Source organism: Lampris incognitus, chromosome 1 (assembly GCF_029633865.1).
Source record: "Lampris incognitus isolate fLamInc1 chromosome 1, fLamInc1.hap2, whole genome shotgun sequence".
NCBI classification, from domain to species: domain Eukaryota; kingdom Metazoa; phylum Chordata; class Actinopteri; order Lampriformes; family Lampridae; genus Lampris; species Lampris incognitus.
In genome coordinates this window covers 144,872,373-144,944,461 of record NC_079211.1, presented here as the reverse complement: position 1 = coordinate 144,944,461, position 72,089 = coordinate 144,872,373, and the positions used below count along the sequence as shown (strand labels likewise).

General features: G+C 42.2%; 1 protein-coding gene across 6 annotated transcripts; it reads right to left on the bottom strand.

Annotated features, from left to right (window-relative positions):
• Positions 1–16,348: 16,348 nt before the first annotated feature.
• piwil1 (piwi-like RNA-mediated gene silencing 1) lies at positions 16,349–64,703 on the bottom strand. 6 transcript variants are annotated; one of them, XM_056282298.1, is made up of 22 exons: positions 64,650–64,703; positions 63,661–63,698; positions 63,590–63,596; positions 62,701–62,761; positions 62,364–62,492; positions 57,186–57,400; positions 51,977–52,098; positions 51,169–51,249; positions 50,470–50,667; positions 49,463–49,571; positions 48,338–48,464; positions 47,637–47,754; positions 35,793–35,907; positions 33,980–34,167; positions 32,921–32,993; positions 24,278–24,478; positions 21,265–21,368; positions 21,048–21,118; positions 20,791–20,944; positions 17,262–17,387; positions 17,027–17,174; positions 16,349–16,465 (listed from the first exon to the last, which is right to left on the bottom strand). In XM_056282298.1, the coding sequence occupies exons 1-22, from the start codon at positions 64,701–64,703 to the stop codon at positions 16,349–16,351; spliced, it is 2,556 nt and encodes an 851-aa protein (XP_056138273.1). The 6 variants fall into 6 exon arrangements, with proteins under 6 accessions (XP_056138273.1, XP_056138289.1, XP_056138257.1 ...); XM_056282314.1 differs by lacking the exons at positions 63,590–63,596; positions 63,661–63,698 and adding an exon at positions 63,451–63,481 and having other exon boundaries at positions 62,701–62,749; positions 64,627–64,703; XM_056282282.1 differs by lacking the exon at positions 63,590–63,596 and having other exon boundaries at positions 62,701–62,752; positions 63,633–63,698.
• Between the last annotated feature and the right edge of the window lie 7,386 nt (positions 64,704–72,089).

Below are 72,089 nucleotides of genomic sequence, written 5' to 3'. Positions count from 1 at the left end.
GAGGAGAATGGCCAGACTGGTTCGAGCTGATAGAAAGGCAACAGTAACTCAAATAACCACTCATTACAACCGAGGTATGCAGAAGAGCATCTCTGAACGCACAACACGTCGAACCTTGAGGCAGATGGGCTGCAGCAGCAGAAGACCACACCGGGTGCCACTCCTGTCAGCTGAGAACAGGAAACTGAGGCTACAATTCGCACAGCCTCACCAAAATTGGACAACAGAAGATTGGAAAAACGTTGCCTGGTCTGATGAGTCTCGATTTCTGCTGCGACATTCGGATGGTAGGGTCAGAATTTGGCGTCAACAACATGAAAGCATGGATCCATCCTGCCTTGTATCAACGGTTCAGGCTGGTGGTGGTGGTGTAATGGTGTGGGGGATATTTTCTTGGCACACTTTGGGCCCCTTAGTACCAATTGAGCATCGTGTCAACGCCACAGCCTACCTGAGAATTGTTGCTGACCACGTCCATCCCTTTATGACCACAGTGTTCCCATCTTCTGATGGCTACTTCCAGCAGGATAACGCGCCATGTCATAAAGCTCGAATCATCTCAGACTGGTTTCTTGAACATGACAATGAGTTCACTGTACTCAAATGGCCTCCACATTCACCAGATCTCAATCCAATAGAGCATCTTTGGGATGTGGTGGACCGGGAGATTCGCATCATGGATGTGCAGCTGACAAATCTGCAGCAACTGCGTGATGCTATCATGTCAATATGGACCAAACTCTCTGAGGAATGTTTCCAGTACCTTGTTGAATCTATGCCACGAAGGATTAAGGCAGTTCTGAAGGCAAAAGGGGGTCCAACCCGGTACTAGCAAGGTGTACCTAATAAAGTGGCCAGTGAGTGTATATATATATATATATATTGTGACGTGGTCAAATAATGGACTTCTCAGCCAACCTTTCAGAGTTAACAAGCAAGCTTTTAATGACTGCAAGCCAAGCCAGTCATAACAGACACATGATCGTATTGGTCTCAGCTCATCTTTTTTTTGGCCACAGAAGCGACCTTATCTATTTGCCTACTTTTTACACTCACAGTGGGAAATAGCATGTTGTCTAATACAACTTCTCTCATAACGTCCCCATTACCTTCCACCACATCCCCGCTATCTGTAACAGATGTGTCCGTTTTTAACATGTTCAATATCCCACAACATAACCAAAACATTGACACTTCAGTTGCATCATTGGTAATATGCAAATGAACTTCGAGCAGGAACACTCCAGTAGAATTCACCAAAATATATATATATATATATATATATATATATATATATATATATATATATATATATTATCCAAACCGCTTATCCTGCTCTCAAGGTCACGGGGATACTGGAGTCTATCCCAGCAGTCAGTGGGCGACACCCTGGACAGGCTGTCAGTCCATCACAGGGCCGTCATACATACATACATATATACATATATTCTCTCTCACACACACACACACACACACAAATACACACTTACTTTGATATAGCAGCTTGATAGCTAAGTAGTTAAGAGAATGCTGGCTTTCCTGCCGGAGATCGGGGATTAAAACCCCGGTTGGGACAAGTCTCCAGTAAGAGCCTGTGGCCTAAACTCCTAATGCTATACAAGCCAACAACTTCAGATATGAGTAAGAGTAACAATAATAGACTCGCACTGGTTTAGACATTGCCCGGGTTAACAAAGTCTGTGTCAGATGTTGGGGAACCAAGGCAACCTGATGAGAAATGGGCTACCGGAACAAGACATTTGCGGAGAAGGGCTGAGAACCTGGAACTGATGAAATGCTACTATAACCCCAGCAGAGGCTCTATATGAAGCGTGAAGAACTGTGGACCAGTAGGGGACCTACTTCCACAATGACTCGGAAGCAGCTAGTAGCTCAATGTTTTGAACATCAACAAAAGGAAGCTACTGTCACAACTTGAGATGGAGTTGCTTCAACGGGATGACTATACATTTCAGCACCCTGAATGGCCGCAGGAGATATACAAGGACAGTCTCCAACAAGCTGAGACAATCCTACCAGCCATGACAACTAAAGCTTCTGAGGTTCAAATGAGAATAATGGCTAGACTAAAGACAGCCAATCCCTGGGCTCGGTTTCTCCGACTCAGTGACAAAGTACCATCACAAAGCCTGCTTGTAGATATGAACACAGCCTTATGCAATATCTCAACTGCCACCATAACATATAACAGAGACCAACAAGCTTGTATATGCCACTGCAACTGTAATCCTGGAGATGCTACCAGTGGCTAGAAAAGGATGGACTGAAGGACAGCACAGAGGCTCTGATCATAGCAGCACAAGAACAGGCGCTCAGCACGAGATCGATTGAGGTCTGGGTCTATTACATCAGACAAGACCCAAGATGCAGGCTGTGCAAAGACGCCCGTAAGACAGTCCAGCACTTCAATCAAAACATATAGCATTTGTAATATCTTTATGTATTTTAATAGAATGCAATCAGCATACATCTTGAAGGCAGAGCCATGGATCAAATGTTGGACGTTGAAGACGGAAGACTGTTGTGTGGAGTTCAGGGGGGAGTTAAGACAGACACTGGGTGGTAGTGAAGAGTTGCTGGATGGCCGGGCAACCATTTTAGAAGTAGTGAAGGAGACAGATAGAAAGGTACTTGGTGTGTCATCTGGACAGAGGAAGGAAGACAATTAGACTTGGTGGTGGAATGGGGAAGTACAGGAAAGTATACAGAGAAAGAGGCTGGCAAAGAAAAAGGGGGATAGTCAGAGATGAAGAAAGTAGACAGGAGTACAAGGAGATGTAGCATAAAACGAAGAGAGAAGTGGCAAAGGAAAAGGAAAAAGTATATGGTGGGTTGTGTAAAAGGTTTAACACTAAAGAAGTAGAAAAGGACTTGTATTGATTGGCTAGACAGAGGGACCGAGCTGGGAAGGATGTGCAGCAGGTTAGGGCAATGAAGGACAGAGATGGAAATGTACTGACAAGCAAGGAACGTGTGTTGAGAAGGTGGATGGAATACTTTGTGGAGCTGATGAATGAAGAAAATGAGAAAGAACGAGGGAAGATTGGATGATGTGGGGATAGTGAATCAGGAAGTAGGGTGGATTAGCAAGGAGGGAGTGAGGGCAGCTATGAAGAGTGGAAAGGCTGTTGGTCCAGATGACATACCTGTGGAGGCATGAAGGTGTTTAGGAGAGATGGCAGTGGAGTTTTTAACTAGATTGTTTAACACAATATTGGAAAGTGAGAGGATGCCTGAGGAGCGGAGAAGACTCATACTGGCACTGATTTTCAAGAATAAGGGTGATGTGTAGAGCTGTAGTAACTACAGAGATATAAAGTTGATTAGCTTGAAGATATGGGAAAGTTAGTGGAAGCTAGGTAAAGAGGAAAGGTGACAATTAGCGAGCAGCAGTATGGTTTCATGCCTACCTAGCCACTGAGGATGCACAAGCCAGTGCATTCTTCGTGCCGGTCCCAAGCCCGGACAAATGGTGAGGGTTGCGTCAGGAAGGGCATCCAGCATAAAATCTTTGCCAAATCAAATATTCGGATCATAAGTAAGATTTCCATATCGGATCGGTCAAGGCCCGGGTTACCAACGACTGCTACCGGTACTGTTAACCAGCAGGGTGTCGGTGGAAACTATGCTACTGTTGGGCGAAGGAGAAGGAGAGGGAGAAGGCATGTCCAGAGGCAGTTAGAGAGGAGGAAGGTTAGGCGTGTGGCAGTGAGAGTCGGAACTTTGAATGTTGGCACTATGACGGGTAAAGGGAGAGAGCTGGCTGATACGGTGGAAAGAAGAAATGTAGGGATACTGTGTGTGCAAGAGATCAGGTGGAAGGGGAGAAAGGCCAGGAGTATCAGAGGTGGGTTCAAACTCTTCTACCATGGTGCGAATGGGAGGAGAAATGGGGTAGGGGTAATTCTGAAGGAAGAGTATGTCAAGAGCGTGTTGGAGGGGAAGAGAGTGTCAGACAGAGTGATGAGTATGAAGCTGGAAATTGAAGGTGCATGGCTGAATGTCATCAGCGCATATGCCCCGCAAGTTTGGTGTGAGATGGACGAGAAAGAAAAATTCTGGAGTGAGTTGGACGACGTGGTGGAGAGGATACCCAAGGAGGAGAGAGTGGTGATTGGAGCGGACTTCAATGGACATGTTGGTGAAGGGAACAGGGGTGATGAGGAGGTGATGGGAACGTTTGGTGTCAAGGAGAGAAATGTGGAAGGACAGATGGTGGTCGATTTTGCGAAAAGGATGGAAATGGCTATGGTGGATACATATTTCAAGAAGAGGGAGGAACACAGGGTGATGTACAAGAGTGGAGGACAGTGCATACAGGTGGACTATATCTTATGTAGAAGGCGCGATCTAAAAGGGATTGGAGACTGCAAGGTGGTGACAGGGGAGAACGTAGCTAGGCAGCATTGGATGGTGGTCTGTAGGATGACTTTGGAGACCAAGAGCAGGAAGCAAGTGAAGACACAGCCGAAGATCAAATGGTGGAAGTTGAAGAGGAAGACTGTTGTGTGGAGTTCAGGCAGGAGTTAAGACAGGCACTGGGTGGTAGTGAAGATTTGCCGTGTGGCTGGGCAACCACTGCAGAAATAGCAAGGGAGACAACTAGGAAGGTACTTGGTGTGTCATCAGGACAGAGGAGGGGAGACAAGGAGACTTGGTGGTGGAATGAGGAAGTACAGCAAAGTATACAGAGAAAAAGGTTGGCAAAGAGAATTGGGATAGTCAGAGAGATGAAGAAAGTAGACCGGAGTACAAGGAGATGCAGCGTAAAGCGAAGATAGAGGTGGCAAAGGCAAAGTAAAAGGCATATGGTGAGTTGTATGACAGGTTAGACACTAAGGAAGGAGAAAAGGACTTGTACCGATTGGCTAGACAGAGGGACCAAGCTGCGAAGGATGTGCAGCAAGTTAGGGTGATCAAGGATACAAATGGAAAAGTGCTGACAAGCGAGGAGAGCATGCTGAGAAGGTGGAATGAGTACTTTGAGGGGCTGATGAATGAAGAAAATGAGAGAGAGAGAGAGGGTTGGATGATGTAGGGATAGTGAATCAGGAAGTTCAGTGGATTAGCAAGGAGGAAGTGAGGGCAGCTATGAAGAGGATGAAGAGTGGAAAGGCAGTTGGTCCTGATGACATACCTGTGGAGGCATGGAGATGTTTAGGAGAGATGGCAGTGGGGTTTTTAACTAGATTGTTTAACACAATCTTGGAAAGTGAGAGAATGCTTGAGGAGTGGAGAAGAAGCATACCAGTACCGATTTTCAAGAACAAGGGCGATGTGCAGAACTGTAGAAACTACAGAGATATAAAGTTGATCAGCCACAGCATGAAGATTTGGGACAGAGTAATAGAGGCTAGGTTAAGAGGAGAGGTGACGATTAGTGAGCACCAGTATGGTTTCATGCCACGAAAGAGCACCACAGATGCGATGTTTGCTTTGAGAATGTTGATTGGGAAGTATAGAGAAGGCCAGAAAGCATTGCATTGTGTCTTTGTAGATTTAGAGAAAGCATACGACAGGGTGCCAAGAGAGGAGGTGTGGTATTGTATGAGGAAGTCGGGAGTAGCAGAGAAGTATGTAGGAGTGGTGCAGGATATGTATGAGGGAAGTGTGACAATGGTGAGGTGTGCAGTTGGAATGACAGATGGGTTCAAGGTGGAGGTGGGATTACATCAAGGATCGGCTCTGAGCCCTTTCTTGTTTGCAATGGTGATGGACAGGTTGACGGACAAGATCAGGCAGGAGTCTCCATGGACGATGATGTTCGCAGATGACATTGTGATCTGTAGCGAGAGTAGGGTGCAGATTAAGGAGAGCCTGGAGAGGTGGAGGTATGCACTGCAGAGAAGAGGAATGAGAGTCAGTAGGAGCAAGATGGAATACCTATGCGTGAATGAGAGGGAGGACAGTGGAATGGTGAGGATGCAAGGAGTGGAGGTGACGAAGGCATATGAGTTTAAATACTTGGGGTCAACTGTCCAAAGTAATGGGGAATGTAGTAGAGAGGTGAAGAAGAGAGTGCAGGCAGGGTGGAGTGGGTGGAGAAGAGTGTCAGGAGTGATTTGCGACAGAAGGATACCATTAAGAGTTAAAGGGAAGGTTTACAGGATGGTTGTGAGACCAGCTATGTTATATGGTTTGGAGACAGCGGCACTGACGAAAAGACAGGAGGCGGAGCTGGAGGTGACAAAGTCAAAGATGCTAAGATTTTCACTGGGAGTGATGAGGAAGGACAGGATTAGGAACGAGTATATTAGAGGGACCACTCAAGTTGGACGGTTTGGAGACAAAGCAAGAGAGGCAAGATTGAGATGGCTTGGACATGTGTGGAGGAGAGATGCTGGGTATATTGGGAGAAGAATGCTGAATATGGAGCTGCCAGGTAAGAGGAAAAGAGGAAGGCCAAAGAGGAGGTTCGTGGATGTGGTGAAGGAGACATGCAGGTGGCTGGTGTGACAGAGGAAGATGCACAAGACAGGAAGAAATGGAAATGGATGATCTGCTGTGGCGACCCCTAACGGGAGCAGCTGAAAATAGTAGTAGGTATGGTTTCATGCCATGAAAGAGCGCTACAGATGAGATGTTTGCTTTGTGAATGTTGATGGAGAAGTAGAGAGAAGGTCAGAAGGAGTTACATTGTGCCTTGTGGATTTAGAGAAAGCATATGACAGAGTGCCGAGACACGTGTTGTATTGTATGAGAAAGTTGGGAGTGGCAGAGAAGTACAGTGCATCCGGAAAGTATTCACACCCCTTCACTTTCCCCACATTTTGTTATGTTACAGCCTTATTCCAAAATGGATTAAATTCCTTTTTCTTTCTCATCAATCTACACACAATACCCCATAATGATAAAGTGAAAAAGGTTTTGTAGAAATTTTTGCAAATTTATTAAAAATAAAAAACTGAAATATTGCATGTACATAAGTATTCACACCCTTTGCTATGACACTCAAAATTGAGCTCAGGTTCATCCTGTTTCCACTGATCATCCTTGAGATGTTTCTACATCTTGATTGGAGTCCACCTGTAGTAAATTCAATTGATTGGACATTATTTGGAAAGGCACGCACCTGTCTATATAAAGTCCCACTGTTGACAGTGCATGTCAGAGCAGAAACCAAACCATGAAGTCAAAGGAATTGTTTGTGGACCTCCGAGACAGGATTGTATCCAGGCACAGATCTGGGGAAGGGTACAAAAAAAAAATCTACAGCTTTTAAGGTCCCGAAGAGCACAGTGGTCTCCATCATTCATAAATGGAAGAAGTTTGGATCCACCAGGACTCTTCCTAGAGCTGGCCGCCCAGCCAAACTGAGCAATCGGGGGAGAAGGGCCTTGGTCAGGGAGGTGACCAAGAACCCGATGGTCACCCTGACAGAGCTCCAGCGTTCCTCTGTGGAGATGGGAGAACCTTCCAGAAGGACAACCATCTCTGCAGCACTCCACCAATCCGGCCTTTATGGTAGAGTGGCCAGACGGAAGCCTCTGCTCAGTAAAAGGCACATGACAGCCTGCTTGGAGTTCGCCAGAAAGCACCTAAAGGACTCTCAGACCATGAGAAACAAAATTCTCTGGTCTGATGAAACCAAGATTGAACTCGTTGGCCTGAATGCCAAATGTCACATCTGGAGGAAACCAGGCACCTCTCATCACCTTGCTAATACCATCCCTACAGTGAAGCATGGTGGTGGCAGCATCATGCTGTGGGGATGTTTTTCAGCAGCAGGAACTGGGAGACTTGTCAGGATCGAGGGAAAGATGAATGGAGCAAAGTACAGAGAGATCCTTGATGAAAACCTGCCCCAGAGCGCTCAGGACCTCAGACTGGGGCGAAGGTTTGGCTTTCAACATGACAACAACCCTAAGCACACAGCCAAGACAACGGAGGAGTGGCTTCGAGACAAGTCTGTGAATGTCCTTGAGTGGCCCAGCCAGAGCCCAGACTTGAACCCCATTGAACATCTCTGGAAAGACCTGATGCTCCCCATCTAACCTTACAGAGCTCGAGAGGATCTGCAGAGAAGAATGGGAGAAATACCCCAAATATAGGTGTGCCAAGCTTGTAGTCATACCCAAGAAGACTCGAGGCTGTAATCGCTGCCAAGGGTGCTTCAACCAAGTACGGAGTAAAGGGTGTGAATACTTATGTACATGCAATATTTCAGTTTTTTATTTTTAATAAATTTGCAAAAATTTCTACAAAACCTTTTTCGCTTTGTCATTTTGGGGTATTGTGTGTAGATTGATGAGAAAGAAAAGCAAGGAATTTAATCCATTTTGGAATAAGGCTGTAACATAACAAAATGTGGGGAAAGTGAAGAGGTGTGAATACTTTCCGGATGCACTGTATGTAAGAGTGGTGCAGGATATGTATGAGGGCAGTGTGACAATGGTGAGGTGTGCGGTAGGAATGATGGATGGGTTCAAGATGGAGGTGGGATTACATCAAGGATCTGCTCTGAGCCCTTTCGTTTTTGCAATGGTGATGGATGAGATCAGGCAGGAGTCTCCGTGGACTATGATGTTTGCGGATGACATGAGTAGGGTGCAGGTTGAGGAGAGCCTGGAGAGGTGGAGGTATGTACTGGAGAGAGGAGAAATGAAAGTCAGTAGGAGCAAGATGGAATACCTACGCGCGAAAGAGAGGGAGGACAGTGGAATGGTGAGGATGCAAGGAGTAGAGGTGATGAAGGTGGATGATGAGTTTAAATACTTGGGGTCAACTGTTCAAAGTAACAGAGTGCAGAGGAGAGGTGAAGAAGAGAGTGCAGGCAGGGTGGAATGGGTGAACAGAAGAGTATCAGGAGTGATTTGCGACAGAAGGGTACCAGCAAGAGTGAAAGGGACGATGATTTTTGTTTGGAGTAATGAAAAAGGACAGGGCCAGGTAAGAGTGTATTAGAGGGACAGCTCAGGTTGGATGGTTTGGAGACAAAGCAAGAGAGGCAAGATGGAAATAATTTGGACATGTGTGGAGGAGAGATGCTGGGTATATTGGGAGAAGGATGCAGAATATGGAGTTTCCAGGCAAGAGAAAAAGAGGATGGCCAAAAGAGGAGGTTTATGGATGTGGTGAGGGTGGACATGCCCTTCGCGGATGGGAGTTTTGCTTACTCAAAGATGTTCTGAGGGCAGAAGTACTGTGATTGGTTCATTCAGGCAACCAATCAAAAACAGAATAGAGGCGGGGCTAGGCGGGGCTAACCAAAACAGGAGAGCGGCGGGCTAATTTGAATTTGAATTTTAATCACGGTCAATCTCTACCGTACGATTTCTCAAGCATTGTTAAGGTAAGTTTTTTCCCCTGTGAAATATAAGCGTTCAATTAATAAGACAAGCGATAGTAAGTTGTTTTTGTGTACATGCGTGGAAGGTTATTTCCCCTCACTCAAATGATAATGCTAATGCTGAGATATCTTTCTGAAGCTATCAAGCTAGTGCGGCATGTGCGAGGGCTAGCAAGTAGCCGGTTGAACCGTAACGCCCATACTCTTTGGTTGAACTCCGCAAACCTTTTAGTTTGCAGCAATGTTCCTGAACGGGGAAAAGGGGCACCTTCAATGCCCTCGTGTTGAGAGGGAGAGGGAGAGGCTGGCGCTCCTTCTATATAATTCCCTTGCTAAGCAGTATCAGGGGCTTACTCCAATGTGCTGTGCCCTAAGACAGGTGTTGTAGCAGAAATGTAAGATGGAATGGTTTTGAATTTAAGTATACTGTTGTAAATTCGGAGCATTCAATCCATACTTCGGGTTACATCTTTGCTACATCGCTTGTCTGAGGGTACAGCACACTGGAGTAACCCTGTGTTCCCAGTGTAGTAGTACGTACAGTATATTCTTATTCATGGCATAATGAAAATGTGTGGATGGAATACTACATCCAGTCATATTTTGCAGCATGAAAGCTGCCATACTTTTCTGGGGATTATGACCCACGTTCCCTAGCATTATAAGGGTCTGCGTTGGATAGGGTCAGATTTCAAAGCGTCATGGATGTTCAAGGCACGAAAGTAGTATGTCGTAATTGTACCCTATAAGATGTGCATACTTAGTTATGGGAGCTGTTGTTGGTAGGCTACTGGTAGTATACAGTATTCAGTATGTGACACATGGTATGTGCTTGATTATGGCCCACAAAATGTCAGTACTATTGGTTTTATTTTTTTTATACAAAGTAACATATTCATATTTTTTAGATTTGTCCGGTATTTGTACTGTACGCCACTTCAAACTAACAGCGAAGAAAAAGGAAAGCGTTTATCATATTTTAAAAATTTCAACATTCTTTACTTAACAGCTGATTTATTCATTCTTCACAGCTATTTCTAATGCAAAATATTTTTCAGGAGAAATGCTCCTGCTCATTGGAGTCTAGTACAGAAGCAGGTGAGGACACCCACAATGTATCATTTTGTCCAAAACCATCGCTGTTATTGTACATTACTGATGGATTTTGATTTGTCTTGTTTAGAAAATACAGCAGCATCAGTACATGCCGCACCACATGATGAAGAATGTACGGTGATCTTTCTGGTAACCATTGTTTGGTCATTGAATACTGTGCTGTGGTTGGTCTAACTAGTTGGCACCTGATGGTGGAGATGGCCACTTGTCGTGTGTAGGTTGGTCTTTCTGGTCTATTTGTCAAATTCCAGACGATCTGGAATATTTGAATTGAGGAAGAGAGAAGCTTGTTTACGGGATTACTTTTACTTGGACTGTGGTTGTATCCAAGCAAGTCAGTTGGCTGACCGGGTTTCTGATAGACATGCTGTAACGCGGTATAATTGTTTCCGTTTATGTATCAACAGATGCAGCAGAGACACTAACAGAGATGGTTGCCGGTAATGAATATAGTTCTGAGATATTTTCTTTGATTTACAAGATCATTAACTTTTACTTGGACTGGGGTTGTATCTAAGCACGACTGTTGGCTTACTGGGTTTCTGTCTATAGACATGCTGTTACACGGTATAATTGTTTCTGTTTATATATCAACAGAAGCAGAGACCCCAACAAAGACAGTTGCATCACCTCATGCTGAACAAGGTGTGGAGATAACCCCCCCCCCACACACACACACACTGTTCTTAAGTTGCATGCTGTAACTATGACAGAATGACCATTTGTAAATAATCGGTTCCACAAAGATTTCCTCAAAGACAAATATATGCTCCTTATAAATGAGACTTCATTAGAAATGCTAATTTTACAATTTTACTTCTATAGTGGAAGATACTACTGCTGCTGCCATTGCTGATAAAACTGGCACTGTGTTTGAGGTGGAGAGTGTTCTCCGGATCTCAGATGGCACCAAAGCCAAGGGGTAACTCATCTGTCATTACCTACAATATTTCACACTTATTACATTATTTATTTAAAAATAATTAAAAGCTACGATTATTGTGTACAAGTGTGTACCGTTCTTGTCAAATATTGTGCCACCATACAGAAAATAAAACTGATATTTCAGATTTTGGGTGAGTGCAGAGGTGCTGAGGAGGAGATGCTCTCCTCCAGAGTGCTTCTCTGTGAATGCTGTTGTGGCATACGTGAGGAAGGAAAAGGGACAGAAAAACGCCTTAGTGGGCCAGTTAAAAGAGGCCAATGTGGAGCCATGCCCACGTATAAAGCTATCCACAACTATGACAAAGTTGTGTGAAGGTAACTGTTAGGATAGCTATAAGTAACCATGGTGAAATGTAAGATTTTATGATATATTGAAGTTTGGATTAAAGAATCCAAATAGAATCATTATTGGATGGATTCTTCCCACCCATAGCTGTGACCGCTTCCTTTCTCTTTCCCTTGTTGTTTTGGTGTTCATGCCAACCAATAGACAGTCAGTACCAGCAGCATAGAGCACTCCGATTACTATGGTAGTTAAATCAATTTACAGAAAGATGGCATTGTGGGACCCTGGAGTAGGTGCAGGAACAAATTAGTTTTTAATGAGCAAAAGAGCTATAGATGAGCAAAATAGCAATAGATGGTTCACAACTAAAGGTTGTATCAGCGATTCTGAGCTTGTATATCTCAATGTGATCCGCTAGCTCTCAATTCCCTACATTCCTTATGTTCTCTTCTCTTGCGTGTCTTGTTGGTTCCTCAGGCAAAATATAAAATGAGTTATATTGGACAAATACGTCTGCTTGGAAATGTGAATATAAACACAAACATGTACAAACAGCATCACTGATAAAACCTTTAGTATAGGCAATGTTTGCAGAGTTTTGAAATTCAACCTCCAGAAATTACCTATACTGCAGTCTTCATTTTAATACTTTATTGTAAAAAAGACATTTGCCATTCACATGTATTTATCATTAAGGTTCCTCTCGCCATTTCTCCAAATGTAATTATGCTATTGTATTTTTGTAGAGGAATGTGTAACGCTGGCTGATGACATCAGCTACCTGGCCAGCAAGTTTCTCCCCATCACCAGGATTGCCCAGGCATGTCTGGAGGAGGAGAATGATGGCACGCATGAAGCCATACTTAAGGCTGAAAATTGCAGGTACTTTTCTTTGTGTACCAGATCAGAGATGAGGTGTGTCTTTGTGTACCAAGAAGGGATGAGGCAACTTCCCCAGTGAGCACAAGCGATGCACTGTAGTGTAATTTTTCTCACATATTCCTTCTCTCCCCCTTTTAATTCTTCTTTCAGCTATCATCTTAAACCATCTCATGTTCTCCTCTCATATACAGTTTGAAATGTAGCGTAGATACTAATAATAAAATACTAAAAAGAAGCTTCATAATTCACAATGCCCCCCAACATACTGTAACATTTACGATACATTTGCAGGAGGACTCTTTGACACCTCCTGAAGGCAATGGAGGCTAACTGGGCTGAGTATGACCTGGCCAGTCATGGCCTTGGCCCAAATATATTGAAGGGCACATTTGCCCTAATTGACTCCTGTCTGGCCGAAAAAATGAAGTTGGTCGAAATCAAGAAATGAAGCGAATTTTATTGTACAAATTTACAAATATGTCTGTTAATTAATATAGTCTGTATATTACATTTAATCGTATTATTTGTATCCTTCTCCCACAGGAAAGACACCACCACTGGTGCATAAGTAATAAAATCAGTTCTTTGAGTGAAGTCTGTTGTGTGTTGTTCTTTTTTTTTGTTGGAAGTTTTCATGGTTTGATCTATTCATTGTTCTCTTCATTCTTTGGCGATATGCGTGTAAAGCCACAATTTTCTTTTTTTTTGAAACACTGGTGAAGTCACTGAAAGCCAGCTTGTGGGCTCTTTGTACAGTGTTATAGAGGTCAAGGCTTGGCTTGAAACTATCGGATTTGCTCCACTCAAGCAGGTCTGACAACATGGCCTGTATAGAAGGGTTCTTTTGCGGGAGTTACTCTGAGACCAGTGAGAGTAGTTCTGGGACTGGGTGGGAGCCTGGCCCGAGGTAGCTAGTGTTGCCGTACACAGAGACAGGACCTTGTCAAACAGGGCAGTAACCTGCTGAACGTTCGCACCAGTAACAGGCACAGTAGGCATAAGAGGAGACTGAGCGGCCAACACAGGGGGTTGTTGAGACTGACTGGGAACAAGAGTATATGCAGTGGCAGGTGCAGACGAAACCGGTGGAGAGGTTACCACGACAGGCTGGTGCTGTGTGCCACAGTGAGGGGCTGGCACCATCCATTCATGTGTGCAGACTGAGACGTTTGCGTGTTGGGGACGGGCAGCTGTGCTCTTCAAACTCCTCACATGACCATCCAACCTCTCCTGGACTTCAGCTGCTGTCCACTGCTCCACGGGCTTGAACTGGAAATACACTGCCAGTCTGGGGTCAGGGCAATGAGTGATAAACATCATGACTACCTCAGCACTCGGATCCTCAACACTCGTCTCGCCTGCGGAGGCTCTCATCAGCAACATCGATGGCTTTGTTCAGTCGGATCCAATAATCCATTGCACTCTCCGAGACGCGCAGCACAGTCCCATTTAATTCCTTCATAGGCATACTGGAGTATGTGAGCTCACTGAAATTGCGCTTGAGGATGTCAAATATTGTGGTAGGAAGCTCAGCTGGACTGACTCCAAGACGACTACGGAGTGACACTCACATCTCTAGCTTTACCACTCAACCTGGTCATTATCAGGTTAGACCTCTCAGCATCTGAGTCGCAGGCCATCCTGCGCATGCATTTCATCATATCTTCCCACTCATGAATGGAAGCTGTCTCAGCCTTGTCGCCTTTAAAAAGGGGAGGAGGTTTGGACTCTGACTGGACTACGACTTTAAGCTGTGTGGGATCGATAGTTACATTCTGGTTGTCTAGAGGCTGGGACTGAGACTGGGGGCTGCTGGGCAGGTGCATGGCATGGAAGCTAGCAGCGATATTGTCACTAATCTGCTTGGCTAAATCAGTAATAACACTGCCCAGTGTTTCAGTAGTAACAACAACCTGGGGGGAGAAGTCTGCTGAGACAGGTGGGGGGCGTGTACAGTAAGTGTTGAACTGGCAGAGGGACCTGACACACTAAACAGTGACTCATCATTCCCCTGATCAAGGCCGCCCACAACAGGACACACAGACCTAAACCTAGTTCTCCCATACCCAACCGACAATACTAACTGCCCTCTACCCACACTAGTGGACTGTCCTCTTCCCATACCATGAATGAACTGTCCCCTTCCCACACCATTAGTGTAAACTACTAATAAGACCCGTTAGCCCCTAGCTAACGGGTCTGACCCTTTAGCCGAGCGGTTAGTGATGTCGCCTTGTGGAGCAGTACACCTCGTATCGAATCCCGCACCGGGCAAGAAAATAACCGGTTACATTGGTGGCAGCGGTGGGATCCGGAAGTGTGCAGATCCTCAGAAGTCTCTTCGGAGCGCGGGAATAACAAAGCGCGAGGGCGCGCTTCCGGGGAGGGTGACGACTGTAAACTACTAATAAGACACGTTAGCCCCTAGCTAAGTGTGACCGGTGTACTTTTTCCGTTGCGTTGTGTAGGAAAGACAGGACCACTTCTCTCACGCATGGGATCTGTATTCTGTCGCTGTCGTATACAAAACAAAACAGGACAGGTTTCAGGAAACTTCAGATCAGCGCCCTCCTGCAGCCTAAGCAAGAATTGAGACCCACATTAGACATAAGAGACATTAGGCATGGATAAAATAAATTACAGGGTCAGACAAAAATGAACACATACCTCTTTCTACATGTCCAGAGCGGGAAGAGGCAGAGGTCAGGGGGAACATACGTTTTGGGGGTACTAACAGGAAATGAGGTCATAACAGGGAGGGGCTACTATAAGCGTTTCCCGATGATATAAAATAAAATGTTAGCAATGAAAATAATAATAATCATGTGATACTTTGTGTACTTATACAACATATTTTGGTTATGACATTTTTAACCATGCTACACAAGCATGGCAATGACTGAGATGAGTGAGGGTGTGAATGTGATAGGAGCCGTCACCCATGGCTCCTTTGGAATCAGTGCTGAGACTGCACTTCAGTGTTGCTGTCCCACTTCCAACTTTAGATTCAGCCTGTCTGCACATTAGCTTGCGGTTAGCAAAAAAATCTTTACAGTAGCCCTCCTCAGATATATTGGCTACTTTTTTTTTGCTTCCCCTTAAACTGTTGAAGAGGCTTTATGAAATTGGAAGTCTACAGATGTTCACCGAATACCATGGAATGCCCCCCCCCCCAACAGATGTTCCTAAGTTTCTAAAACTGAGACTCTGTCGGATTTCAGTTTTACATTCGTTTGGTATATTAAGCAGTACAATGATTTTATATTGGCCTAAGATTAGTCTTCCTGACTTCCCAGGAATCAGTTTTCTGTATAACACTATTGCAGATTCTTAATCTCACATGTCAAGCACACATTCTGACAAACTAGGTGTCACTGACCACCAAAGTTACAAATATTCTGTAAGAAGGAAAGATTGGTCGCTGTCAGACCTGCGTCAACTAGTAGCTGAAAAATAAGTCTTACAGCATACAAGACTTTGATTTGATTAGCTTGAAGTACCAAAATGGAAGGATTTACCAAGTTATGAAAACTGATGTACTGCTGTGAAAAATAAAAACTCAAAAAAATAAATTCATTGCACAAAAGATGCCAATGGGGTCATTTTGGATAGTCAATCCTTTTCAAATTTTTTTTATTTTAACCAGGAAAGCAGAAAAAAATTAAGAAAAACTGAATATAACAAAATTAGACAAACAACCAATATAACAAAATTAGACAAACTGAACCAATATAACAAAATTAACATCAGGGCGATGTTCCCCTGGGTTAAATTCTCCAGGTCTCTCTTCTTGCCCTGTCTTCCCTCCCTCAAAGGTAGAAGAGGTAGTCATCCAGAGCCATGTTGGGCTCCTTGTGAATATTCTGACCCACAAGGAAGGCCAACTTATGAGCATACTGACAGGGTGCAGGAATGCTGATGATCCCCTTAAAAAGAAAAGAAAGTTGTGTGATCAAGGTTCTGACCATTCCGGACAGTTCCATACTCTCCCTAGACTTCAACTGACTGGACAAGGTAACACGGGTCATGTGAAATTATACTAGCCTGGGTAATCAAATGTCAACTAGGCCACCAGTGTGAATACATAAAAAGTAGTCGCATATAGTATCAAAGCTAGATACAGCTTGCAGCTGTGATTGCAGCTATTCCCCACTCCTCTGTGAATAGTACACATGGCCACTGTAACTCTAATTAATGGTCATGACTATTTGCATATTAAACTGATCGCCAGTTTCAGCCGTTATACAACTGTGCTGGTTGGGGATACCTTCAGTAAGCTCAGATTTAAATAAGTGATGAAATGTTTCTCCCACTACAGCTTATGTCCAGATGAACTGATTCACCTTTCTGGAATATATTTATACATTTTCATGCCTATAGAGGACTTTTATAAATTATTTCACTACAACAAACATTAAATGAAATTCAACACTGATTTTGATACACACTGGCTTTGGGGAGAGACTGGCGATATACAAGCTGATTACCTGCCAGTTGTAATACATGTGGCAGAGTTTGTAGGTTAACCTCTGCATATGATCAGGCTTTAGTCCGCTGCTGTCATACACCACATTGTAGTGGGTCGGGGAGACACTTCCCATGCGGACAGCCTGGCTCACGATGTAGAAGTCATACCTAGGAATAAAAAAGTTGCAGCAGCTATTAAATTCTTCACCACAGCGAGTATTGTTAAAAAGGAACATTGTGGAGCAGTTAACGTACCATTCTGGCCGTGTGACCTCTGCATCGACGACTGTTCCAGGGGGAGGGTTGGACACTTTACCATTTATATCGGTAAAGAACCTGCAACTTCCACGCTTCTTCACCACCACGACAGTTAACTTGGGCCTAAGATGGGGAGAAACGAGTCAAAAATTTATTTGACCATCTAAATTCTTCTCCCAATATTGACTTACATATGGAAAATTAGCATTTTGGTTTTTGAACCTTAAGCCTTTTCAACTCAAATAGAGGGCTCTCATATACACAGTTCCAAGTTTTCCATCAGAAATAATGTAACTAAGCTTATACTGCTACACCCACTGTGGAACGGGCCTCAAAAACCATAACCACTAACATTTTAGATTGAGTCCAGATTAATTTTGGTTTTACTTCTACGGGAAAATGATAAATATGCACAAATACCAGGATTGGGGTAATACTGTCCTCTTGTACTGGTAAAACTACTCTGATACACCTACACCCGATTAAACAATTCCAGCGTAAATTGAGAAAAATTAAGCAGTGCCTTTTTTGCCATTCGTACAGGGAGGAGGAGGAGGAGGAGCCAGATAGTCGATGCGGAGCGACAGCCAAGAAGCAAGAAAAACACGTCAACATGTCATTTGTCCACATGAAGCGAGAAATGAAAAAATTACAAGCGTGTGTAACTTGGATGAGTGCAGACAGCCCAGGCACGATTTTTTCAGGCCAAGTCATATTCATATTCTCTCGTTATGAATTCATTTCATCTGTGGCAACAAAACACGTTACAGCAGCATTTAGAAACTCCTGCGGGTTAAACTGGACCAATGAAACACTTTCATTACTGACTCCCTCTGAAAGACACACTATAAATGGACTAAAAACACTCTCTAGCCAAGCAACATTAAGGCTACAAACAACGCATAATACAACATTGTACAGGGTTCATATACATTTTTAACCAACAAATTTTCCACAACTTTTCCATGAACATACATTCTCTGAAACGCCTGTATAAACATGAAACATAATAAAAATCCACATTAAAATTTACTACAAATTAATGACAAGCTATGTGGTTTGGTACAAACCAGAGAGTGGCCACTCTTTCAAGGATGAGGATGTGCACATCCTTGATAGGGAGGAACACTGGTTTGAATAGGGAGTCAAAGAGGCCATCTATGTGAAGAGGGAACGACCATCCCTGAACCGGGGGAGGCTAAGAGTACGTCTTTCGCCATCTTAAAGTGCTGTGATTCCAACTATTTCCCAATCCTCTGCGAATAGTACACTGCTCAAAAAAATAAAGGGAACACCTAAAAACACAATATAGACCTCGATGAATGAAATATTTCAGCTGAAAATCTTTATTTATTAGACAGAGGAATGTGTTTAGAGCAAAATAACCTAATAATGATCAATGGAAATCAAAATCATTAGCCCATTAAGGTCTGGATTCAGAATCATACTCAAAATCAAAGTGGAAAATGAGAACATAGGCTGATCCAACTTCTGTGGAAATTCTTCAAGACGATTCAAAATGAGGCTCAGTAGTGTGTGTGGCCTCCACGTGCCTGTATGCACTCCCTACAACGTCTGGGCATGCTCCTGATGAGACGACGGATGGTCTCCTGAGGGATCTCCTCCCAGACCTGGATCAGGGCATCGGTCAACTCCTGGACAGTCTGTGGTGCGACATCGCGTTGGCGGATGGTACGAGACATGATGTCCCAGAGCTGCTCGATTGGATTCAGGTCTGGGGAACGTGCAGGCCGGTCCATAGCATCAATGCCCTCGACATACAGGAACTGCTGACACACTCTGGCCACATGAGGACGAGCATTGTCATGCATGAGCAGGAACCCAGGGCCCACTGCACCAGCATATGGTCTGACAATGGGTCTGAGGATCTCATCCCGGTACCTAATGGCAGTCATGGTACCTCTGGCTAGCACGTAGAGATCTCCAAGGATATGCCTCCCCAGACCATCACTGACCCACCGCCAAACCGGTCATGCTGGAGGATGTTGCAGGCAGCAGAACGTTCTCCACAGCGTCTCCAGACTCTCTCACGTCTGTCACATGTGTTCAGTGTGAACCTGCTCTCATCTGTGAAGAGCACAGGGCGCCAATGGCGAATCTGCCAACCAAGATGTTCTCTGGCAAAGGTCAATCGGGCTGCACGGTGTTGGGCTGTGAGCACAGGCCCCAATTGTGGACGTCGGGCCCTCATGCCACCCTCATGCATTCTGTTTCTCACTGTTTGAGCAGAAACCTGCACATTAGTGGCCTGTTGAAGGTCGTTTTGTAGGGCTCCGGCAGTGCTCCTCCTGTTCCTCCTTGCACAAAGGACCAGATAGCGGTCCTGCTGCGGGGTTGTTGTCCTCCTGCGGCCCCCTCCACGTCTCCTGGTGTACTGGCCTGTCTCCTGGTACCTCCTCCATGCTCTGGACACTGTGCTGGGAGACACATCAAATCTTCTTGCCACAGCACGCATTGATGTGCCATCCTGGATGAGCTGCACTACCTGAGCAACTTCTGTAGGTTGCAGATACCGCCTCATGCCACCTCTAGTGGTGAGGGCACTAGCAAAATGAAAAACTAACCAAAGATCGGCCAGAAAAGATGAGGACAGGCAAATGGTCTGTGGCCACCACCAGCAAATCCATTCCTTTTATAGGGGTTGTCTTGCAAATTGTCTAATTTCCACCTGGTGGAAATTTACCAACAGGTGAAATTGATTCACAAATCAGTGTTGCTTCCTAACTGGACAGGTTGATATCTCAAAAGTGTGATTGACTTGGAGCTATATTGCATTGCTTATGTGTTCCCTTTATTTTTTTGAGCAGTGTACATGATGCTATATCAAGTGAGGTGGAACTTCAACTTCACATTGGTTTGCACATTTTTTTTATTGAAGTGAAGGCAGTGCACTGACAATATGACTGCTGAACACTACATCAACTGTGGAAACTTGATTTGAAGATCAGCTGTCTTGTTGGTGTTGATGCAGTAATGTGTATAATGTGTAATGTATTTTGTGTGTGTCTGTATAGGCACCCATATGAGAAATTCGTGTGTGTGGGATTCCTTACTGAAGGCCCTGACTGAAACCCCACGGTACGCTACTGGATAAAGCCCTGGACACCTTTGTTTTAATGTCTAAATTTGAAACTATGTCGAATGGTGTGATTAGCCTTAATTAGCTCAATTGCTGGACGTCTACTGGGATCGTTAGCAGCCCATCTCAATAGGGAACTACAACCTTTTCCCAAGCCCATCGTAGATACTTTTTACTTATTAGCCTCAACCAATGTTGTAACAAGTACTGGCAAAATTTTAAAAATGAGATCATAACTTTGAACTATTTGTCAGTGATATTCATATCCATTTTCTGTCATCATAGAAGATGGACAGCCATCTTTAAAAATGTCTGTGTCTTGAGAAATGCAATCTTTGATGGATATCTTTATATAGTTCTATAATTGTGGGCCGCAGCAAGAACAATGCACATTAAAGTAACAGTGACTGGCTATGCAACACTTACATATAATCCTTTCCAAGTATCTGGATGGCTTCCAAGATCTGAGCAATCTCGTGGCCAACCACACTGTTGAGCATGCCATCTCCCACTCCATCTCTGTACACGATAATACGTGACGGTAAGCACTGGTTAAACTTGTAAAAGTGCTTCAGCGCAGCTGGAAAACAAAAACAAAATTCAACTCAATGATCAGATGATACAGGCTAAAAGTGAACCTTCAGAAAAAAAATGTCTGGAAGTTAGACAAAAAGAAAACTTGCCAGTCAGGGCCATCTTCAGCTCATCCATGATCTCCTGCCGTTGGTTCTGCAGCACACACTTTGAGAACCACCTTGTTAACAACATGTTCATGTTACACAATTGGAACTTTCAAGGTGGTCATTCTGTATGGGGTTGGGTCAACCTCTAAAATACAGGTGATGACAGGGGACCAGTTGACATGTCAAGTACTACATTAACCAGTCTGTGGTCACTAACCTAGTCATGCCCCGGTTGAGACTTGCCACCAAGGCTCCAACGGACCTCTTTCCAGAGACACTATCATGGTAGCAATCAATGCCCACAACCATCAGCTCCTTGAGCTGTTACAGAAGAGGAAATAAATAAGCATCAAGTCTAAACTTGATTACAGATTAGTTCTCTGTCAAGAGTTTAATTCATCCATTAGAACTTTTCCAATTTAAAACTCCTGACTGGATTTGGAAGATTTTAGTCTGGATTCCCTACAATATCTGCCAGTAATGCAAACGTGAAACGGCTCATCTGGACAGGTTTAGTGGGAGAAACATTTCATCACTCATCCAGTTTAAGACTCCGGTGCTAGCCTACAGGGCAGTGAAAGGAACGGTTTCCTCCCATCTCCAGGTCATGGTCAAGCCCTACACCCCCGTCCGACCACTTCGCTCTGCTGCCTCAGGACGCCTAGTTGCCCCGTCGCTCAGAGGCCCCTGCTGCCGATCGACCCAGTCGAGGCTCTTTTCTGTCCTGGCCCCATAGTGGTGGAATGAACTCCCCCCACTGATGTCAGGACAGCGGAGTCGCAGCCCATCTTTCAGCACAGGTTGAAAACTCACCTCTTCAAAAACTACTACCCTGTTACTTGCTTGTAGCACTTATTGTATTCACCCAGCAAAATAAATAAATAAATAAAAATCTCTTTCTCACGCTTTTACTTTAGCACTTGTTTTGCTCTTATATGCTTGTTTAGAGAGAAGATGCACTTATGACCTCTGATGACTAGTAGTTCTGATTTCCTACATTAAATGCACTTATTGTAAGTCGCTTTGGATAAAAGCGTCGGCTAAATGACGGTAACATCATGTAATCCAAATGACTTTGTCAGTCTCAACTGACTGCGGGTATCCCTCAACCTTATAAACAGCACAGTTGCATAACGACTGAAACCAACCATTGGTTTCATATGCATTAGGCATTACCATTAACTAGTTTCAACGACTACTATTACTTTCAGCTGCTCCCTTTAGGGATCGCCACAGCAGATCATTCCTTTCCATTTCTTCTCATCTTCTGCAATTTCCTCTGTCACATCAGCCCCCTACACGTCTTCCCTCACCACATCCACAAACCTCACTCTTTGGCCTTCCTCTTTCCCTCTTGGCAATGTGTACTATTCACAGAGGATTAGGGATTAGTTGGAATCACAGCACTGTAAGATGGCGTCACATGTACTCTGAGCCCCCCCGGTTCAGGGATGGTCGTTCCCTCGTCACATAGATGGCCTCTTTGACTCCCCGTTCAAACCAGCATTCCTCCCTATCAAGGATGTGCACATCCTCATCCTTGGCCACTGGCCCGTAGATGAGTGCAGACTGTGGAGTCCTGGCCTGACGGGTTAGCTCTTCTGTGCCATCCTCTCGGCCAGCGTCTATTTGGTTTCCACGATGTACATGTCATGGCAATCCTCCCGGCACTGAACAGCATACACTATATTGCTCCGTTTGTGCCGGGGGACCTGATCCTTGGGGTGCACCAATTTCTGGTGCAGCATATTTTAGGGTTTGAAAGCAACCGAGACAGGGTGTTTGGAAATACACATTTCAACTGTTCCAACACTCCCGCCACACACGGAATCACCACTGGTTTACGCTTAGGCAGTCCTCCTCCTCTATTCTATTGTCCTTCTCCTCTATTTGATCGAGTTGTGCAATGTTTGGGGCATCTTGCTGGCTTTGACAAACACCCAGTTAGGATAACCACAACTTAACCAGGGCCTGTTTAATGTGGGATTTCTCCCCTCCCCTCCAGTTGAGACTGACAAAGTCACTTTGGATAAGTGATGAAACATTTCTCTGACTAAACGTTGCGTCCAGATGAACTGATTCACCTGTCTGACTCTCCTACCTCAATTATTGAGCATGCACAAGGACAATATATGTCAATAGTAGTGGTGATTGGTTTGTTACTAGAAGCGGTAGAAAAATGTGCGCTGCCAGATTTGCCATAATGGTGTCTACCACCACTGATATCACCAGTTGTATTTACTATCAAGAAATGATCAAAATACTTTGCCAGTTTACTTTCCTTGTCTCATTGCTACTTACTAACCCGACGTTCTAGTAAATAGCTGTTTACAATATTTAATTAGTCAATAAGCAATTTAAAAGAAAAAAAATCTTTTCCACAAAACAGTTGTACTCAACTTCTAGAATCGTACTAAAAGGAAAATGAAAAAAAAAACAACAACATTCATTTCCACCCACAATTCTAAACATACCACTACATAGGATTTTGGCCATATCAGCCCATCACTAGCTGGTAGTTTCCTGGTAATATTAAGAGCTAGGCCAACAACATATTTTACAATATAACAAGTTACAATAGGCCTACTATGGATGAAATGTAGAGTCATGTGTTTTGGGACTGCATCTGAGAACATTTCACAAACTATAATTTCACATTTTCTACTTCAGGATGTGTTTTGGCATGTTGTGTAGGCTGGATGTGAGATGGGGAATATGAGATGCAGTATCTGTAGTTGGTGAATCAGTGTTAGGAGGGTTGTAGCTCCACATCACGTGGACAAGCCCCATAATATTGAAAGTAACAATAAAATAAAGCAAAAAGAGTCATCTGATAGTACATTCTATTTTTAAAGAAGCTCTAAAGAAAAGGCTACACTCCTTTTTAATGTTTGAGTAAAAGGAGTACCATTCTTTTAAACAATTTTGGCCATTTCAGTTTTTTATACTTTACAAACAACCTATAGCACTGGTTTTTAATATAGTCCTTGGGTACCTCCTCTACTACTAGTTTTCCATTCAGCCAGATATTTGAATTCATTCACCATTTGTTTCAATTAATCCAACCTACAATCAGGGATATTTGAGATCTGGAACCACAGGGGAATGTAATTAACTACCTGCCAGAATAGAAAACCAGCAGTACTGGCAATACCTAAGGACTGGATTGAGAATCACTGACCTACACAAATGCTTTCCTTTGGGGGAAAAAAAGAATTAGACATACTTACAGGGATTTCCACAGTCCACAGCTCCCCACCCATCTTGCAGACCATCTGCAGAGCAAGTTTGTTAACCACATTCATGAGAGTCTGTGGCTTGCTGAGGGTGCGAGACAACACGCACTGGCTGGGGATGGGGAAGTCCACACAAAGAAACTTCTTTATGCTGTCGTACTTGTCCTTCCTACTACTGGGTAGGATCACTACCACCTTAGGAGCAAAACGAATAAAACCAAGATCTTACATTAAAGTTCTGTTGACTTGACCAGTCAGACTTAAATATGAACACAGAAAAAAAAAAGAAAGAAAAAAAGACGAGGGTGGGGCATAGGTGAAGCACTGATGATACCATTGTTCTGCATTTTCATGCTTGCTGATGGTTGAAACAACAAAACATCAGAAGAGGAACCAAGTGTGCACACATCCAGAAGAATATGTAGGTGCAAGACAAAAATTGCAAAACATAGAACAAAGGAGTGGGGTCTCCACACTGAAATGCTCCAAATACTTTTTTTTCTCCAATCGTTAACTTTACCATCTATCAGCTCTTCCTCAGGCCAACAACAAAACATGTCACCATAGCCATCAATTACAAAACAGTGGTTAAAAGATAGGTTTACCCCCCCCCCCCAATTTTAGCTTCCGGTTTTCGAAAATAAGATATATTAATGTTTTGTTTTTTTGTTGTTTTGTTTTGAGCATTTTCCGCCATTGTTTGATAGCGATAGTTGAGAGACAGGAAAGGCAGGGGAGAGAGGGGATGACATGCAGCAAAGGGCCCGGGCTGGATTTAAACCCAGGCGGTAAGGATTCAGCCTTACATGTGGTACGCGTTCTACCATTAGACCCACCGGGGCGCCCCAGATGTATTATGTTTGTTGATGGCTTGAACATTTCGTTGAAGCTTGGCAATAAGATTCAGTAAAGTGGTATGTTCCTCAATAGTGAAACGGTCAGTCAAGGTATTGTCTGTATGATTTGAAGTGATGCCCCACAACATTTTTTTGAGCTCCATGTTCAAAAAAAGTGAATCTGTATTTTAAAGTTTCTTATGGGAATTTCCACCCACTGGCATTAGATGAAGCAGTATGCTGTTGTAGTTGACTATGATTCTCAAAATTCTGTTTCATGTTGGTTGAACACAAAAATCGAGAATCATTCCAGATGGTTTTTAACGTTTTTGTCATTTGTGTGTAACTAACAAAATCAAAGTACTAAATTTAAGTAGCATAAATACAACATACATATTAGATAAATGCTGGTTTATAAACACGTAAAATCTGTCACTTCCTGTGTACCAGTAAAGATTTCAAGGGGAAGCAAAGGACATGCTCAGCAATTGACAAATAGGTAAGTCAGCAAATCCATGCAAGTTTTGTTTTTTATTTTCATCAGGGCTTGGGGGACATCCTGAACACCACTAGCAATTAAAATGTAATAGCTTACCATAAAAATATTCCCTTGAGCAGCCTTAAGATGGTTCATACCTGGCTTCAACGGAAATTAATAAAAAGAGGGCGATAGTATATTCCTTTCCCAGGTATTCCATCCAAATGTTTTTAGCTGCTGACAGGGTGAAAGTGCCAAATTCTGCCCAAAAACCACATGTAGCACAATTGAAAAGAACTGGCCTTGATGTTTATTGCAGTTTCTTTCATGTGACCCAATTTAGGTGAACTGGGACTATCATTGTGTGTTAGATACCGCTAACCCTGTGGTCTTAAATGGGATCTGAGAAAGAAGACAACTCAACAAAGAGTAGAACTGGGAGGAGACCATTCAAGTGTGACAAATTTACAGTGTGTGTTTTTATGATGGCCATGTGTTAAGCTTTACGAAGCTTTTAACACCCATCCATCCATTATCCAAACCGCTTATCGTGCTCTCAGGGTTGCAGGAATGCTGGAGCCTATTCCAGCAGTCATTGGGCGGCAGGCTGGGAAACACCCTGGGCAGGGCGCCAGGCCATCTCTGTCTCTCACCCCCCCGGGACAATTTAGTACGGCCAATTCACCTGACCTGCACGCCTTTGGACTGCGGGAGGAAACCAGAGCACCTGGAGGAAACCCACGCAGACACGGGGAGAACATGCAAACTCCACACAGGATGACCCTCAAGGTTAGACTACCCCGGGACTGAAACCCAGAACCTCCTTGCTGCGTGTAAAAGAATGTCACCGCTGCAAATGTCTCAAGACAATATCTGGCGAAATATTTGGTTAAAAAGCGCTAGAAATGCAAAATTGGAGACTTAAAAAGGGTCACAATGTAGTCATCAAAGAGCCGCATGCGGGTCCGACTAACACTGCATTAAAGGTTGCTGCACTGCACACTTGAGCTTCCTCCACTTAATACATTTTTTTAATTCTTTATTTTTCACAGCAGTATATATTACAAAATGTATATCAAAACAATAACAGTTTAATTTTCTTCTGCCATTTAGTTTTTTTTTAAAAAACTTACACGTAAAAAAAACAAAGAACATATATATACATACATACATGCATATAGAAAAAAAGGCAAACTTTAAGAACTTTATACAATTTGGGAGAGGTAACGTGTGTACATAAGACTATACAGGAGAGAGTTGATATGAGGATTCCCAGTTTGTGGTAGGGAGAGTGTGAAGGTTCCCAATGCATGGTAGGGAAAAGGATTGTGAGGGTAGAGAGAGAGGGTGTATTAAAATCTAATTAATTCAATATCTCCACAAAATCTGGCCTTAAGGGCCTCACATATTTGACCCACTCCGTCCAGAATTTAACAAACTTCTTTTTCTGAAGACGGAGGGAAATAGTTATCTTTTCCATAACATAAATGTCATTTACTATATTTATTCACTCCTGTATTGTGGGGGGTTCAAGAAGTAACCAATGTCTTGAGTGCTTTTTTACCAGAACATGTCAAAATACCAAATAAATATTCATCCGGCCATCCTGCCTGGAAATCGGTATTTCCTAAGAATATTGTGGAAAATTACAAGGGCAGATCATTATTAAGTATGCTTTCCAATGCTTTGTGAAGCTCTGCCCAGAAAGGTCTTATCATTGGGCACTCCCAGAATATGTGCCAGTGGTTGGCTTCCTGAAGTCCACACCGTCTCCAACATTTGGTGTCCCCCCCCCCCCCATCAATATGTGCTTTCTGTTTGGTGCAGTAAAAAAAAAAAATCAACTAAAACACTTCCACCCAAACTCCCGCTATATGTGGGAGTTGGTGCATTTCCAATGGAATTTACATACATCAAGCCAATCCTCATTTGATATTGTAAAGTTACCTTCTTTTTTTAATTTTTCTTTGATGTATTCTGTAGAGTGGGATTTTTTTGTCATAAGGCCTTTATAAAATCTCAAGACAACACCCCTATTTGGGTCTTTTTGATAGGCACCAATAAATATCCTCAGTATAGGATCATTAACGTCTGTTTTATCTTTAATGTTATGTTCAAAATGATTACGTAACCGGAGATACCTATAAAAATCAGATTTTTCAAGATCATATTCTTTCCTCAACTTTTCAGTCTTTTAAGTGTCCCTTTTCTGTTAGCAAATAGAATGTTGTTATTCGTTTTGAAATCCAGGAATTAAATCTATAATCCATTTTATTAGGTTTGAATTCAGGATCATAGGCACACCATTGAAATATCTGTAATGTATAGCCCAGTTTATATTCTTCTCTTATCATATTCCAGATTTTTAGTTGGGCGTTAACCCATGGATTTTGCACCTTATCTATAAACCTTCCTAATTTTTTGAGCCAATACTGCATGAATTGGAGAATCATTCATAATAGAGAGTTCAATATCTTTCCACCTGGCATGAAATGTTGGGTTACATATGTTGATTAAGGGTTTAGTCTGAGCTGCATAAAAATAATCCTTGAAACAGGGTAATGACATTCCTCCTTCCTCCCTTGGTAGTTGTAGAGTTTTGAGTTTAACCCTGGGTTTTTTTCCCTGCCAAATAAATCTGGAAATGATCTTATTCAATTTGGAGAATTGTTTTGAAGAAATTTCTACAGGGAGTGCTTGAAATAAATAGAGATATCGTGGAAGGATGTTCATCTTTACAGAATCAATTCGATGACTGAGACCAAGGAAAGAGACAGCATTCCATCCATGTATGTCGTCTTTAATTTTGTTAAGAGGGGACCATAATTTATCTCTGTCAGTGTTGAGATTTTTTTCGGTAAGTATATTCCTAAATATTTCAATGAGTTCCGATTCCAATTAAGGTGGAATTTTTCCCTTAGGTGTTTTGAGGGTGTATAATTAAAAGCCAAAATTTGCGTTTTCTTTACATTTAGTTTGTATCCTGCATATCTACCAAATGTTTCTAGGAGTTTCATTAATTCAGAAAATGAGTTCGGAGGTTTAGTTAAATAAATCAAAATATCATCAGCGTACAAAGCCAGTTTGTGGTCTTCATTTATGCAGATGCCTTTGATGCTTTCAGTCTGCGTTATCCACTGTGCGCTTTATATTGAGCCTCTTGCAAAGAGTAACGGTGAGATTGGGCACCCTTGTCTCGAACCACGCTCTAATATAATAGTGTCTGAAAGGTACCCATTTATTTTAATTCAGGCTAATGGTTTATTATATAACGTACGGATGCCCTTTACAAAGTTTTGTGTAGGCCAAATTTTTCAAGACCATTGTATAAGAACAGCCAACTCACTGACTCAAAAGCCTTCTCAGCATCCAGACTAACTAACAGGGCTTCCCATTTATAATGTTGGATAGGGTTTAATATGTGCAATGATCGTCCAATATTATCGTGAGCTCATCTTTGTGGGATAAACCCAGTATGGTCATTATGTATAAGCTGGGGAAGGATCTTTTCCAGTCTTTTGACAAAGATGGCTGTATATAATTTGTAATCAATATTCAGCACTGAAATTGGTCTGTATGATCCACATTCTAATCTGTCCTTTCCCTCCTTTGGGATAACCGAGATAACTGCCTCACTCCATGATGGAGGCATTTTAGCATCCATTAAACATGTATTGCAAGCCCGAAGAAGGTTTTGTATTAACTTGAGTCGAAAAGCCTTATACCACTCTGACGGGAAGCCATCCGGACCGGGTGACTTATTCGCTTTGAGCCTGCAGATTGCACTGTTTAGCTCCGTCTCAGTTAATGCACCTGTTAATGTTTGATTTTGTTCCTCTGATAGAACAGGTAAATTGAGAGAATCAAGGAACTTTCCAATTTGTTGCTCGTCCTCCAAGCGGGGTTGTGTGTACAAGGACGTAGTATTTTTTTAAACGTTTTTTGTATTTCATCTTGTTTATATTGTATGGTCTTAGAGACCGGGTTCCTTATTTTGTATACTGTGTTATCCGCTTGTCGTTTTTGTAGCTTCCTTGCTAAAAGTTTACTTGATTTTGAGCCTGACTCATAATATTTCTGTTTTGTAAATATCATCTTTTTTCAATTTCCTGTGAACACAATATATTTATTTCATTTCTAATTTTCTTTATTTTTGTCATCAGATTAGGTTTTTATTCCCTTTTATGTTGTGTCTCAAGATCTTTTAATTCTTTATTAAGATTTATTAGTCTTAATTGTTTTTCTTTCTTTTTATGTGCACAGAAAGATATAATTTCCCCCCCAACGACTGCTTTTAAGGTATCCCATACTATAGCCGAATCAACCTCTCGCTTATCATTCTCTTCTAGCAACATTTTAATTCCTCTCTCATTTGAGTCTCAAATTGTGGGTTGTTTAGGACACTTGTATTTAGCCTCCACAATGTTCCCCCCAGGTTATCTCTGATATGTATAGTGCAAGAGAGAGGTGCATGATCAGTTAAGTCAATACTTCCAATATTGCAACTACGCATTCTATGGCGGTCTCTCTTTAACACAAAAAAATAATCTATCCTCGAGTATACATCATGGGGGCATGAATGAAAAAGTATAATCACGGCCTGATGAATAAAAATCTCTCCAAAGATCTAATATGCCCAGTTCTGCCATTAGAACATTAATTTTCCTATGTAATAATGTAGCGGATGAGTTTTTTGATGAATCTAGTTTTGGGTTGAGACGTACGTTCCAGTCTCCACCGCATATGACAATTCCTGTGGCCCCTATCATCAAATCAAATATTTTTCAGTAAAAAGCAAAATCACTTCCAGGGGGGACATAAATGCTACCCAGTGTTATGATAGTGTCATCTATTTTCCTGAGACTCATATATACCTCCCTTCCTTGTCCGAAACCTCTGAAAGTTGTTCAAATGGTACTTTTTGTGATATTAAAATTGCTACGCCTCTTCTATGACCTGATTTATATAGGATGAATAATACACCCTCGAAAACCCCATTCTTTTTAGGTTTTCATGTTCTACTGAAGTGAGATGCGTCTCTTGCAGGAGCACTATCTGTGCATTTTCCCTTTTCATTTTTGACAGTATTTGACTTCTCTTAGCTGGGTTTAAAATCCCATCCACATTATATGAAATAACTTTAAGGACTTGCTTATTCATAGTCTCCTACATTGGTTACCACAAATAAACCGCTCCCGATGTCTCTACTGGCATTAGATTTGTACAACAAAAATATCTCTTCCAGGAAACAAACATAAAACAAGAACCGAGTCAAAACAATTTTTAACAAAATACCACCGAAACAGTTATGAACAGTTGTTTCCGATGTTGAGGCTCGTTTCAAAAGAGCCTTACGGGGCTTTGTAAAGTCAAAGCTCCCATAAGGGAATGTCCCACGTTGCAACAGAGGTGGGGCCCTAAGGTGTGGCCGCATGCTAGCCAATGTCCAAATAAAGTTGTAAATAATAGTGAGATTATAGAGAGAAGAAAAAACAAAAACAAAACAAATTGTGAACAGTTTGCCAATTAACAAGTCCCGACTCTTTTAATTAGTTAGAAAATAGAACTGTAGGATTTATATGTAGCTATGTAAATAACCATGGTAAGGCACAGCACTCAGAAATCAGATCAAACTTATCTGCATTTGAGCCAAAACTGTAGACCATCAGTCTCCTGTTGCGGGGGGTCATCGCCTTCTGAATTTCTGGAGATTCTCTTTATATTGAGAGTGGAGGTCTTTCTTGGGCTGTGTGCTGCCTTCCGCTGAGTTGAGTTCTTGATCTACACCCCGGTCGCGCTGTCTCCCCGCCACGTAGACAGGAGCCCGGTCTCCTCTTGATGCGGAGAGGCGGAGGACTTCACCACAGACACTGGGAATCCTCGCGAAGCCATATCCCTCGTTGCCTCCGTAGCATCCTTGTATAGCCGGGTGCCGTCGACGTAGAAGACCCCCATCTTTGCAGGGTACCGTGTCTGAAACTTTGTTTTTCTTTCAAAACTTCCTTGGCTTCGGCTTATTATTCACTACGTTTCTTAAGCACTTCCAAGGGGGGGGGGTCCTTGTTGATGTAAAAGCAGGCATTGTTGCAGAACACTTTTTTCCTGCCAGGCTCTCCAGAGCACCTCCTCTTTCGTCCTATAACTCCCGAATTTGCCCACTAGAGATCGGGGCTTTGCCTGCGGGCTACTGGGCTTTGGTGCTAATGCCCGGTGTGCCCACTCAGTTCCGAGGTCTCTGACACGGGGAAGGTCCAACGCGCTTTTAAATGAGTTGTCTATAAAGCCAACCGTATCAGTGCCCTCTTTATCTTCGGGTATTCCGTAAACCCTTAAATGATCTCCCCGCGCTCGGCTCGGCCCTCCTGGTCTATCAGCCTAGCTTCCAGGTTAGCCTGACGCTGTATTAGGTTGTACAAGGTTAACAGAACTTAAATTTTTGGGGTTATTTCTCAAAACCGTCGGGGAGCTCGAAAATTAGGCTGCCATTCTCTCGGTGGCGGAACCGGAAACCACTTAATACATTTTTTACAATTTTATATTCGAAGGCAGTTTGGCTCTACATGAGTCCATAAATGTCTAGGCTAATTGGCTTGAATAAACTGGAATGCGACAAACTTGTTTCAAACTTGTCACAGTGTAATGGGTTTTAGACTGTTTCGGTATATCAGCCTCTTAATAAGCGATGGGAAGTATGCCAGTGTTAACCCTGGTGAACCTTTAATGTTACCTAGGGCTGTATGCTGGTCAAGCTCTTCAAATTTACAATTGTAAAGGGATTAAAATTTGATGAATAAATTTCAAAATAGCCACTATGTTTACTCAAAATAGTGAAAATATTAGCACAACTAGATAAAAGGATTTGACACTCAATTAATACAACTTGCACTACCTGATTTAATGTTCTACAATGGGCTGTGATCAATACAGACACTTAAACACCAGTTCAATATTTAATAAGGTTCACATGAGCTACATTTTGGTATTGACACAGTACATTGTTTCAAGGTAGAAAGTCTTTTTAACACCCTGATTGTAAAACTAATGTTTCCTACTTTACTCCCTAGGGGAGTTAACTACGCCTTGCTAAATTATTACTTGATTCATTTTTCAGCAAAATAATCAAAAGAAGGTTCAAAATCTCAGCTATTAAGTTTAGGAAGCATAAATGCAAAGCCAGCATCAAATTACTACAGATTTCTGTTGGGATGACATGTCTTGTTACAGCACAAAACTTCACTCGCACACATACGAGAGAAAACACTACACTACAGCAATTACCAAGATCAGTCCCACCTCTCATATACTTTACTTTCAGTGACTCACCATCTGAATGTCTGGACTAACATTCTTCTGCAGCGCCCTCATCAGAGACTCCTGTTGATCCACATACTCCACCCTATAGGAAAGAAATGCTACATTGTTGATAACAATTTCAAGTACTTTATTTGTCACATGCAAAGAAATTCCAAGTAAAACATGCACTGAAATGAAGAGGGGTACTCCGCCTGTCATTGTGCGAAGACATAGACCTATATAAACGACAAAAGATCAGTGCATTTTTTTTCTTTTATTTAAGTCAAAATAAACAATAAATAAAAAACAACAAAAAAAACAATTTGACACATTATTTTTTCTAAATGATGCCATAATGATGCAATTAATCTGTAGTAAGGAGCACAAATATGTGGGTCATTGCTGATGATTTATCTTCGTACTCGCACTACTTTAAAGATAATTTTAGATTTCCAGTCACGTCAAGTGATTGCCTTTGAGTAAACAAGTACTAAAGTCCATTTTCTACTTGGTCTCCCTTTAGAGGTGCACTAAAGACCACGTGGAAAACCACATTTTACTCCTTTTATACACAGCAACCTCATTTGTCTACCATTATGTGGCAAACATTCGCAAAACAAACATTGCCCTTTTTATTTGCTACTAAAGAATCCTGTGCTTTCTCTTCCTGGGAAAGGCATTAATTCATAATTACATCTCTTTGCATGAGAGGGTGGGTGTCAAGTAAAATGTCCAGAAGTAATTAGATATCAATTTCCTCACCACACCCTCATAAAACTAGCTGCATGCGAACACTATGAAATATCATTTGACGCAGTTGCATCTTCAGCTCATCACAACCAGGAGACATTTTCTCCAAAATGAAAACAATGGTTTGAGTTCATTCATTAAAAAAAGAAAACAAAGAAGAATCAATCAAACCGACTGCCCCTTACTTAAATCCCACCCCAATGGTCTGTTTCTTTCAGATATGCAGCATGTCGTTGCGGAAGTAAAAAATATGCATTTCATTTTATCTTTATGTCTGCAAATTGTTTCTATTACATGGTGGTGCAGTAATCCTTCCTTTCCCACGCTATAAAAACTCACATGATAGCCTTCTCCATACAGATGCCCAAAGGATATGCGACCTTCTGGAGGGTCTGCAAAAGGGACTGTGCTTCACTGGCATTGCGGCGAGTGTAAAGCATCAGCCAGTGGTTTAGCGGAGGAGAGCTGATCAGAGGCACCCCACGCATCTCCTTACTCCAGTCACCTGCCCATGGATTGTACTCAAACTAGATAATAAATAAATGGAAAAATTAGACAAAAACAGTCTCAGTCTATCAAAACCGCATGGAGGGCTCAAACTCCCGAATCTAAGATATTATTTTTGGGTTGCACAGTTAAAACCTTTTAACAATATGGATTCAGCCCTTACATGTACTCGTTGGCTTAACATAGAAAAAAAGCTTGTGTGTGAAGCCCCTACAGACCTTGCCTTTCCTAGATGTCCCCTTAAAAGAAACTCAAATGGGCTAGAGTTACACTAAAAATCTGGAGGAAAATAAAACTGCCATTTGGATTTCCTAAAGTAATCTCTGCACTAACTAGTATCGGATTTATAAAGGATTTTGTACCCTCCCATATAGACGCAGGTTTTAGAAAATGGTCAGAACATGGTTTCAGTATCTACATAAACTTCATAAGGATGGCATCCTTAAATCATTTGAACAGCTGAGAGAGGAGTTTATGCTTCCTACCATAGATTTTTTCCGCTATTTACAATTAAGGGACTCTAACAAAACAAAGAGTGGGATCGCGTGTTGGTGCCCACTCCAATTGAAGAGTTCTTGATAAAATTACAAACAGGGATCGGGGATAAGAAAGTCATAAGTGATGTTTACCAAATATTTTTAGGCTTGAATATGAATAATACACTGCAGATAAAAGGAAGACGGGAAACTGAAATGAATACAGATATACCACAGGACATGTGGGAAGAAATATGTACTGAAGCAAATCTAGTAACCAATTCAAATACATGAAGGGAATTCAAATGGAAGGTAACTATGAGATTCTTTCAGACACCAGAAATAGTGGCTAAAATGGGCCCAACACACTCAAATAAATGCTGGAGAAATTGTGGAACACAAATTGGCAACCATACCCACATATTTTGGACATGCCCTAAATTAAGAACATTTTGGGAAGGGGTATTTGAGGCACTTGAAGTATTCCACCAAAACTTCACAAAAGATCCAAAGATGGCATTACTGGGATTAATGCCGGAAGAGCTAAAAAATACCATTTGCAAATATTACTAACAGCAACAATTAAATGCATAACAATTAAGTGGTTAAAATCTGACCCTCCAACTTACAATTTATGGATTGAGAAAGTATGGGAAATATATCAGATGGAACAAATAACATACTCTGAGACTTCAGAAAGACATATTTATTAAAAGGTGGAGGCCGGCCATGGCTATATGGAGACAATGAAGTGTTCCAGACCCTTGTATACATTCTGTATCATACATGCATCACTATTTTCTCAATTCACCTTATCCGTCTATGCATATACACGCAGCCATACCACTACACACATCCACACACAACTCCCCTCCCTGACCCCTCCTTTCCCTTTTTTAAAAATATATTTATTCATGTCTTTAATTTATACGGCTATAACAACACTTCAAGCTGAAGTAAAGCGGGGGGTGGGGGGTGTTTTTTTTTGCTTTTTTTCTTTTCCTTTTTTTTGTTGTTTCCCTTTTGTTGAATTATCTGTAAACCGTGTGGGTACAGCTGAAAAAATGGAAAAAAACAGCAGGAAAAATTGTGAATTTGGTTGTAACATCAAACAAAACAGTCTCAGTCAACACCCTATGAACCAAAACACGTTTACTAGGTTGTTTCACCATTTTTGGTCCTTGGAAAACTTTCTCTCTTGGGAGGACCCTGCCTGCCAGGTTCAGGAGACTCTCATCAAAGGACAGTCCCCAGGTCTTCAGTTCTGTCTGAGCTTCGGGGTTCCTACATTTTTTTTTTTTAGGAATGAGATTAGAAACTGTTAAATCAAAATTGATGGCTCCTTTTTTAAAGCTTGCTTTTAAACAACTGCAGCATACATTGAGTATTTCAAGTGAAAAAGACAAAACATTGAGGATGTCCAGTGGTGTGATGAGTGAGTAGGTGTAATATTTTAGAGTTCCCTGCCATTTGTTCAATAATTCGATAAAACGGTGCTTTGGATCTACATCGCCCATTTTCCGTTGGGAACAAATAATCATTCTGGCAGTGTATTTTCTTTAATACTATTGCGGGTGTCTCAGGTTGTTTGGTGGAATATTTGGTTGAGGAACACTAAAAAGCGCAAGATTGGAGACTTGTAGGGGTCGCGGTATAGTCATCGATGAGCTGCATGTGGCTCGCGAACCGGGTCTGACTCCCTGGGGTAGTGCAACCTTGGGGGTCGCGTTCTCTGTGTGGAGTTTGCATGTTCGCCCTGTGTCTGCATGGGTTTCCTCCGGGTACTTCGGTTTCCTCCCACAGTCCAAAAGACATGTTGGACTCCGCCAAGGTTGTCCCTTGTCTCCGATTGTTTGTGATATTCATGGACAGGATTCTCATGGAGCAGCCAAGGTGAGGGGTGTGACCGTTTTGGAAACCTCAGAATTCCATCTGACTCATCTTAAACACCTCAACACTCAGATTGCCATTTCTCCAGGAAATGCTCCATCGTGACTCAGACCAAGTTCAGCTTCACTGTAGTTGGGTAGGCGAGTTGTTCCACCCAAAATTTCAAATCAAATCCAGACAGGCCGCTATCCTGATTAACAAAAATATTCTGTTTTCTGTGTCAAAAGGTTGATGCAGATTCAAGGGGTTGTTACATAATTGTCACTAATCGGATGTGTAATAGTCTAGTTATTCTAGCCAAAATATATGTTCTAAATTGGGATGATACGCAATTATGTAAGGATTTTTACATCCCACTTACCTGACGTCAATACACCCAGTCTTATCCTTGGTGGGGAATTTAAATGTGCCCGGTCCACCAGTATTGATCGCAGCTCATCAAAACCTGCCCCTCTTTCTAAATGTTCTTCTATTACCCCCCCCTTGCCAATTGTATATTTGGCCAACTACCCCACTCTTTCGAGCTGTCCCAGTTTCTGTGCCACCCCTTCTGTCAAGTTGGGGAGGGCTGCCGACTACCACATGCCTCCTCCGATACATGGGGAGCTGCCAGCCAATTTTCACCTGACCGTGAGGTGTTTCATTAGGGGGACATAGTGCATAGAAGGATCATGCTATTCCCCCCCTTCTCCATCCCCCCGAGGAGGCACTTGTGCAACGTCCAGGACACATGCCCACATCCGGCTTCCCACCAGCAGACACGGCCAATTTTGTCTGTAGGGATGCCTGACCAAGCCGGAGGTAGCAGGGATTCAAACCGGCGATCCGCATGTTGGTAGGCAACTGAACAGACCGCCACGCCACCCCAACGCCCATGTTCTTCTATTGTCAATACATTTCTAAACTCCCATGGAGTATCGGATGTTTAGCATTTTCTATGTTTGGCTCGTGACTATTCACTTTTTACCTGTTCATTAGACTTACTCTCGGGTTGATTTCTTTTTTCTAAAAAAAAAAAAACTACTCTCATCGGTTTGAAAATGCAGTTATCAGGCTGTGGTAATTTCAGATCACGCCCCATTGACTCTTGAGCTAACTTTACCAAACTAATCCTTATCCCGCCAACTGTGGCAGTTTTAACTCTCCTACTTTCTGACAAAGCTTCCATCCCATTTCAGTCTAATCGAAATAAATCGAACCCCAGACATATCCATGGCAACTTTATGAGTAACATTAAAAGCACATTAAAAATGAGGGGTCAAATTACGTCTCAACTCTGCTTATGCCCCAAAATGTAAAATGCAACGTGTTAATGCCTTACAGGATGAAATCCTGTAACTTAATAGAACTTCTGCTACTTCCCCACCACCCGACCTATATAAAAAGTCTTTCACTACAAACAGAATTAGAAGTGTTGTCAACTGAACAGGTAGAGCATCTCCTTTTGAAATCCATCTATCCATCCCCCCATTATCTGAACCGTCAATCCTGCTCTCACGGTCGGAGCAGGCGGAGAGACACCCTGGACAGGCTGCCCAGGCCATGAGCCAGGGGAGAAATCTGGTAGAATTCTTGCACATCAGCTTTTGCCAAGCATCAGCTCTTCAAACCATAGTAGGAATTCGTACTTCTTCAGGTATAGTCACTACTAACCATGGTGAAATAAATGTAATTTTATTCAAAACTTTATGCTTCTGACCCCCTTGAAAATCAGTCATTAATGGATTCTTTTTTTCCAAAAACTTGAGATCCCCTCCACTGATGTGAACGTTAAAGATAGACTTGAAGAGACCATATCTGAAATTTAAATAATGCAAACAATTGGAACCATGCGGAGTGGCAAGTCTCCTGGGCCAGACGGTTTTTCCCAAACTAATTTTATGAGAAATTTTCAAAACTTTTCCCCACTATTGGCCGAAATGTTTGGTGAATCATTCAGCGCTCATTCTCTCCCTCCGTCATTACGTGAAGCCACAGATTCTATATTGCTCAAGAAGGGTAAGTAAGAACCCCCTTGATTGTGCATCTTACCGACCTAGCTTGCTACTTAATACTGATGTGAAGATACTGGCAAAAGCCTTAGCTCACCATTTAGAGACAGTGCTTCCAGTTATCATTTCCCCAGACCAGACTGGATTTGTTAAAAACCAGGCACTTTTCTTTAATCTTTGTCATCTTTTTAACACTTGATTCTAAGCTTTCTCAGACCCCAGAGGTGGTGATATAATTTGTCATGGAAAAGGCTTTCGATGGGTGGAGTGAGGCTACCTTTTTTTTTTCCCCTTTGCGAAAATTTGGTTTCGGTGACAATTTTATATCCTGGGTCAGATTAGTGTACTCGTCCCCGAAGGCCTCAATATACACAAATGATATAATTTCTTCCTCTTTCCAGTTACGCAGAGGACCTAGATAGGGGTGCCCTCAAAGCCCCTTGCTCTTTGCAATAGCAACAGAACCTCTGGCCATAACCCTGCATAGCAACCACAACATCCATGGTATTCACAGAGACCAGGAACACAAGGTATAACTTCTTGCTGATGACCTGTTGGTTTTTGTATCCGACCCCTTAAATTTGCATCTGTGAGATTTAAACATTATTGAAGGATTTTGGATTTTTTTCTGGCTATAAACTCCATCCATCCATTATCTGAACCGATTATCCTGCTCTCAGGGTTGCAGGGATGCTGGAGCCTATTCCAGCAGTAATTGGGCAGCAGGCGGGGAGATACCCTGAACAGGCCACCACAGGGCCAACACATACACACACAGACACACACACGCGAATTCATACCTAGGGACAATTTAGTATGGCCGACTAACCTAACTGACATGTCTTTGGACTGTGGGAGAAAACCGGAGCCCCCGGAGGAAACCCATGCAGACACGGGGAGAACATGCAAACTCCACAGAGGTTGACCTGGGATGACCCAACAAGGTTGGACTACCCCGCGGCTTGAACCCAGGACCTTCTTGCTGTGAGACGACCACGCTTACCACTGTGGCACCATGTCGCCCTGGATAAAAACTCAATTTACATAAACTTTAACCAATTCCTATCAATTTGGCTGTAGATAAATGTCTGCTTAGCTTTCTTCTGTTCAAGATTTCACCTAACAAATTTACTCATCTTGGCATTGTTGTAACAAAAATACAATGATCTTTTTTTTTGGAAAACTCTATTTTCTAATTTTCAAGTTTTTTTGGAACAGGTATACAAGGCACACAAACAACAACAACAAAAAGAATCATGTAGGAACCCCCCCAGGCTCAAAAAAAGAAAAAAAAGGACTATGCAGGAATTTCTTATTCCAATTCCACATAATAACCATATTTTTGAAGACGATATAAAGTTGTACACATATTTAAGTACTGTCGTTACAACCAGGTAAATAAAAAGTACATTCAATAAAAGAAAACCTTCATTAAAGTCTATGAAAGGACTCCAGGTCAAAGTAAAGTTTTTGCGGGTTTTACATATTTTATATCGGAGCTTTTCTAAAGGTAGAAAGGACAGCACCTCCCTCAACCACTGCAAAAATTATGGCGCTTTATTCGACTTCCAGTTGAATAGGATAAGTCTGCGTGCTAGTAATGAGGCAAATGTTAGAGCACTTTGCTTGCAAAGTTGTGACCTTACAGTTAGGGGGTGGTATGCCAAAGATGGCTGTGTGAAAATCAGGGTTTATGGTCTGTTTACAGATATGAGAGAATACATTAAATATCTGTCCCCAATAACTGTTGAGGGAGGGGCATGCCCAGAACATGTGTCCCACCGAGGCTGGACTATGGCTGCACCTCGGGCAGCCAGGTTCTGTGGTGGGAAAGATTCTGGCAAGCTTGTCCCCCGAGTAGTGAAGACGGTGAAGCACCTTAAACTGAATTAACCCATGTCGTATATACAATGAGGACGTATGTATACGAGTTAAACTTTCCCGCCATGCCTCTTCAGAAAGCTACACCCAAATTTCTCTCCCATGCAGTTTTAGTTTTGTCCCAGGATATCTGTTTCAATGCCTGTATCAGTGTGTAAATTATAGAGACCCGTTTTTTCCCCCAAAGGGATCCATCTCTAGAATATCGCCTAATTGGCTCTGGATTTGAAGGTATCTAAAAAAATGGGATCTGGATATGTTATGGTCTTTGGTAAGTGTATCAAATGATGTGAATGTTCCATCTTTAAATAGATCACAGAAAAACACCAGTCCATTTCTATGCCAATGTTGAAATGCGTCATCTAACACAGATGACGAGAAGAATTGATTATTTGCTACTGGAAAAAGACCGCTAGCATGCTTTAATCCAAAATGCCTCCTAAACTGGAGCTATATCCTAAGTGAAGCTTTAACCACCGGGTTTGTTATTTGTATGTTACGATTCTGTGGTAGGGGAGAGGTGAGTATCAGTAAAGGATTGGATAAGAGTTCCATGTGAACCCAATCTGTACCCTGTTGATTCGTATATGTAAATGCCCAATGTAAAAGTTTTACAATGTTCGCAGCCCAGTAGTAACAAATCAAGTTAGGCAAGCCTAATCCCCCTGTCTCCTTAAGGACCTCCAAGTATATTTTCTTCATCCTGGGGTTTGAATTGTTCCAGATGAATGATGAAATTAAGCTATCTAATTGTTGAAAAGTTGCCTTAGGTATGAATATGGGAATGATTTGAAAAAGATAGAGAAATCTGGGTAAGACTGTCCTTATAACTATAGTAATGTGGCCCGCTAATGAAATTGGTAGCGTTGACCACTTTTTAAAATCTTGTTTTGTTCGTTCTATTGGTGTTTTAAAGTTATGGTTGTATAACCTCCCCGTTGTATGAGTGACTTTGATTCCTAAATATGTAAATACATTATGTTCAAGTTTAAATGGAAAGCTAGAGTAGTCTCTAGCAGTGTGGTTAATCGGAAAAAGCAAGCTCTGAATAGTTTATCTTATAACCTGACAGGCGACCAAAGTTATCCAGGGTAAGTAATAGTCTTGGTATAGATTCTATTGGGTTGGATATATATAACAGGTCATCCGCATAAAGTGATACCTTATGCAATTTACCACCTCGTGAGATACCTTTAATACCATACTCTGCCCTAAGAGCTGTAGCGAGTGGCTCAATTGCCAAATTGAACAGGTAAGGAGAGAGGCTGCAGCCCTGTCTGCAGCCCCTATGGAGTGAAAAAGAATCAGAAATGATATTTGTCCGCACTGTGGCTGTCGGTGAGCAATACAATATTTTAACCAATGCTAGGAATGAGGAACCAAAGCCAAACCTTTCTAGAACAGCAAATAGATATTGCCCTTCGATGCGGTCAAATGCCTTCTCGGCATCTAAAGAAATCACTACTTCTGTCTGTTCTATGGAATGTGGTGTGTACAGTACATTAAATAGGCGGCGCATGTTATAGAATGACTGCCTGCTTGGTATAAAATCAGTTTGTTCAGGGTTAACAACCGTTGGGACAACAGTTTCAATACGGGTGGCCAAGATTTTTGTAAGGATTTTGTAGTCGCAATTCAACAAGCTTACAGGGCGGTAGGAGCCACACAGTAGGGGATCTTTGTCTTTTTTAAGTAACACTGATATGATTGCCTGCATCATAGTTTGGGGTCATTTCTGTTGGTTAAAAATTTTCCTGATACAACAGGTTAAGTATTGGTGCCAGCTTGGTAGCAAATTCTTTATACATTTCAATTGTGAAACCATCCAGACCCGGTGCTTTGTTGCTCTGCATGTATTTAATTGCTTGTATCACTTCCTCTGTTGATATCTCTGTCTATTTGTGCTGTCTTCAAGGGCAATTTTTGGTATGGTCAGACCGTCTAAAAAAGTGAAAATATGCGACAAGTCGCTGGGCGGTTTTGAACTATAAAGGGTAAAAAAAATTGTTTAAACTGGTTATTGATGGTGTCAGGATTGGTAGTCTTTACCCCAGCTGCTGTGCAAATTTCAGAAATAGTGTCAGCGGCTGTGGACTGTCTAACCTGATGGGCTAATAGTTTTCCAGCTTTCTTTCCATGCTCATAAAATGTCTGTTTTGATTTAAAGAATAATTGTTCTGTTTGTTTAATGGAGAGATTTTCGAATTCTGTTTTTAAAAATATTTTTTTTCTTATAAAGTTCAGGTGTTGGGGAATCAGCATATGAACGGTCCACTTCCGCTATATTATGGGACAGTTCAGTTAGACGTTTATGTTTCTTTCTCTCATGTGCTGTGTATGAGATTATTTGGCCTCTAAGGTAGGCTTTGAGAGCCTCCCAAACAATAGTTAGTGGCATATCCGGAGTATGGTTGAATTCCATAAAGATATGCATCTGCTGGGAGAGAAAAATTTTAAAGGAGTCCCTGGACAGTAATAGAGGATCAAATCGCCAGGTGCGTTGGCGTTTAGGGCAGTCTATGAAACCTATATCTAGATGTACAGGACTATGAACCGAAATAACAATACAATTATATTGGCTCCCCCTAACCATAGGAAGGACCCTACTATCCAGGAGAAAAAAATCAATCCTCGAGTAAGAATGGTGCACTGGGGAAAAAAAGGAGTATTTTTTAGAAGTTGGGTTGTTTCTTCTCCAGGGATCAAAAAGAGAGTAGGATTCCATAAATGAATGGATAACAGCACCTGCCTTCGAAATTTTACTATTAGATCTGTCCAAATATGGATGTAATACACAATTAAAATCTCCCCCCAATATTAACCAGTAATTATTTAAGTCTGGGAGGGCTGCTATGAAACTAGAGAAAAAGAGTGGGTCATCCCAGTTTGGTCCATATACATTTGCTAGTGCCACACGTGTACCATACAGGTTACCCGTCACTATCACATACCCTCCCCTGGGGTCAGAAATAGTCAGTAGTGGAACAAATGGGATACCCTTCCTGATCAAGATGGCCGTGCCCCGCGTTCTAGTCTCATTCCTGGAACAGAAAATTTGTCCTATCCAAGCTTTCTTTAGTTTTGTGTGTTCACTTGACCGAAGATGAGTTTCCTCCAAGAACATGACATCAGCTCTCAAAGATTTTAAATGTACAAAAACCCTACTACGCTTTACTGGATTGTGAATTCCCTTTAAATTCCAGCTCAAAAAATGAAGATAACCTGTATTTTGAGCGTCAGACATTTTTTTCTAAAAATTAAAAGAAAAAAAAAAAAGTCCCTGCCTACTAGCTACAAAACAAAAACAGAGCCTTGAGAACCCAGGCTGATCTACCAGTTCCCCTAGAGATCACATCCCCCATTTCTAGTATAACATGGCAAATAACCATATAAAAACCCTCTAACAAGCCCTAACCAGGGCGAACAGTGGTCTCATTAAGATTATATTAAATCAAAAAGTATTTACATACTTAAGAACTATATATCAACACCCATATAACAGCAGTTATAATACAGTTCCTTTGTAGGTAAGTGACACTGACCTGGGTGTCGCCCTAGCAGGCTCTGGCAAGTCACCAAAGTACTTTAACGGGTCTCATAATAATTAGCATCCGTACACACGTATACATGCACACACACGATAATAATAAAACAGAAAAACAGCTTTTTAAATGGGTAGGCAGGTATAAAACATTCGTATTAAATGAAAAAGGTAACATTATCTGCGAGTCTCAAATTACAAAAGTTAAAGTAAATAGATAAAGTTACCCTGTTGTTCTGGCGTCTTAACTAGCTACTTCCGCTAGTTGTTGGCACTTAGCAGCTAATATCAATTAGCCACCAACACCAGTTAGCCACAAATATATTGGAGTTTATCAACATCTTACTGTACATTGTCCTGAGGCTTTAGATTCTCCCTGATATAACCCATCGCCTTAGATGGGTCTTCCAACCGCTTTTCTTGGCCGGACAAAGTGATATGAAGCACCGCCGGGAACTGGATCCCGAACTTGACGCCCTGGCAGCCCCGGAGGAGCCGCTTAGCTTCGGAGAAGGCCGATCTCTTTTTCGCCACCGCTGCGGTGCAATCCGGGAAGATGCCCACTCTCTTGCCATGCAGGCTCAATGGAGCTGAACGGGCAGCTTTGCAGAAAACCTCCTCTCTCTGAGAAATAGTGAAACCTCACCACGATGATCCTGGGGGGGGGGGGGGGGGGTCTCCTTCGTTGGTCGAGTGCCGCAGGCTGCGGTGAGCCCAGTCTAGGGTCGGGGTGAAGCTGAGGCCTAGTAACTCCTGCAGTAGTTCAGCGATGCCAAGAGTAGGCTGCTGGCCTCCGCTGGTCTCGAATCCCTCTTTTGTTTAAATTTATTTCTGATTTTTCCCTTTTTTCTCCCAATTTAGTGGCCAATTGATCCCTGTTTTAGTTCAAAACACCCACCCTCGTACTGCATGCGTTCGCCAACTGCTTCTCCGGCCTGCAGTCTCGAAGGAGACACCCCCCCACTTTAGTGACAAGGCGACTCCAGGCCGAACCACTGCTTTTCCGACACACACAGACGCATTCACGTGACGAACACAAGCTGACTCCACCCCCCTCCCGAAGACAGCGCTGCCAATGATTGCTGCTTCATCGAGTCCGGCCATAGTCAGATCTGCCGAGACCGGGGCGTGAACCCCGGTCCCCAGTGGGCAACTGCATCGACACAAAGCCCATGCTTAGACCGCTACACCACCGCGGACCTCGAATCCCTCTTTTATCCCGACAGTGCGTGCATTACACCGGCGTTGTCGTCCCTCCAGACCGTCTACCTTCTGGGGTAGCATAGCGACTTCAGGTTTTAGCTGGCCGGTGTCCTCCTCCATTTTCGTCATCTTGTCTGAGTATGTGTTCAGGCCGTCCTCCACATCTTTCAGACGGGTCTCTTGTTTCGCCATGCCGGCCTTTATAGAGTCTATTTTTGCATTCAGATCCTCTTTGAATGAATCTATCCGTGCCAAGATCTTGCTCTCACTGCTCGCGATGGCAGCCATCACCCCAGATAGGTCTGTGGACTCCCCGTCCGGGGCTTTCACAGAGCCCGAGGCTTTAGCGGCCTGGTCACTGCTGGGTTTGTTTTTGCCCATCGGGTCTTCTAGATCAGTGGTTCTCAACCTTTTTGGGGTCCTGGACCCCCTGCGTATTTTTGATCTACCCTGAGGACCCCTCCACCTGATCTTGGGGGAGGGGGGTTGCAATTTGATAGAAACAGTAGAAGCTGCATTTTAAATTGCATTATAGCATTTATTCACTCTTTGGGGCAAAAATAAGAGCTTTCAGTTGTAACTTAGATATAGTTAACAAAACAGAATTCTTATGCAGTAACTTTTAACAATGCAAACGGGAGCGAGATCTCTTATTAAAATACAATAAATTACACTTGTGAAACAGATGTAATGAGAGAAAAAAGTCCTGTTACCCTTTATAGTTTAGGTAGATAAAGGTCTCAGTCACATTTGAGTAAAATAATCCTATTTCTATAAATGTCATAGGATCTTTTTTTTTTAAAGATATTTTATTTTCACGGACCCCTTGCAATTACACCACGGACCACTAGGGGTCCGCGGACCCCCGGTTGAGAAACACTGTTCTAGATGATCGATATGCAAGTACAGGGTTGTGAGTCCGGTGTGCTAGCGGTTAAGTGTCGTGTGTGTTAAACCTAATTTATCTGTGTTTGATCTGAAAAGTTAAAATATTAATGAAAAGTTCGCCCTGATCAGGAGCTCAATCTAAAGACGTCCTCACATGTTACTGCGCACCAGCGCCCCCCCCCACAATGATCTTTTTAAACCTAACTTTCTAACTGCTAGACCATACTAAACTTGATCTTGAAACTTGAATGCTGGTCTGGGCTCCCTCCATCTCATGCAGGTCATATTAACACAGGTCAAATGAATACCTAACCCAAATTTTTATACCTCTTTTAATGTATACCAGTTTATATTAAAAAGACATTCTCTTCGATAAATAAATTTATTTCGTTTATTTGGAACGTAAAAAAGCTGTGGATACGCAAAACGGTCCTTCAAAAACTCTGTGGAGCAAGTTTTCTGCAATATTACTGCTCCTATAATAACCACACTGTCCTTTTGGCAGTCTAAGTTCACAGGCGCCAAAATTCCACGTTGGTTAGCCTTTGAGATGTCATCCGTCTCATGTATCTTTGCACTTGCTTCTCTACTCAGCACTCCCTTGGGTTTACCATATATCCAAATTCACTGATAACCCAGTCATATGTGAGTCTATTAAGTTTGGAAAAAATTAAGACAAGCTTTCAAATTTAAAGCTCTCCCTATTGGTACCCCTGTTAGGAAAAAAACCCAGTCTTTTGTCCCCTCCATTTCTGATGGAGCCTTTGAACTTTGGAGGCTCAATGGAATATTCACTTTGGAGGAGCCATTTATTGATGACACTTTTGTGTCTTCTGAGAAGTTTAATTTACTTCGAAGTCACTTTTTCAGATATTTGCAGACTTTAAATCTGATTGCTTCTCAGTTCTGCCTCCAAAGACCCAACTGAACTGTGTTCTTGAAATTAATCCTGCTGAAAAAGGGTATATCAGTTGATTTTATTATGCAATTAATACTTTTGGCCAAATAGCACTTGAACCCCTAAAAAAAAAAAAATTGATGGGAGTGATGGACATGTCCATTCCAGAGGAATCTTGGGATCTAGTAATTATGAGTAATTATGAGGATACACTCCTCCTCTATATACAGAAGAAATGGTGTAGAGCTTATGCAGTCATTGAAATTACAAAAGATTAGATTGACCATGAGAGGATCTATATCCAAATTCCACCAATATGGAAATGTCATTCAGCCGTGTCATTCATATTTTCGACATTGAAGCCCTTTGGTGGCCAAGGTTGACGGGCTTGCAATCTCTTCAACCCTTTTTCTTCTATTCTCCTGTAACCCTTTTACTTATTTACTTAGGTTTTTAGTTAAACATTTCCCTTTTTCTTTTGTTTATTTAATTTGTGCTTTTTACTTGGTTACCTTCTTAGTTTTTGTTATGGTTCAAATTTATTCATGCCATTTGGGTGGCATGCCAGGTGGGGTGGGAGTGTGGTAGATTGTATGGGGCTGTGGGTTGGGGTTGGATTTGTGGGAGATTTTTGAAAATTGAAATTAAACCTTGTTAAAAGAAAAAAAGACTCAACATCAGTTAATTGTTAAGTATATGTGGATGTTTAGATGTGACTAACTTTTTCAAGATATTAGCAAATCCGATGAGGCGTCTCTCCTTCTCTTCTGGGGTCAGTCTGGTGTGGATGGCCAAATCTTTCATTATGCTGAAGTCAGCCCGCATTTTATCTGTCAGTCCTGTGGGAAAAAATTCGATTTTAATTTTTCTAAATTAATGTAATTATCTTTATACATATAATTTCCTCCTTCCTTATGTCTTTACCAGCGAATAAATTATAAGGTTAATTTGTTCCAGTATTTGTGAGGACACTGGTTTATAGTTGTAAGGTTTTCAATTATTGCATTTTTTTTAAGGAAAGTACTTCTGCGTGTTGGGCAACCATTTCTTAATTTCTGAATACACTCAATATTAAACAACTGTTCCAAGTGTCAAATTATTCCCAGCTGTATGAAGAAGCCAAAAAAGTCTCTAATTAGGGACCACACAAGAACAAGACACGTTTATATCCCAATTGAAATTCTTCGCAAAAAACAAAAAAACTTGCTCCTGTTGTCGTGCTACAGCAATTTTAACAGAACTGTTTGAATTTGACAAAATACCCACAGATTTGACAGTGCAGTAATCCTTCAATTAGCTATAAATTGAGTTTATTCTGTTGTTGTACCCACTGTCGGATGCCATGTATAACACAATTAGCTAAATGTCTAGAATGTAATGGGTCAGAACAAGGAGTCAGGCATTGCCTGAATAAGCTGGTACCTGTAAGGTAGCAAAACTCTGGGATAAGCATGGCTGGACCAGGAGGCGGCTGCCCAGAAGGACCCATCCTTTTGACATGGCTGACCAGTAACACCTGGTTACTATCAGTGATGTCCAAGCCATATTGCTAAAGATAGAGGGTTTAAGTACAGACTGAATCTATGGAATAGATTTAACACCAGCACATCAATTCCTAACAGTCACAAAGGCTCACATATTCTGCATCTAATAAGCAGTTAAGTGTCCCTCAACCTTGTATGCCATTAGTTAGATACACAATTTTCTGTATCTGTGAATGTTCTCATTCATTCAGGTCATGGTTACCCAAAGGAATTGAATCCAAGAGATAACAGGCGTTGCTAAACATCGGAACACAAAGAGCCATGGACATCATTAGCTCTGATAACGACTCCAAAGAGGATAAATCTGAGTTTCATCACCAGCCAGGCAGACTAGCTTGGTCTAGTCAGAAAGGCACGAACTGACGAAGCCTCTTGGATGAGAGGCGAAACGTCTTCACGGATATATACCAAGTCCAGTTGCACTCGATTCAATTCCTTTGGACAATTTTCTATAACAAAGCTGGTTCAATTTGATAGAAAAATTACTTTAAAAAGGATAGGTTCTTTTATAAGAAGAAGAAAAAAAGCCTACACCTTATGAAAAGCAATTCCATCCATCAATTAGCTAATCCGCTTATCCCACTAAGGGTCACGGGGATGCTGGAACCTATCCCAGAAGTAATTGGACAGCAGGCAGGGAGACACCCTGGACAGGGCATCAGGCCAGGCGCGCACACACAAACACACACACATCTAGGGCCAATTTAGAATGGCCGATGCACCTGGCCTACATGTCTTTGGACTGTGGGAGGAAACCAAAGCATCCGGAAGAAACCCACGCAGACATGGTGAGAACGTGCAAACTCCACACAGAGGACGACCTGGGACAACCCCCAAGGTTGGACTACCTCGGGGCTCGAACCCAGGACCTTCTTGCTGTGAGGCTCCCACGCTAACCACTGTGCCACCCCTATTAAAAGTAATTATAGCCTTTAATTACTAATCAGTTACTCAATATCAACCATCCTCTAACAGCAACACATATTCAAAGGAAGTAGCCTACATTCTTGTAGTAGTTTTTGAAAGAAATCTTCCCTTCTCCCTTCGTAAATGTGTTGTTGGGAGTATGGTCCCACGCGATATCATCAATCCTGTAGGTTTTGTTATTATACCTGCAGAAATAAAGACCCAAAAGTAAAATGTGATCACATAAAGGCAGCCAAGATAAGCTCAAGTGCTTTATAAATTGTCATATTTGTCAAGAAAGACTAGTATTGGGATCAGAACTGAAAAAAGTTGATCGGTACATCTCTAATTGCATCTCAGATGTACTTCGTCATGATAGCATCTTTATAAACACTTATCTAACAAGATTTTTTTTAACCTCAATTATAATTCTCTCTGCAACGTCATTTGCCATACTGAAGATGACATCCTTGTCACTGAAGGTGACAAAATCAGATGGATTTTGACTGGCTCTAAGTGTTTCCATCATTCAACAAATCGCTCTGGAAGTGATCCCTACAATATTGTTCCTCACTGTCATAATCATTATAGTTGTGGTGTGGACGCTGCCATCAATTTGAGTTCGAACGATTACGTATCATTCTTGGTGTGGACGGCCCTAAATAAGTGCATATAGTACACCTCTGCTGACAGTAAATTAATACACCAGATCAACTTTGGTGAAATACTCTAAATAATTATACCACCCTTTTGCCTTAACCCGTTTCTTCAATCTAGCCATCACGTTTTGAATTTTATTAAGTTTACCATGAGATAAATGTTTCACTGAAAAGGTACATTAGCGCCCGTGTATTAAGGTTTCTTTTTTTTTAAGCCAGTTTAACACTACACTTCTACCCCTTTATACTGGAGATTTCCCATTAAAGAAAATGAAAAATTAAAGTTGAAATGAAATTTAGGAAAGATTTCTCACTTAGGTGATAAAACAGCACCATCTCTTCCATTTTACTAAGGCGTTTGAGTGAAAAAAATAGACTAATAGTTTAATACTTCTTGCAGCAGACAAGTGGCTAGGCTTATTATGCAGGTTACATGTGACCTTACTTTGTGAGTACGATAAGGCCCACCAGCTCCTTCATACAGGCATCAGGAAAACGCTGATTCCCACACTGCTGCTTTAGGGTCGTCATGAAATCAAGCACCGTCTCACTGCGCAGCACCTTGTGGCTCACGTCAGTACACAGCATGATGCTTGACTCATACTGCAGGATGTTGGTACAAAAGCCAGGCCAGATGGTCATCCTTGGAGGGGTAAAAAAAAAAAACACGGTGTTCATTCTGCTTGCTTTGTATAAGGTTCTGGGATTGCTCTAAGAGAAGACCCTAGTCCGATATGTAATTTATGAGCTTTTTAACTCCTGTGTATGGATTCATCTGCTTTCAACAACGTTTTCCGGTTAGAATCTATCACCCGAAATGTAGGTTGATTATAAAAAAACAATTGATTAGTCAAGAAAATAAGTCTTAATATGAACTTTTGCTGAAAGCAATACAACTTCATAGAAAATAAAACATCTTATACACTCAGGCTGTAAATTCAGTAAATGGTATAGAATTCTTAACCTCCATTTCGTTAACTCCAACCACATTTTTAGTTAACCAGCTATTCAATTTATGTGAAAGTGCCAGCTGAGTTACTTGATTTACTGAGTTACAACAAATTCCGGGCCAAAATTATACACCACATAAAAACACTTCTACATTCAGTAAAGAAAAAGATTGTGAGACAGGTAAAACACCTACTTGTGCTGTGGGATGGTCAGTTGGTCATTGGGGTTGTAGTAGTTGCGTCCAATCGCCTGCATGTTCAGCATTTTCAGAACCCTAAAGAAATATTTATCTTTGGTTTTTCCAGTAAAGACTACATTAAAACTCCAATATACAACTCATTTCTAATGCTAACATTAATTCAAACTATTTTTCATCACATCAAAGCCCCCCGTAATATCTATCTTTGCCCACGCATCTACCCAGAATCGGGTCCATATTCAGTGTGGTTCATGCATGATGTTCGATAAATCTCATTCAAAAGACTTTGTATTCATTTGTAAAAAAACAAACAATGGGTTAAAAACTCAACAAAATGTGTCATCTATCAAAACTGAACAACGCATCACTCCATTGTTAACAAGGCATAATTTCAACTGACATCTAAGACCCATGTACACTGACTAAATCATGTTAAGTATACACAACCTGTGCATGTTGACAGGCCTACTTTTTACTCTCATTGTCATTTCAATGTATGGCTCATGATCATCAACCTACTAAATGATGGCTTTGACATTTTACCTTTTCCAAATTGATATATTTTCAACCGTATGGACACTCTTTGCCACTGAACACTTAAATTGTCTACACATGTTCAGCTATAGACGTTAAAATTATGCACATATCAACATAGTGGTGAATTTGGTTGCTCCGTTGTCTCTGATTCAACGTTGATGATCTCTCAGTTCTCAGTATTTTAAGAGAATTAAAATATAAATTGTTAAAAGCATAACTACGCGATCTTGACCTTTGTAGGAATCCTGAAAAATGCAATACTCACCTTCTAAAGATGATGTTGTAAAATTGAAAGCACACTGGTGAGCTAGGGGGCAGTTCGCTGGTCAGGGTAACAGTTACCACAATCTTCCCTTCGCACTTGGACTCACTATGAAGCACAGTCTCCTAACAATGAGCGAACATAATATTTTAGTAATATGGGCAAGGACCGAGTCGACGTCACAACATGGCGACTAAAAGTTTCAGATTCACCAGCCCTTCCACACTTCCAGCTAGAATTTTTAGGATGGTAACCACAAATGATAATTCCTCCTAGGTCACTGGTAAAGTTGGGAGATTTAAACATTTTGATAGTTAAGTAATTGAATGACTTGATTCCTTAATAATTCCCTGTACTCATTCCTTTTTAACAACAGTACCTTTATCCTCAAAATAAATAAATTATTAAATATACCCCCCAGTTAGGAAAAACTGTCCACAATATTAGTCTGGCTGGCTAGATGAATAGCCAAGACTAGTGGCAAATATACAGTGCATCCGCAAAGTATTCACACCCCTTCACTTTCCCCACATTTTGTTTTGTTACAGCCTTATTCCAAAATGGATTAAATCCCTTTTTTTTCCTCATCAATCTACACACAATACCCCATAATGACAAAGTGAAAAAGGTTTTGTAGAAATTTTTGCAAATTTATTAAAAATAAAAAACTGAAATATCGCATGTACATAAGTATTCACACCCTTTGCTATGACACTCAAAATTGAGCTCAGGTTCATCCTGTTTCCACTGATCATCCTTGAGATGTTTCTACATCTTTTTTGGAGTCCAGCTGTAGTAAATTCAATTGATTGGACCTGATTTGGAAAGGCACACATGTCTATATAAGCTCCCACTGTTGACAGTGCATGTCAGAGCAGAAACCAAGCCATGAAGTCAAAGGAATTGTCTGTGGACAGCCGAGACAGGATTGTATCGAGGCACAGACCTGGGGAAGGGTACAAAACAATTTCTACAGCTTTGAAGGTCCCGAAGAGCACAGTGGTCTCCATCATTCGTAAATGGACGAAGTTTGGATCCACCAGGACTCTTCCTAGAGCTGGCCACCCAGCCAAACTGAGCTATCGGGGGAGAAGGGCCTTGGTCAGGGAGGTGACCAAGAACCCGATGGTCACTTTGACAGAGCTCCAGCGTTCCTCTGTGGAGATGGGAGAACCTTCCAGAAGGACAACCATCTCTGCAGCACTCCACCAATCAGGCCTTTATGGTAGAGTGGCCAGACGGAAGCCTCTGCTCAGTAAAAGGCACATGACAGCCTGCTTGGAGTTTGCCAGAAAGCACCTAAAGGACTCTCAGACCATGAGAAACAAGATTCTCTGGTCTGATGAAACCAAGATTGAACGCTTTGGCCTGAATGCCAAACGTCACGTCTGGAGGAAACCAGGCACCTCTCACCACCTTGCTAATACCATCCCTACAGTGAAGCATGGTGGTGGCAGCATCATGCTGTGGGGATGTTCTTCAGCAGCAGGAACTGGGAGACTAGTCAGGATCGAGGGAAAGATGAATGGGGCAAAGTACAGAGAGATCCTTGACGAAAACCTGCTCCAGAGCGCTCAGGACCTCAGACTGGGGCGAAGGTTTACCTTTCAACACGTCAACGATCCTAAGCACACAGCCAAGACAACAAAGGAGTGGCTTCGGGACAAGTCTGTGAATGTCCTTGAGTGGCCCAGCCAGAGCCCAGACTTGAACCCCATTGAACATCTCTGGAAAGACCTGAAAATAGCTGTGCAGCAACGCTCCCCATCTAACCTTACAGAGCTCGAGAGGATCTGCAGAGAAGAATGGGAGAAATACCCCAAATATAAGTGTGCCAAGCTTGTAGTCATACCCAAGAAGACTTGAGACTGTAATCGCTGCCTAGGGTGCCTCAACCAAGTACTGAGTAAAGGGTGTGAATACTTATGTACATGCAATATTTCAGTTTTTTTATTTTTAATAAATTTGCAAAAATTTCTACAAAACCTTTTTCACTTTGTCATTATGGGGTATTGTATGTAGACTGATAAGAGAAAAAAGGAATTTAATCCATTTTGGAATAAGGCTGTAACATAACAAAATGTGGAGAAAGTGAAGGGGTGTGAATACTTTCCGGATGCACTGTATTCTAACTGAGGATCTCTGAATGGTGTGGAGCCAATTTGGGCAACTAAGCCCATTCAGACCCTTAACCATCTGTGATTTTATTTCTTCTTTGTCACATTTCCGAGTTGCAGACACATGTCTTTCCAAAATCTTAGGGCATGCACCTTTTTAACTCATCTTGGCTTTTCCAATTTGACAGGACCTTTAACTGTCAATGGGATGCAGATGTAGACTACTAACACTGGCAGTGTCAGAAAATTTTTTCAGCTGAACTGTGCAGTGCGACCCCACTCACAAGCCAATCCCAATATCTGACAAATGTATACATCACCACAAAGGCCGTCAATGCTTGCATGTGAAGGTAAACACATTAGCAGAGACAGTGTGTTACATTCTTGTCTTCAAAAAAGAAGTGTTCCCCGGGCGGAGGGTGGGATTAAGGGAGACTTTTAGAGCTATGGGCAACAGCATGAAGCACTGTCTTATATCCAGAATATCACAAGAAAAAAAAGAAGCTCTCTTTGAAGACGTTGTTGAGCCTGTACTGCTGTATCCAAAGTCACAATCAAGTCCATATCCTCTCCTTTTGTTTTCGCCAGGAAAAAAAGTACCAGCCCCACAGCAACAGCGTGCTGTTGTTCCATCATATGCGAGTGAAATGCTTTTACGGATATAGCCTTGCAAGCCAATCGCAGTGCGTTACTATCATAATTTATGTGCCAATGCACAATCTGGCCAGACTGATCAAGATTTTCATTTCATCCCATTGCTCAGTGTGACAGCAGATAAACGTAAAAGACAAATTTTATCATACAGTGGGGTGAAGGCTTTGATTAACTGGTACTACCTGGATTTTTCCTCTCTGATGATATTTCAAGTGTTACCCATGCTTATTTAAGTCTAGCAGTTGATGTAGGAGCCTCATTTTTATTGGAGCGCAAGTACAATTTCAATGGTTTCTCTCATATGCTCATCACACTGCTTCCTTTAGAAGCAACCCAAGCAATATACACTACCGTTCAAAAGTTTGGGATCACATTGAAATGTCCATATTTTTGAAGGAAAAGCACTGTACTTTTCAATGAAGATAACTTTAAACTAGTCTTAACTTTAAAGAAATACACTATACATTGCTAATGTGGTAAATGACTATTCTAGCTGCAAATGTCTGGTTTTTGGTGCAATATCTACATAGGTGTATAGAGGCCCATTTCAAGCAACTATCACTCCAGTGTTCTAATGGTACAATGTGTTTGCTCATTGGCTCAGAAGGCTAATTGATGATTAGAAAACCCTTGTGCAATCATGTTCACACATCTGAAAACAGTTTAGCTCGTTACAGAAGCTACAAAACTGACCTTCCTTTGAGCAGATTGAGTTTCTGGAGCATCACATTTGTGGGGTCAATTAAACGCTCAAAATGGCCAGAAAAAGAACTTTCATCTGAAACTCGACAGTCTATTCTTGTTCTTAGAAATGAAGGCTATTCCATGCGAGAAATTGCAGATTTCCTACACCGGTGTGTACTACTCCCTTCAGAGGACAGCACAAACAGGCTCTAACCAGAGTAGAAAAAGAAGTGGGAGGCCGCGTTGCACAACTGAGCAAGAAGATAAGTACATTAGAGTCTCTAGTTTGAGAAACAGACGCCTCACAGGTCCCCAACTGGCATCTTCATTAAATAGTACCCGCAAAACACCAGTGTCAACATCTACAGTGAAGAGGCGGCTGCGGGATTCTGGGCTTCAGGGCAGAGTGGCAAAGAAAAAGCCATATCTGAGACTGACCAATAAAAGAAAAAAGATTAAGATGGGCAAAAGAACACAGACATTGGACAGAGGAAGACTGGAAAAAAGTGTTGTGGACGGATGAATCCAAGTTTGAGGTGTTTGGATCACAAAGAACGTTTGTGAGACGCAGAACAAATGAAAAGATGCTGGAAGAATGCCTGACGCCATCTGTTAAGCATGGTGGAGGTAATGTGATGGTCTAGGGTTGCTTTGGTGCTGGTAAGGTGGGAGATTTGTACAGGGTGAAAGGGATTCTGAATAAGGAAGGCTATCACTCCATTTTGCAACGCCATGCCATACCCAGTGGACAGCGCTTGATTGGAGCCAATTTCATCCTACAACAGGACAATGACCCTAAACACACCTCCAAATTGTGCAAGAACTATTTAGAGCAGAAGCAGGCAGCTGGTATTCTATCGGTAATGGAGTGGCCAGCGCAGTCACCAGATCTGAACCCCATTGAGCTGTTGTGGGAGCAGCTTGACCGTATGGTACGCAAGAAGTGCCCATCCAACCAATCCAACTTGTGGGAGCTGCTTCTGGAAGCGTGGGGTGCAATTTCTCCAGATTACCTCAACAAATTAACAGCTAGAATGCCAAAGGTCTGCAATGCTGTAATAGCTGCAAATGGAGGATTCTTTGACGAAAGCAAAGTTTGATGTAAAAAAAAATCTTATTTCAAATACAAATCATTATTTCTAACCTTGTCAATGTCTTGACTCTATTTTCTATTCATTTCACAACATATGGTGGTGAATAAGTGTGACTTTTCATGGAAAACACAAAATTGTTTGGGTGATCCCAAACTTTTGAACGGTAGTGTATAAGGAAAAGAAAGCAGTTTTACAGTGTATGAAAAACCAAGTATTTTATCCTATAAAGAAGATCCAGTAAAAAAACTTGGAATCTAATAAAATGGATAATGCAAGCATCCATCCGGCCGGTTATAGAATCATCAGACCCTGTTACCTTCTGGAAGCAGTTCAGTTCTCAACTGGTTTAGGTTAGCAGTGACAGACAAACATTCCAAGAATTTGGCCAATAGGTGGCATGTTTTTCCTACAATCAAAACATCAGACTGATTTCAGGAAATGAAACTAAACTGTAGGCATCCACAAAAGTCATGCCACAACAGTAAACAATGAAAAAACAGTGATGCATATATAGTTTGAGAAAGGCATGCAAATTACAAGCCAAATATTAAAATAAACTTCATTCCTTTTTCCATGCAACGGTGCCCTTTTTGAGGCGGCTATGCAGGATTCTGTGTATATTAATATCAAAACAGTGCTGAGTTCTCTAGCCCTCCAGATTACCTTGCTGTGCAGTCTTTTAGGCAGGAAGAGAAGGTTGCCATCAAAGGTGTGTGCTGAACCGAGAATTTCATCATGTTGAAAAAGGAGGGCTGAACGCAGCCGTTTAGACTCCACTGGAGGGTTAAACTCCACATGGTACTGATAGAGAACCCATCGGGGTTGGGACAGCATGCGGAAGAAATTGGCCCGAAGTTGTATTGAAGAGCCACTTGTACCTGACAACACAATGTGGTTAAAAATTATCATCCAAAATGATATAAGCACTTGACCATGACACACACAGTATAGATCGGTGGCTTTGGTTCCTAATAATGATACACAGGTTGGTTTTTTTTTTTTAAACCCACACCCACTGGTCGAGTGGGTGTGGGTGAAGAGCCAATCTGCACTGCCCGACTCGCTAAAATATTCATTAACCACTCGAATCCGACCAGACAACCTCCAAAGTTTAGCCTAGTCTAAATCAAAGTGAGCAGTGTTGCACTATTCCATGTTTGGGCTAGTTGCCTAGCATAATGCACTGATTGGAAGACTAGCCTATTGTATCTTAGCCGAGCAGCATCTGGGTCTAGGCTACTAAAACAGACGAACTGTTCCTAACTTTTTTCTTTATTGCTGAATAGCAGCAAAACAATTAACCTATCATTAAAGACGCATTCGCACACACCTCCCAGAGGTACTCCCTGGGGTTTCTATTTTTTCTCCCTGTTAAAGGCTTTGATTTAGGGCGTTATTCCTTATTCGATACAAGGGTCTAAGGACAGGATGTTGTGTTGCTGTAAAGTCCAGAGACAAATCTGTATTTTGTGATACTGGGCTACACAATAAAATTGACTTGACCTTTTTCTGACCAAAAAAAAAAAAAAAAAAAAAAAAATCTATGGTGTAAACAAAAGCTATGGATACGTCGAAGGCTCAACACTAAAACACAGCGATTGACCAAAATCACAATCTCAAATTGATGATAAAGCTTCTTTCGTGCATGCGTTTTGAGAGAGAATGACAGACAGCAGGGAAGAGAAGGTGGATTAGTAATCAACAACCTAGCCTATTGCACGGAACGTTTCTTTAAATTATTTACAACTTACTCGGAACACCATCGTGTCATTTTTGACCCACCCGCCCGAACCTGTAATATTTCTAGTAAGCTTACCAGAACCCGCTAGTTCCTGGGGTTTTTACTGTGTCCTACTTGCATAAAGTCTGAAAAGCTTGTAGATACGCTTTTTATGCCCGAGCATGCAACATGAAGGTATGTTTAACAATGAGCTTCACGTAGCTCAGTTCAATCATTGGCAGCTCCTCTTAAAACAGGGGGGGCCCCAACTTTTTTGGTTGAGGGACACATACAGAAAAATATAAGAAGTCATGGGCCAAACAATATTAAGCGCGAAACCAGTTGCACTGCAAGAAAAACCATTTTTGGACCAGAAAACCCGTGCCATCAAAAATTCATTTTCTATCAAAATAACACACTACTTAACAGTTTAACATTGCAGTAGTTTATTGATGCGCTCAAATATTACAGTAGACATTCCTGTACCTTAAATTTAAATAAAACTCATACAAAAAAAACAGTGCAAAATAAGCTGGGTGGAAAAAAAAAACTGGAGAAAAGATCAAGAAAGTGCCGAGGCAGTCCATGGTGCAAAAATAAGGATTGCCCAGGACAAGCAAAACGCCACGTCGGGCTAGTAAATCTAGCAACTCACTTGCAAGATGTAAAATAAATATATATCCACCCATCCATTATCCAAGCCGCTTATCCTACTAAGGGTCGCGGGATGCTGGAACCTATCCCAGACTGCTGGGGAATAAATAAATAAGTTTAAAAAAAAATACTGGCAGTAAATGACAATCTTCAACATAACATTCAAGATGAGATTAATTCAGCCCCTTTTGTGTCCGTACATGTCGATAAGACCACTGACACGACCAACAAAGGGCAGCCATCTGTTGTATTGCGGTATGTCTGCCAAAATGGAGTTAAGGAGGCATTTTTGGGATTTAGCGATGTCAACAAGGACCAGAGAGCTGCTGGCTGCAGTGGCAGCGCATGTCTTGGGCATTTTAGATTCTTCCAATTGCAAGGAAACGCTAGTTGCACAGTATGTTGAGGCCACAGTGATGGCATCTGATGGGACTTCAGGTGAAAATTAGAGAAGAAGTCCCGAGGCACTGTTCATCCACTGTTATACACAAATTAAATCTTGTGCTCTCACAAGCAGCCAAATCAATAACAGACTGCAGGTTATTTCTTTAAAACAGCTTGAGGGACTGGCATCTTTTTTTACTAAGTCAGTGAAATGAACTCAGCTGCTGGCTGGACCAAGTTATCAGGCATCACATGCCCAAAGTGGCGCCAACCAGGTGGAACTCTCACTCTAGGTTGATACAAATCATCGGTCTCTACCATTCTGACCTCCGTGACATGTTCCGTCTCATCTCTGAAAGAGCTGAGGGCTGGGACAACAACATTTTGATAATGGCTGTGGGGTATGATGCTTGGCCGTCGAAGGCTTCAACCCGTTTTCTCTTGATGGTGTACGGAGACACTTTCAATGCAACCGATGGACTTTTTTCTGTTCTGCAGAACAAGTTCATGGATATAGCTTTTTGCTGTGAGCAGGTCGGTGACACTAGGGCAGTCGTGGGTCATCTAAGAAAGGACTTTGAACCCTTCTATGCCAGGTTTGAGGAGAAATGTCAACTACTAGGCTTAACCGATGCAGCGACAAGGAGTGAACAGCCCATCAGAGATCAGAGGAGAGTATTGTTCCACAACATTTTGGACAATATCAACACTCAAATTAAAACCAGGTTTGATCATTTTGGGAGGCTCTTGTTCATCGACTTAGTTGACAGCTGCAAATTTAAGCAGATGTCCAGGTGCTTTGATGACAGCTTACTGAAGAGCCTGGAGACATACACAAAATACTTGAACTTCGTTAGAATAAAAGCAGACTCGACTGGAACTGTATAGTTCACAAACGATACGTGCAAAAAAACCCGCACAACTTCTGGATTTCTTGTACAGAAATGACTTGGTGAGTGTACTAGAAGCGACCAACTTGCTGTGCCTCGTCCTGACGCTTCCAGCTACCATGGCCTCTGTGGACAGGTTTTCTCTGCTTTGAAAAGAATCAAGACCTACAGCTGAAACAGGACTGGAGAAGAGCGGTTGTCAGCCTTGGCCCTCATTTCAATACAATCCAAATGACCGGTGATACTACAGAACCAAAAAATAATAATTCTACAATGAGATCGCAGAGAGATTTGTGGAGAAAGACAGGCAAACTGACTTCATCTTCAAGTGAAGGTAAGCCACTGATTTTGTACTTTTATGCTCATGGCAGTGTTAAAGTAATTTGTAAACGTGCTTTTCATGTAGTGTTGCTGTGTTGGACAAGTTAACATAAATATGATTAATTTGAATTTATTCGCTATATTTTGACTTTATAGAATGCTGTCCTGCATCAAACAACCATCAATGAAACGCTTTCCCTATCAGCTGCACACACTTATGTCACATCCTTATTATTAATAGCTCTTTATACAATTATTTTGTAGATAAGTTTTAACTCAAGTTTCATTGATCATTTTATCCAAACCTATACAAAGTTTGCATTTATAGGTATTTTTTACAAATCTATACAAATGTAGAGTTCAAAGGAATGCAACTGTTTGGATGACTGAACTGAAGTGTTTAGTAATGGATTTTACAAATCTACATTTGAATTACATTTGAATTGATATTTATTGTTCACTTTTAGACCTCTACTTTGCATTGATATTTATTGTTCATTTTTACAAACCTATACAAATGTAGAGTCTACAAGGGTATGCGTGCCACCGTCTTACATTCATGCACTATTGCAATTGTGTAGCTGAACTGAAGTGTTTAGCTGCAGTCGACGCTTGCATGCATGCTTTGCAGCCAGTATCATTTATTATGCTTTTGTCACTTTGTTTTCTCTAAGATACTGGCTAAATGTGAAACCGAGTACTGTGAATGACATGAGTACATGGGTCATATATGGCTTCCGAAGTCACACTTTTTTTAAAGAATTTTTTACTTGTAGTTAGTTTTGCCATGTTTTGTATTTTTTCCCAGGCTGGCTCGAGGCATCACGCCACATTTTCTTTTCATTGACTGACAATTCGCCCCCCACCAATACATCAAAAACAGCCCTGAAAGTTGTCAACCATTTTGAAGTTTACAGATTTGTGCAAGTCTCACTTCTTCTTCCATTTCTACAAATCAGTGCAGTGACTTATAAATAATATTTAAGTCAAGTCAATTTCATTTGTATAGCCTAATATCACAAATTCACCTCATGGTGCTTTACAGCAACACAACATCCTGTGGAAGGAACAACTCTCACCATTTGTCACCTAACATGCTGATGTCACTTTGTACCTTGTAAGTTTGCTTCTAAACGGTTTTGGGTAAAAACATGCCCTAAGTGACTAACTGCCATTTTCACATGTATTGCCCCAAAATTCGTGTTTTTAATGGATCTATAGGTGACCTCAACACATATGGTCTCAACATTCTGTCACGTCAGCACCCAGTTTATTTGCATGAAACCACTCTGTTCTGCCATCAGTCATTTTATTATATATAATACTGGAGATGAACTATTGGCACATAATTTAAATATATGTTTTTGTATATTACATACTTTTACCACAAATGTTTTTGTGTTGTTTGTGTTCTTTTCATGTACCGTTTCAACAATATTTATAAGTAGTATCTCATAACTGCTGTTTGTAGTGACCGCAATGAAATCCACAATGGTTTGGGAGCTCTAAGGAAAGGCAATGGTGTTACTTAAAAGTCATTTCACAGCAATCAAAAACCATATAAAACAAGAAAACAGTACTACATATATACTTTGACATGACAATATTTTTGTTTAGGTTTTCATTTGGAATGTAGTTCAGCCAGGGGGGCACAATATTCTCGAATTTTGTGGCAGTTGAAAGAATGAAGAAGGATCAGATTGTTATAAAACATTAGAGCACAAAAGGCTGTAATTTGGATTGTGAATGCCCACTGCCTGCCCAGCCATGGACTCCTCGCACGTCACTGTGCCACTGAGTAAAGACCCCAAACCTAACTATCCTTTTCACATTTATGACAATGGCACCTGAAGTTAATAAATATAGACCAACCAGTCTTTGATTGTTGGACATGCTCCATAGTCTGTCTGGTAAATATTCCCACATCATGGAAGTCACGGCGGCGTCCACCTCTTTCTACGAGCTTCATCTGTTGAAAGCCAGCTGAGATCAGCTGAAGATCTAAAAAAAAAAAAGAAAAAATTAACAATTGTAAAATACGGCCATAGAAATACCTTACATTAGATTTTTTTTTAAAAAGCCGTTCATAAAAAAAGGTATAAGGTAATGTTTTCCCCAGTAAGTACATCAAGATACTGTAGCTAAAATTGACAGCCCTTTCTCCATTCGGTGAAAAACCAGTTTTCATAAACTAAGAGTAAGATCACACCTTCTGCAGAAACAGCTTCTGGAGCAGTCTTCTGTCTTCCTCTACCAACCTTCTCAGTCGACTCGGTTCCCACTGCCGCAGCCACTTGAGGTGAGGTCTTTGAAAATATATTGACATTTTGTAAGGCAGTGGCACTCAATCGGGTTCATAGTACTATAACGACCAAGCCGGTCACTTTGACAATTTTGGATTTTCAAAGTTTGTGTGTGTGTGGGGGGGGGGGGGATAGATCTGCCGCTCCCTGAACGCCCCTAAAATTGTCTATATATGCATTAAAATGAGTTTTAGATAAATTGCACAAAATTAATGTAAACTACTAATAAGACGCGTTAGCCCCTAACTAACGGGTCAGACCCTTTAGCCGAGCGGTTAGTGATGTCGCCTTGTGGCGCAGTACCCGCCCCGGGCAAGAAAATAACCGGTTACACCTTCAATAACTGAGTTATCACAGGATCTACCTAAAACAACCACGAACAGCCAAAATAATTTATCGTAATCTGCACGCCACGTCACTATTTATGACGTGTGTTGGCCATGTAATTTCCTTCGCGATGTTCATTGCTCCGTCCTAGAACCACACTAGCATTCTCCAGTGCGGAGTAACAGTGTGAACTTGTGCGTCTGGGCGGCGTGACGGTGTATTCCGCTGCCTACTGACGCGGATATCGCCGGACCGAAGCCCCGCGTTCTGTGGCGGAGCCAGAGCGGGGGGGGGGGGGGGGGCATGGGGGCGGTCGCCCCAGGGTCCACAAGGTCGGGGGGGGGGGGGCCGTTTGGCGCTCTGTTGCCGAGTTTACGAGCGTCCGTGAACGCACCGGGTCTCGGGACTCCGACGCATTCAGTGACACACTCGTAAAGTCGGCTAAGGATAAAAAAAACAGTGCAGTACGGGGCCCCTATAGATGGATATTGTAACGTGCTGAATCGCGGGCCTGACCCTTTGGTCGAGCGGTTAGCGACGCCTCCTGCGGTGCGGGCGATACGGGTTCGCTTCCCGGCTGCGGCACTTCCTGTGGTTGCATTGTCCCCCGAATTCGCTACAATATTAACGGCCCCTATAAAGGCTATAACCTTTTTTACGACTATTCATGAAAGTGTAAACTACTAATAAGACACGCGTTACATCTCCCTGGAGAAACTCCTTACTGTCTGGTGAAAAGAAGTGGCTGCGACTCCACAAGTATCGGAGGAGACGTGGTAGTCTGCAGCCTTCCCTGGATCGGCAAAGGAGGTGGAGCAGTGACCAGGACAGCCCGGAAGATTGGGGTAATTTGCAAAGCACAATTGGGGAGAAACCCCCCCCCCAAAACAAGTCTAAACTTGATTTCTGGTTATTTCCAACATGTCTGGGTGGGTACAGCTGCTGCTGTTTCAGATGCACCTTGACTACCACCGAGGCGTTGCAGTATTTACGGGCGTTGGACAGCGGCGATTTTAAATTGTTTGAAAATAGTATTTAAGTTGTTAAAATTTTTAATTTTGGTGTCAAGTCGTTTCTTATCAGATATACTAACATATGAAATGCATTAATATCTCAATTGGGTAGTTGTCTTGACAGAATATAGAGTTTAAAAATCAGTAGTCATTTTGACCGCCCATGGTCGTTTTAGGTAGGCGTGAAATCCCGGTCGTTGTATTGTTAACTTATCTACCTTTTACATAGGCATGCGTTTTTGGGGCATACATTAAAACAAAACGCTCAGCTCTAACAAACTATTCAATTTGTAGAAGTTATTGTCCTCTTCTAAGTTTTTCTAGATAAGTGAGACGTACCTGTCATTTCCCCCCAATCAACAATTTCTAAAAAAAAAAAAAACTAAAATGCAATTCTTTATGTAATATCACTGCTTGTACATGATTTCAAACACTCAAGAGGCTGGCATGCTAAACCAATAAATCCTGTTCTTGACAGCGTAGAATGAAAACACAGAACAGTGTTTTTTCCTTACTGATCCAGGCTGCTGACCACGTGCTCGGCCTCTTGCTCTTGCCCGTCCAGTCATGTTCAACTCGTTTACAATCCTGGATATATTGGAGAGCTTCAAAATTAGTACAACAAATGTTAAGAACAAATGAGCAAAAATCTTCAAGCAAAGATAAAGCTTTCAGACAATGAACAATGCATTAAAACCGTGATAATCAGAAGCCACATTTGACAAAAAAAATTTTTTTTTTTGTTAGAGCCACATTAAAAAAATATGCCTCCTCACCCAACCTTCAAAGGGTCATAGGTTACTCTTTTGGGAAATTGGATTATTAATTTAACTGCTGGAAACCAAATCCTGCTTTGATGGAATGCACCAACTGTCACGCACACTATCACAGCAGACCTGTCAGAAATTGGAGTTACAGATTATTCATAGAAATCAATACTCAGTGTGGAACAAGAACCGTTAAATTTCTTCATCGCACTGGACTCTACATAAGGATTTAGCTCATTCACTGGAATACAACAAATGACCTGTGAAGAGCAGCAATATGCCTTTGCTGCGTCTATCCATCCATTATCCAAACTGCGTATCCTGCTTTCAGGGTCGCGGGGATGCTGGAGCTTATCCTAGCGTTCACTGGGCGGCAGGCGGGGAGACACCCCGAACAGGCCACCACTCACTCCCTCTCTCTCACACACAGGGACAATTTAGTATAGCCAATTCACCTGACCTGCATGTCTTTGGACTGTGGGGAAACCGGAGCCCCCGGAGGAAACCCATGTAGACACGGGGAGAACATGCAAACACAAAACAGAGGACTCCCCCCAAGGTTGAACTACCCTGGGGCTCAAACCCAGGACCTTCTTGCTGCATCTGGGGGGGGGGGGGGGGGGGAAGAAAGCAGTGGTTCGGCCTGGAGTCTCCTTCGAGACTGCCGGCCGGAGAGATGCAGTTGGCGAACGCATGCAGTACGAGGGAGGGTGTTGGAATTAATAACAGGGATCGATTGACCACTAAATTGGGAGAAAATCAGAAATAAATTTATTAAAAAAAAAGTATTAAGCTGAGGAAAAATTGTTATACTTTATGCATCCAACAAAGGATTAGGATTCTTTACTTTGCTTGCTTTTTACATGTTGGTCATAGTCCAGGCAAGTCTACAGAACCACTAACCAGGACCTGAAAAGGAACCGATGTCTGCCAATACAGGGGCTACAACAGTTAAGCTCTCAAACCGAATTGTGTTCCATCAAGTACTATTGAAGCCACAGAGTATTAATGATTTTAACTGCAACTAATCCCTGCAATAACTGAGTCCTGTTCAATGAACTAAACTTTAATTAATTGAAGCCTTCTTCTGAGTATCCGGTACATAGACAAATCTTCTCAATATCCCCGATTCATGCACTTTATTCAGCAGTTCGGCAGAGGGCTCCCTTACTCTAACAGCTAAAACGTTTGAAAGACGACAAGATTTTATTCGCCATTTGCCAAAAAAACGTGCCGTTTCCTTAATTGGCTGCCTGATGTAGTCAAACGTGAGTTCAATTCTTTTTTGTAGTATCTTGGGTTGCAGCAGTACGACGCATCAATGATACAGATCATTTGATTGTTTCAATTCTTATAGTACCGTAGGAAACACTAGTGATATCAGTATTGTAGCGAATTCAGGGGGTCAACGCAACCACAGGAACTGCCACAGCCGGGAGGCGAACCCGTACCGCCCGCACCGCAGGAGCCGTCGCTAACCGCTCGACTAAGGGCCAACGTGTCTACTTATCTATGCACGTTACAGTACATTCGGCGCGTCCTGGGCAGTTCGTACCATTTGAAACTCGATTCACATCTTCCAGGGAAAGATTCGTTCAAACGTGACTCCGTCCGTTATCCAAACTGCTTATTCTACTTTTAGGGTCGCAGGGAGGCTGGAGCCTATCCCAGCCGCCATTAGGCGGCAGGCAGGGGAGACACCCTGGACAGGCCGCCAGGCCATCCATCACATGGCCGACACGCACACATTCACACCTAGGAACAAATTTAGTACGGCCAATTCACCTGACCTGCATGTCTTTGGACTGAAACCCACGCAGACACGGGGAGAACGTGCAAGCTCCAACAGCGGACGTCCCCCAAGGTTGGACTACCCCGGGGAGTCGAACTCGGTTGGCGAGCCGCATGCGGCTCTTTCATGACCACATGCAATACTACCTTTTAAGTCTCCATTTTGCGTTTTCTAGCGCTTTTTAATAATAAAAACAATTTCACCAGATATTGTCTGAGACACTTGCAACCAGCAACGTTCTGCCGATGATTTCGCGGAAGACCAGACGCGCTAAGGTCAAACTTGCCTTGTTCATTTCACTAACCGCGGTTTCAAAATGGCGGCGCAACATGGTACCAGCAATTAATTGATTTACAACTGCTTACCCCACTTTTAGCCATGACCAATTTATGCCTAACGCAATATTAATCTTAACCCAACCCCAATTCGAAACGTGATAGCGTCACGTACTGCCACGGTAATGGTGCAAACTGGGCCAATGAACACGTGGCACCGGGACGCAGCTAACAAGCTATTTAGAGAATTTCTGGCCTTTAAGATTCACTTTCATTTATGACCGTAAAACACAAACATATTTAATAATTTAAGTTTGCTAAACTAATATATATATTACAAGTTAATTTACGGTGGCAGTGTTATTAGGCTAGTTTTATCAGTGACCTAATTTAGCTAGTTGGCGACGGGAAAATTCGCCAAGTAGTTTAACAGAAGATATTTTAGCAGCCAACTGCAGCAAAAAAAGTTAAATAATCTTTAGCTTAACAGCGGATAAAGAAAATTAGGACGTATACTTTCGAAACTGCCACCCATTTTAAATACCAAATACCTACTCACCCGTGCGACCTCGCCAACCGACTCAAATTGGGAGAGCAAAATGACGTCCGTCCCTTTTAATGCCGTTGGGCCTTTTCACTTGAAATAATCCTTGCGCCATTAATTTTATATGTTCTGTATCTCCAGTTAACTCGGGACGCAATTACTTGGTAGCAGTGAAGTTGACGGCGTGAAGCGCAACAACTTTAATGAAAACTTTACTGGAATGCTCTTAGACGAAAGGCTGAGTCCGTGAAAGGCAGGAGAACTACTTTTGTGAGCGCAATGTGACAGCAACGCACTGGCTGGATTTCAAAGGCTGCCTATTAATCAGGCGGGGGAGGGGGAGGGGGACTGAAATCCCTCTGGAATTTGATGACGTTGGAAAACAGAAATCAGAAACTCCCATATTGAGGCTCCTATGACGTAATCATTGCTCGTCCTGCTTTTAAACCAGGCTTGAGCTGCTATGAGTTAAAGTTTCCGCCCCCCTACATCTTCATATATTATATATCGAAGCGTTTCGATCCATAATGAGGCCCGGAGACACCATGTTAGGTTAATTGGTTAGCTTCATTGCCTTTTTAATTACACCCACGACTCGCACCAGCTGCTCGCCGCGCAGACCAAAACATGAAACCGCCCACTTCCTCTCGACTCCCGCTCAAAGCCCACCGCCAAAAAGCTCGGGTCCTTTAGCCGAGCGGTTAGAGACGTCGCCTTGTGGTGCAGTACACTCCGTATCGAATCCCGCACCGGGCAAGAAAATAACCGGTTACATTGGTGGCACCGGCGGGATCCGGAAGTGTGCAGATCCTCAGAAGTCTCTTCGGAGCGCGGGAAGAACAAAGCGCGAGGGCGCGCTTCCGGGAGAGGGTGACGACTGTAAACTACTAATAAGACACGTTAGCCCTTAGCTAACGGGTCGAGCGGTTAGCGATTTCGTTCGCGGTGCGGGAGACATCGGGGGAAAAAAAGACATCGGAAAAAACAGTAACAATGTTTAAGGGCAGAACTAAAGGGAAAAAATTACAGAATAAAAAAAATACGTATCCAAAGTAGCTGAGAGTAAGAGACACATTCCCAAGGGGAAAACAAAGAACAGTGCACTGAAAAGAAAGGGGGAAGGAAAAGTGACGATTCTAACAAGCTGACAAAAGTACAAAAATTGCTGAGTTCTGTTTCACTGGTGACCTGAACAAAATTATCCAGGGCATGAAAATCCTGAGTGCTTTCCTGCCTTGCTGTGTGTTTGTGCTCCTTTACCCAGCAGTTCTCTGCTCTTTTCTGTGCACAGGTGAGGTCTGAGTATGCCCGGCTCAAAAAGACCCTCAGTGCTGTTACACAGGAGAGATTCGGCCCTGCGGGAGAAGAACCAGCTCCAAGGCAAACTGGAGAACTTGGAGCAGGTGCTCAAGGTGAGGAACCCAGCACCTGGGCCAGACATTTTCCTCAATTTCATTGCGATACATTCCAAGCACATGCATCCAGGTCCTGTTTTTTTAAAAATTTTTTTTACAGAACCTGAACCCTCTGCCAGTCCCCCCCCCCCATGCCTTTTCTACAGTGCCTCTGTCTAGTTGTCTTCGTATATACTGTCTCTGGTCCGGTCGGGTCGCCCCCCCCCCCCCGATCGGCAGCGAGGGGGTGGAGCAGCGACCGGGACGGTTCAAAATGGGTAACTGGCCAGAAACGACCGCGAGCTGCATGCGGCTCTTTCATGACTGCATTGTGACCCTTTTAAATCACAAATTTAGCCTTTTTTTTTTTTTACCGTTTTTTAACCTAATGTAAACTACTAATAAGACACGTTAGTCCCTAGCTAACGGGTCGTACTCTTTAGCCGAGCGGTTAGTGAGGTCGCCTTGTGGTGCAGTACACCCGTATCGAATCCCGCACCAGGCAAGAAATAACCGGTTACAAAAGTAACACTGCCACCGTAAACTGGCTTGTAAGGTGTATTAGTTTAGCAAACGTACATTATTAAATATGTTTGGTGTGTGTCACCAGGTACTCCTCTTGTTTCTGGAAACATTGGAACAAATGTCTGTATAGCTTTTAATCGTTGTGGACTTGCGAGCTGCTGTTTTTAGCTATATTGTGTTCTTGTCTTGTGTTGTATTTTTTGTTGTTGTCTTTAACGTGGACCTACCTTTGTGTCTGAATAAAGTAAGATTTGAAAGTGTTTTGCGATCATAAATGAAAGTGACGTTCAAGGCCAGATATTCTCTAAATGGCCGAGCGGAGTAAACCGCCTTTCTTGCAGTCCGCTCGCCATGTGGCTGGGAGGTTCGTATCCCAGACTCGCCGTAACCGGTCACGGCCAGGGCGTCCACGGGGTGAGGCCTTCAATAGGCCACCCTTACCCGAGGGATAGTGGGTGTGGATCGGTGTAGTGTTCGGGGACTCGTCGTTCTCCAGCCACAGAAGAAGAAGAAAAAACGCCGAGTGGTTTAACAAAATATATTTTGGCAGCCAACTGCAGCAAAAAAAAAGAAAAATAAAGAAAGTTAAACCGTCTTTATCTGAACAGCGGACACAGAAAAGTAGGACGTATACTTTCGAAAGTGCCACCCACTTTAAATACCAAATTGCCTACTCACCCTTGCGACCTCACCAATGGACTCAAATCGGAAAAAGGGCGAAAAATGGCGCCAATCCTTTGTAAGGCTCGTTGGGTTGTATTGGCCTTTTCACTTGAAATAATCCTTGCGCAGTTATTTTCACATTTTCTACATCTCCGGTTAACTCGCAACACAATCACTTGGTAGTGGTGAAGTTGACGGCGTGAAGCGGGACCACTTTAGTGACAACTTTACTGAAACGCTCTTAGATGAAAGGCTGAGTCTGGAAGGCAGGAGAACTACTTTTCCAAACAGCGTGCAATCTGACAAATACCCACTAGATGGCGCTCAAAGCCTGCCTACTAAACGGGGTAAATGAAATCCACCTGGGAGTTGATGAAATTGGAAATCAGAAACGTGGAAGGCAGAAATTCCCATATTGAGCTCCTTTGACGTAATCATCACTCGTCCTGGTTTTAAACCTGGAAAGCAGTTCTGGGGCGTGGGGGTGGGGGCGTCTGGGGGCTGGGGGTGGGGGGGGGGGTGCAGGCCTCTAAACAGAACTGATATCCAGATGTAGAGACTTACATGGAATTAAGTTATAGTCTTCCCACAAGTATTGACTAAAGTTGATTGACGATGTTGTCGTCTTTTTTATTCACCTTTTAGTGCTGATATGCAAAGTGTGGGCATATAAATCAGCCAAAAGACTAGAACATTCTTACTGTTCAGGGTTCCTTCTAACTTTGAACACAAATTAAAGATTCACCTACCAGACTCATTCAACCCTCCTATGGTGGGCGGTCAAATTTGACCTGTTTTCAAGTGTAGACATGTGAAACATGCCTTTATTTTTTCTGATCAAAACAAGACTTCATTACATCTTCAACAACGGCCTCGCTGAATGCAATAAAACTCGTTAGGATCATTTCTCCTTTTTTTAATGCCTATAAAAAAAGTTGGTAACACTTTAGTATGGGGAACAGAGATGTCACTTTAGTATGGGGAACATATTCTAAGTAACAAAAACTTAATTTAGAGTAATTTAACACCATGAACACTTGTAGTTTTGTGTTTTGTTATGTAAGAACAGACCATATTCATTACGTGTTAATAAGGGAGAATAACTCTTCTTGTGGTACTACCACCTTATAAAGTACACACCTACTTAATGGTGTATATGTTCCCCATACTAAAGTGTTACCAAAAAGTTACATCTGTGGTGTTACGGGTCAAATTTGATCCATAACACCACAGATCTAAGAGATGGTTATTATGGCTTGTTTATGCAGAGAAATACATAGCGAATGTTGCCAAACCTACATGGATAACAAAAATTACACCCCCCCCCCAAAATAATAGTAATAAAAGTCTATAATAATTGTATAATAATATCAAAATTACGTTTCACGCCAAGAAAGCGCATTCATTGACTTAAATTCAATTGTAGAGTGGCACGCAGCTAATATGATGCCACACATACACCCTCTCTCTTTCAACCCCCCCCCCCCACACACACACACACACACACACTCACTCAATCAGGAATCAGGAACATTTATTTGTCATTTCATGTCATGCACTTGCGTACATGAAATGAAACGAAACATCGTTTCCTCCAGCCCACAGCAGTGCTACACAGACAAAAACACATATACCCAAACTACAAGAACACATATACCCAAACTACAAGAACACATATACCAAACTACAAGAACACATATACCAAACTACAAGAACACATATACCCAAACTACAAGAACACATATATCCAAACTACAAGAACACATATACCCAACTACAAGAACACATATACCAAACTACAAGAACACATATACCCAAACTACAAGAACACATATACCCAAACTACAAGAACACATATACCAAACTACAAGAACACATATACCCAAACCACAAGAACACATATATCCAAACTACAAGAACACATATACCCAACTACAAGAACACATATCCAAACTACAAGAACACATATACCCAAACTACAAGAACACATATATC

Excerpts from the sequence above, each read along its gene's own strand:
- piwil1 (XM_056282274.1), bottom strand. The coding sequence starts at position 64,703 with ATGACTGGACGGGCAAGAGCAAGAGGCCGAGCACGTGGTCAGCAGCCT. Across the intron at positions 50,668-51,168 it reads CTGACCATCCCACAGCACAA|GATGACCATCTGGCCTGGCT; the intron begins GTAGGTGTTTTA and ends TACCCCTCCAAG. Across the intron at positions 16,466-17,026 it reads ACATGTATTACAACTGGCAG|GGGATCATCAGCATTCCTGC; the intron begins GTAATCAGCTTG and ends TTTCTTTTTAAG.